This window comes from Ahaetulla prasina, chromosome 6, assembly GCF_028640845.1.
Source record: "Ahaetulla prasina isolate Xishuangbanna chromosome 6, ASM2864084v1, whole genome shotgun sequence".
Classification (NCBI taxonomy): domain Eukaryota; kingdom Metazoa; phylum Chordata; class Lepidosauria; order Squamata; family Colubridae; genus Ahaetulla; species Ahaetulla prasina.
Genome location: NC_080544.1, coordinates 88,429,225 through 88,481,803, shown reverse-complemented (window position 1 = coordinate 88,481,803; position 52,579 = coordinate 88,429,225). Strand labels below are relative to the sequence as shown.

General features: G+C 36.2%; 2 protein-coding genes across 4 annotated transcripts; one reads left to right on the top strand and one right to left on the bottom strand.

Annotated features, from left to right (window-relative positions):
* Nucleotides 1-6,991: 6,991 nt before the first annotated feature.
* Nucleotides 6,992-30,563, top strand: NMD3 (NMD3 ribosome export adaptor). Of its 3 annotated transcripts, none has more exons than XM_058189271.1 (16): nucleotides 6,992-7,100; nucleotides 8,391-8,478; nucleotides 10,051-10,185; nucleotides 12,561-12,657; nucleotides 13,008-13,088; nucleotides 14,834-14,962; nucleotides 15,377-15,467; nucleotides 16,093-16,171; nucleotides 17,119-17,215; nucleotides 18,029-18,146; nucleotides 18,880-19,025; nucleotides 21,093-21,205; nucleotides 21,814-21,886; nucleotides 22,959-23,065; nucleotides 27,766-27,836; nucleotides 28,641-30,563. In XM_058189271.1, exons 2-16 carry the CDS (start codon nucleotides 8,435-8,437, stop codon nucleotides 28,772-28,774), a joined length of 1,515 nt encoding a protein of 504 aa, XP_058045254.1. In that variant the 5' UTR covers nucleotides 6,992-7,100; nucleotides 8,391-8,434; the 3' UTR covers nucleotides 28,775-30,563. The 3 variants fall into 3 exon arrangements, with proteins under 3 accessions (XP_058045254.1, XP_058045256.1, XP_058045255.1); XM_058189273.1 differs by having other exon boundaries at nucleotides 7,015-7,081; XM_058189272.1 differs by having other exon boundaries at nucleotides 7,022-7,086.
* Nucleotides 30,564-34,147: 3,584 nt separating this feature from the next.
* LOC131201409 (serine palmitoyltransferase small subunit B-like) lies at nucleotides 34,148-38,657 on the bottom strand. Its single transcript, XM_058189280.1, has 2 exons — nucleotides 38,593-38,657; nucleotides 34,148-34,948 (listed from the first exon to the last, which is right to left on the bottom strand). The coding sequence occupies exons 1-2, from the start codon at nucleotides 38,625-38,627 to the stop codon at nucleotides 34,702-34,704; spliced, it is 282 nt and encodes a 93-aa protein (XP_058045263.1). The 5' UTR covers nucleotides 38,628-38,657; the 3' UTR covers nucleotides 34,148-34,701.
* Between the last annotated feature and the right edge of the window lie 13,922 nt (nucleotides 38,658-52,579).

Genomic DNA, 52,579 nt, shown 5'->3' with positions numbered 1-52,579 from the left:
TTTTCGCCATGACTCTACATTGTCTATTTTCTCTTAGGTTTCTTGTCATTTGAGCCAGCAATGGATCTGAAGAAAATCAAGGATTACATTTACTGGCTGCATTTTCAGTATCTCCTGGTCACCTGCAGTTACGCCCTGGAGCCTTGGGAACGATCCATGTTCGATACTATCATAATTACTGTTGTTGCTATGGTGGTATACACTGCCTATGTTTTCATCCCCATCCATGTCCGCTTGGCTTTTGATTTTTTCCCAAGTCTTTGAAGCCAAACTGAAAGCACACTTTGATCTTCCAGCACTGACTCAAGGGCTTTGCCTTCTTTGGAAATGCTCTTTCTCTACACTATGATACTCAGCTCTGCCTAGATTTCTTTTGGATATGATTGTGAGCCTGTTGGTTCAAATGCACATATTCCCCACCGGCCCCCTCCTCTTGAATAAAAAGCCATGCCATCAGGCTGGTCCTCACAGGAATGCATGCTTGCACAACTTCAGTCCAACCATGAGTCAGTCACTGGAATTAGCTTCATGAATTGAGTTCACACATGACAGATTTGCAATCAAATGCAAGCATTTGATCTTTGAACACTGTTCCCCATTGGAAGAAACAATCGACTTGCATTTTACCTTTCAGTTGTCTGGATTCCCATTATGTAAGTTGATGTTTTAATTGGAAGGACACACAGCTGCAAACATTTTAATAAAAGGAAAAATATGTTAAGGCTTTCAAAAGATTCAATAACTTTTAATTTTATGATGGCACCTACCACCCCTATGTTCCCTATGACAACATAACAAATTAGTATCTGAAGAAGTAATTTAACAGGGAACTTAGTTTTAGAAAGATGGCCTCATTGTATTTAAAAGTATTTAATTTTTTAAAAAGAAACGCAACCAGTTGCAGATAAACAACGATAGACCTTTTGTCCTCAGTAAAGCATTTTCTCCTATTCTCTTTTGATGCACGCATTTTTTCCCATTCTCATAAGAAATTGGTTTTGACACTGGGGATTGACCGAAGAACTATTGTGTCCATCTGTCTCAATCATCAATTGTTATATTAGTAATACCTTGAATTCCAGTATCTTAATTTTTTTTTAGTTCTACAGAGGCAATAATATATAAGGATACAAAAAAAAAAGAACAACTGAAATATTAACATTTTCCATTTTAAGATGCCTTGGCTTTCTGCAAGAAGTAATCTTAGACTTTCACCTAATATTTATTTGGATGTTTTTGCAAACTAGCCAAGAATTGTTTTTTATTCTGTTATTGTTCAGCTGAGAGAAATGCATGCACACACAAATGTGTGTAAAAGTAATACTCTAATAATTGGAAGGGCTCTAAAGAATGTACCTAGAAGATTCAGCACTATGGTACTACTTCTTTTTAGAAAACAGAAAAATCATCTTTATTCAAATATTTTATTCTTGAAAAATGCCAGTGTTGTACTTTGTATAGATGGAATATGAATGCCAAAGAGCAAGCTTGCATTATCAGTGTATTCTTGCAGCTCACAAAGCTTGCGATAAAAGTAGCTGTATGCATCCAATATCTGCACAATTACATATAATAAAATATTTGTCCCTTGTGCTGATGGCATTAGATTGTGAACTTTAAAAAGCAAGTGCTGTTATCTCTCCCAGCAAACTCAATTGAAAAGATCTGAGCATATATGCAAAAATCATAAAGGTTGAATTTATCTTTAAAGGTGTTGGTGTATTGTTTTCTTATCTGCAGTCCAGTTTTTTTCATGCACATCCCGGACAGGATCACAATAATATTCCTATGAGCATACATGGTTTTATTAGCATATTTAGTGTTTTATTGTTTTCAGGGATTTCATAAAGTTAATTCTATTTATGGAATGTATTAGTAGCTTTGAAAAATAAGAATCTGTTTGGATATTTGCCTGTGATTGTTACTATACCATTGGGAATGGCTGAATGACTTTTATGGATTTTAATACATTGTCTAGTCATACATTTACAGAGTTACTTGTTTTGTATCAGTAATGTGAAATTATTTTTAATACTGATCTGTTAGTCATGCTGGGAGTTATTCTTGAAAGAAAACTGGCTTATAAATAGTTATGTGCAAAACCTATTATTTGGGGGCAACATTCTTGGGAATTGCAAAATATTCTGTTTTTCGAAATGAAGAACATCAGTTGAACATTTTCAACTACCAGAAAACTTCCAGGATGACCATATTGGTGTGATTTGGAATTAACATGGAATATTTCAGTCTTTGCCTGAATTGTAAGTTTAGTGTATTCCTACTTGTGAGCCAAACCTAAAATGAAAACATATCAAGACAAGAGCTCAGATGCTTCAGTTTTCCAGATTTGGGGGGAAATTGCATGAAGACCAAAGACTGACTGGATAGAAAAATAAGGATTTTACTTCACCAAATAGATACCTGGGAAAAATGTTGACTTCACAGTCCAACCTATAGTCCTGAGAATTCTCAAGGATCTCCCAACCTAAGTAAATAATAGAGTTGATACCTATTTAGGTTTTATACCTGGGCAGAAAAAACGAAAGGTACAAGTACAGGTTAAGCAAAACGTGGGAGAGACATTGGAGTCCTAGTGGACGATCACTTAAATATGAGTCAGCATTCTGCGGCAGCAACTAAAAAACCTTTTACAATTCTTGCTTGTATAAATAGAGGCATAGCATGAAAATCATGTGAAGTATTAGTACCACTTTATAAAGCCTTAGTAAGACCATATCTGGAATACTGCATCCAGTATTTGGTCACCACATTACAGAAAAGATGTTGAGACTTTGGAAAAAGTGCAAGGAAGAGAAACTAGGAGGATTAAAGGCCTGAAGACAAAAAGATATGAAGAACAGTTGCTGGATTTGGGTTTGGCTAGTCTAGAGAAAAGAAGGACTGGGGGGGACATGATAGCAGTATTCCAGTATTTGAGAGGCTGCAACAAAGAAGAGGGGGTTAATTTATTTTCCAAAGCATCAGAGAGAAGGACAAGAAAAATGGAAACTAATCAAAGAGAGACTCAACCTGGAATTAAGGAGAAACTTCCTAACAGTGAAGACAATTAACCAGTGGAGCAACTTGCCTTCAAAAGTTGTGGGTGTCACTGAGGTTTTTAAGAAGAGATTGGACAGTCACTTGTCTGAAATGATATAGGGCAATGATAGCTAACCTTTTTGCCATTGCGTGCCAGGAGCAAGTGGGGGGGGGTCGCACACACATGTGCCCACATCCATAATTCTATGTGCCCCGCCCTCACGCATGCATGCCCAACCCCAACCCTCACTCCTGACACACGATGGCCCGGTTCCAGGGCCTCTCTAGGAGTCTTGGGAGGGCAAAAACGGCCTCCCCTGCCCGAGGCCTTTCAGAGGCCGGAAATGGCCCGTTTGCCAACTTCTGGTCCACCGGAGGGCCTCGGGGGGGGAGGCTGTTTTCATCCTCCCCAGACTCCTAGAGAGGTTCTGGAGTCTGGTGAGAGAAAAACGGCCCTTCCTCACCATTCCCCAAGGCCTTCCAGAGGCAGGAAACAGCCTGTTTCCCTATTTCTGGTGGGCCCAGAAATCAAAAATCAACTAGCCAGTGCACATATGTGTGCCGGAGCTGAGCTCACGTGCCCACTAATATGGCTACGCATGCCATAGGTTCGCCATCAGGGATATAGGGTTTTCTGCTTGAGCATTCAGTTGCCCTGACTCCACCCGAATATAAGGGTCATAGGGTCATTAAAAGACAAAAAAAAGTTGTAAATATAACCATATTACTGTATGGTTACAGCATAACTTTCATTTTTTTTTATAATCTATTTTTATCTAATCTTTCAAGGAAAAGAAAAAAATATGTTTACTATAAAATGGGCAAACCTAGTAATGTTTATTATAAAATGGGCAAATGGGCACACTCCTACAGTATCTTTCCACCTACTTCAATTTTTCTCTTCCTTGTTCAGTCCTTCCTGGGTTATTCAACATTATTTGGTGTAATGCGCTAGGAGCATTGTTCAAAAGATTCTGTAGATGGTGATGAATGACATTTATGGCATCTGTGAGAATGAGCAGATACATTTAAGACTGGCAATCACACACCTTTGCAATATATAAGTAAAAAAAATCCACATTGCTAACAGCTGAGAAAGCATTCTGATCAGTTTAAGGGTTAGTGGGGACTTGTCTGTTCAAACAACCTTATTCTGCCACCTGCTGGGATCATTTATATTACTTAATTTGCTCAGGCCATCTAAAAATCAGAATAAATCAAATAGAACCATATGAATCATTTAATCCAATCCTTTTCTCAACACAGGAATTAAAATATGTATGACAGATGGCCATTTAGAAATATCTGAAAGTCTCTAGAGAGGAATCTACCATTGTTTTAAGCATTATTTTGTATACTTAACGGATTTTAAAGTCAAAAGATATTCAGTCCAAATCTTTCTTTTCTTTCTTTTAATTTCAACTCTTGCCTGTTCCTCAGTCAGTAAAAAACATGCATGATTCTTCATGCATCTGGGCCATTATCATATTTTCTCTTTTCATTTGCCAGTTAAACGTACCCAGCTCCTTTTAACTGTCTGGTATTCAGGGCCCTTAGCTTCCTTTAAATCCACCCCAATTTATTCATTTTCCTTTTAAAATCTGGTGTCCAGAACTGGACACACTATTCCAAAAGTAAGATAAAGGTTCCCTCGCACATACATGCCAGTCATTCCCAACTCTAGGGGGTGGTGCTCATCTCCGTTTCAAAGCCGAAGAGCCAGAGCTGTTTGATGACAATTCCATGTCATGTGGCTGGCATGACTAAACACAGAAGGCAAACGGAATGCTGTTTCCTTCCCATTAAGGTGGTCCCTATTTTTCTACTTGCATTTTTACAAGCTTTCAAATTGCTAGGTTGGCAGAAGTTGGGACAAGTAACGGGACGTCATTCCATTACACGGCGCTAAGGATTCGAACTGCCGACTTTTCTGATCAACAAGTTCAGCATCTTAGCCACTGAGCCACCATGTCCCATTCCAAAAATACAGTAGAACAATTATTTCCCATTATCTGGATGCAATGCTTCTATCAAGAGCTAAAAACTGCATTTTTAGCTGCTGCATCACTGTGACTCATGCTTGACAGCCAGCCTCCTTCAACACCGAGATGTTAATTTGAATGTCCTGGGATACAAATTAATTAAAAAAAGTGATGTGGGGTTTTAGTGTATCTTTATTAGTATTGAATGGTGTTTTGAACTTCTTGCAATATATAAGACCCCATTCCCTTTTCTAAGAGTCGATAGGTGCAAATAAAGTATCAAACCATTCATTTTTCTTTACAGTAGACCGTCTGGTCACAAACACTTCTGACCCTAACCAAATTGGGTTCTGACCAAAAACTTCACAATTTTTTTTTTGCCGATTTTCCTTTCTGCGCCATTTTTTTGTAAGCGCCAAATTTCCAAAATTAGGCTCAAATCACGGCCAAATCAGGTTGCGACCAAAGTTATGGAACGAATTATGGTGTATTTCCAATTATATTTCCTCACCTTCCCTGTGCAACAGATGAACAATTTCCCAACCTATTTATTTAAAAATGCCATGTCCCCTTCCCCCAAAATCCCCTCTTACTTTGCATTCTTCACTAGCTGCACTGAGCTAGTGAACTTTTAACTTTATTCCTATAAGGCTTAAACTATACTTGATAATCCTTCTTAATTTGCTTCCAAGTTCTTGTATATCTCATTTTGGTTTCTCAGTTTGTCACTGAACTTGTTATTCATCCATATAGTCCTCTTAAAGCAGTTCCTATTTTTTCTTCTTTTCCAAAGAAACGGCACACAAGAAATGGCACTGACAAAAAGCGGATTTGAACCTGAGCCTCCACACATTTATTTCAATACTTTTATCTCTAAAACATACTCACAGATAGCTACTTCTACAAATATTTCTAGTTGTCCCTTCTGGGACTAGAAATGAAGCTCTTTTGGATCAGACACAAACTGCTTTCCCAGGTGTATTAAGCCAACAATATTGGAAGCCTTTATTCTTCCTTTTTACTTTTGGAGCAAAGTACTTGTAAAATAAAACCAGTGTTCCATCACTGAGCAATGGAATATTAAGAACATTCTCTTTCCTGGTTGTCATTGTTAATTAGACTGACATCATAGTTTATGTGATTAAACTATCAAGAGTTCACTCCAGAATTCTGAAAGATGTAAAAAAAGGGGGGGTTATGGTTTTAGCATAGACTGATTCAGAACATGGCAAATCAGCTGTTATTAGATTATGCTGAATGCAATTATTTTGGTTCGGTAAAACTTTGCATTTGTTACCATTTAACATGAATTGTGTTAAACCAGCTACAATGCATTGTACAATGGAACAGGGAATAGAGAGTAGAGTAGAGTAGAGTAGAGTAGAGTAGAGTAGAATCTGGAAAGGGAGCTTGGATGCCTTCTAATAGAAACGCTACTTATTCAAAAGTGAAATCGACTGACACCAAGAGGAAAAGCTGCGTGAAGAAACTGTTTCATCTTTATTTATTTGGGCGGTATTTTTTATTTTTTATAAATTTAAATAATAAATAAATAAATAATAAATAAATGTGAGCATAAGTATGTAATAACTATATTAATTGGATATAATGAAAAGAAACAGCAGAACAGGAACGGTAGGCAAGTTTGTGCTCTTATGCACGCCCCTTACAGACCTCTTAGGAATGGGGTGAGGTCAATAGTTTTTGGTTATGTAACGGTTTTGGCCCCTGTGTTTGTTTTTCCACAAGCCTTCCTTTCAAACTCGGTAAAAGTAATCTCAAAAAAAACAAAAAACCCGCACACAAAACTCGACACTTTCGCATCTCAATCAACAGGTCGGAGATTCTACGAGGTCTGTACGGGGTGATAAAAGTTTTGCCTGCCTAGAAAGGATGGGGGGAGAAAACCGGAAGTGAATATTTCTTTCCCTGGGCACCTAACTTTCTACTTCCCCTTTTTTAAGAGGGGGGGGAAATGGAGTAACTGGCGTTCTCGCGAGAGTTGCTTCGTTTCTTTGGGATTTGGCGTAAGGGGTGAAGTATTCCTTTGTCAGGGAAGGGTAAGGTAAGATCAAGAAGGTAAGAGCGGTTGCTTTGCAGGTTGGAGCGGAACGCGCGATTGGGGAGGGGAGGGGAGGGAGGTATGGCGAGAGCGCTCGTGCCAGACTGGCCGCTGACTAGCGTCCTCGCGACAGCTAAGCTGCCACGTGCAGTTGGAGATGGGTGGGATGATCTGATATATGAACCCTTTTCCTTCGCCAGCCCCAGGTAGCGATGGAGTTGAACCCAGGATCTGTGCTCAGGAGGGCATAGAGAAGGGTGGGTGTAACGAGAGTCCGCTCTGGGGAGGATCGTTTTCATGCTTAGACAGAGCAATATGCCTCAACCGTGGCCATGTTAAAGTGGCGGACTTCAACTCCCAGAATTTCTCAGCCCAGCATGTTAGCTGAGGAATTCTGGGAGCTGAAGTCCGCCCATCTTAAAACGGCCAAAAGCACTGCCTTACACAGTAGTTCAAAAATCCAAACCTCTATTCCCAGAATAGGAGAAATTCGGCCTAGACATTCGGAAGCATTGTTACTGCCTGCTTTGCCCTTGAGCTAAGAAAGAAAAGTCCCTAATTAATAACAACCCAAATGTGGCACTTAAGGTTGGCTTTGCGTATCAGAAGTTTGCAAAAGGGGATCACATCACCCATGGGAGACATCACACCATGAGTCGGTTGCCCAATGTTGAGTTTGAATTTTGATCACCTGACCATGGGGATGCTGCAACAGCGGCAAGTGTGAAAAATAGCCACAGCTCCTTTTTGTCAGTGTTGTTATAATTTTGAATGGTCACTAAACAAATTGTTATAAGTCAAGGACTATCTGGATTGCTTCTTATAAATATTTTGCAATGGAGTACATATTTGAAATTTTATGGATAAATTTTGAAGGGTTCTTAAAAAAATACTGCTATTCATATAATGACTGCTGCAGAGTATGAAAAATTCAAAAAATACTAATTTACCAGAAAGCTAACATGCTGTTTTAAGCAATAAAAAATAAAAATCGACCATTTCTGTAAGCACACTAGTGTCCAACATCTCTTCTCCAGCAGCAATATCTGCTTCTGAATTGTGGTAGTTTGTTTCTATTTGGTTCTATAACTCAATTCCTTCATTTAGTTTCTAATAGTGTGGAGCCCCAGCCCCGTAATTATTGCTTTTACATTTTACTTTTGACACTTGGTATTTTATGGAATTATTGAATCTCCATATCTTGACTGAAATTGAAGCACATTTCTTCCCACATTAAGAATTTTAGAATGTGACAGATTTAGCCTTCATCATTATCCATTTACCAAGGTCTGACTTTCTTCCACTAGGTGTCAGTGTTTGTATCTTTTGAGAATCACATGTGGAAGAAGAAATGGAATATATGAAAGAATATACTCCCCTTCACCAGGGAAACATGTGAGTAACATGACTTTAATAGTCAAACTAAACACACAGAAAATATGAAATCTTAGGATTAAATGTATGCAGGGGATTGCCTATTCAAAAACACTATAATCGAGACTATCATTGCATATTGAAACAAATTGTTAGGTGACAAACTTGCTTGTATGACAATATTAAATCAGGGTGTTATAATGATTTTTAAGGAGTGCAAAAATCAGTACCTGGATAGATTTTATTAGTAGACAATGGCAATCACAGGTCTGTAGGCTAGATTGGAAAATTGAAGGAAAAAAATGAAGTGACAACTTATCTCTATATTGGTCCCAAGACATATCAATAAAATAACCAGATGTCAATGTTGACTTAAGGCCTTAATTTTATTCTTTGATTTGGGTAGGAGGGTACGGTCCCATGAGGGCTATCAAGTATCTGCATAAATGGTTTAGTTTTCCATCCTAAATATCTTTTCTTACTATCTTGAATTGAATCCCTTGAACAGGGATTACTGTATTTTTCGCACTATAAGACGCACTTCCCCATCCATCCACTCCAAAAGTGAATATGCGGTGGGGGAAGGGTTGGTGGGGTGCCGCCGCTGGGTAACACTGGAGCAGTTCGCCACCACTGATCGCCACCGTCCATTCACCACTGCCAATTGTCGCCGTTTGTTCGCTGTCAAACAGATAGCAATAGGCAGTGGCGATGGCGATCCCCACGGCCTAGAACAGCTGATTGGTGGTATTCCCGGAGGCTGATCCAACCACCAATCAGCTGCTCATTAGTGAAGGCTTCAACATTCCCCGGCAGTGGCAGCAGCTCAGCTCAGTTGACCAGTGGTGGATACAACAGAGTGGAGCCCTGACGAGCCATGTGCTGGGGCTGCGATAACAGGCTGAAGCTGACCAAGCTGTTTTCTGTTTGCTGCAAGGACACTAGCCAGATGAATACCAGATGGAGGCTGGGAGGCAGAGGCAGATTTTTTTTTTCTTGTTTTCCTTCTCTAAAGCTAATGTGAGTTTTATAATCCGGAGCGTTTTATAGTGCGAAAAATACAGTATATTCTTAAATGATTCTGAACATAAGCCATTTGGAAATTAATACTAATAGAAACTAATTCTGTGGCATAAAGTTTTGTGGAACAAAATATTCTGGAAATGAGATTTACACTGCAACAGATTTAATCCTTGGAATAGCATTATTTATACATAGATGTTTATGTTGCGTACTCAATTTTATTATCAATGTAAAATGCACTTGTATTCCAAAATTTTTATATTTGTACTAAAATGGTAACAAAATGATAAAATTGCTTTTTTGAGTAAGCATGTACTGATCACTTGTGATTCAGATTTGATTCACTTATTCAGTTGGGACTTTCTGTCTTGATTCAGAAATATGATTTGATTTGGGGCTTCAGTCAAACCATCCTGGTATTTGAATGTCTGAATCAAAATTGCATAGTACTGAGAGTAGTGTAGCACTCTTGGCACTACGTAAAAAGCAAAGTTATGTATTTTTTATTATTTTCTTTTTTTAATAAAGAAATGAAGTGTTTTATTTTAATGATAATTTTATGTGTTATAGCTTATGTTGCCAATGTGGCATTGCAATCCCACCAAACCCAGCCAACATGTGTGTAGACTGTTTAAGAACTCAAGTGGATATCACTGAGGGAATTCCTAAGCAAGTCACTGTTCATTTCTGCAAACAGTGTGAAAGGTACCATCTACTTTCTAGATTTTAAATTAACAGTTATATTTGGATGTTATGATAGGCCAGTTTTTTAAATAATTTAGATTAAAATTGTAAATCTATTATATGCTACTCAAGCACTCCCACTTAGTTCCACTTGCCAACAAGTACATGTAACGAATCTGGAAAATCATAGGGTTTGTTTAATGTTTAATGTTGTGTGCAAATGAATAATTATAGCTAATTTTCCTTTGCTTCTGATTAAATTTACTAAATTACCAAAAATCTTGTATCAAGAAATGAAATAGCAGTATTTTTTTTTATTGAAATTCTTATTGTTAGCTCAGATTCTAAAACATTTCTGATACGGATGGTGCTATGTTAGTAGCTATATTGTGCACAAACTACTATGTATGGAACAGGTAGGTTCAGGAGGTCCCAGTTGAAAATTTAGTTTTTTAGTTCATCTTTACTAGGGTAAAACATATTTGATCTGATTAAGAGACTAAAACTCATATTCTGCCAGAAATTTTCATTCAGAATCAGAAAAAAACCAGGGATAGCAACAATAGCGTGTGTTGCTAAGGGATTGTTAAGAGAGGAAGACATTGGAAATATTGAAAAAGGAGGAAATAGGCTGGTTGGAATGATAACCGTGCTTGAAGCCAAATTTGGTAGCAGCTGAAAAAAAGAAATGGGCTAGTAAATAGGAGAGCAGATTGATTTATCAGACATGCAGAAGAGGAAAGCATTGCCAATAATACTCTTACAGATTTTCTTTTGGTGAAAACCTGAAACAGCCAGTGTGTTTTGGATTTCACTCCTGCTGAATCATAACATACCTGGCACCGTTTGTCAGTATTCCTGAAACAGGTAGTCCTCACTGAACAACCACAATTGAGACCTGTAATTCCACCGCTAAGCAAAACATCACTTGACTGCAATAGGCTTATAACTTCACTTCCATTTCCATTATTAAGTGAATCACAACTAGTCATTAAGCAAGATGTCACATGACTATAACATGCTATTTACTGATTTCGTTTGGTTGAAACCAGTTTGAAATGTGCAATCACGTGACTAAGGTATATTGCACTGGTCGTAAATGCCTGCCAGTTATAAAGCACCCAGTTTCAATCACATGACCACAGGTATGCTGTGACGGTCGTTAAGTGCAAAGACCAGTTGTAAATTACTTTTTCAGCATCATTGTAACTTTGAACAGTCATTAAACAGGCGATTGCAAAGCAAAGACCACCTGTACGTTTTGGAATTCAAATCACGATTGTATTTTTTAAAACCTTAGAATATATTTATGCATACATCAATTACAAACACATGTGTACTTATACTAGGCACATTTTGATCTTTAAAAGGGCAGCAGAAGTCTCTTTCACCAGGCTTCTATTTGTTAGTCAGTATAGGTATTAGCTAATTAGAAACTGCTTTCAAAACATCACAGATTATTTCTGCTGTAGAAGATGTATTTCCTGAAATGGATATACGGTCCTGGAATGGACCACTCTGTTGTTTTTTTGTTGTTGTTGTTTTGTTGTTGTTTTTTTATTTGCATTTATATCCCGCCCTTCTCCAAAGACTCAGGGCGGCTTACACTATGTCAGGCAATAGTCTTCATCCATTTTGTATACTATATACAAAGTCAACTTATTGCCCCCCAACAATCTGGGTCCTCATTTTACCTACCTTATAAAGGATGGAAGGCTGAGTCAACCTTGGGCCTGGTGGGACTTGAACCTGCAATATTGCAAGCAGTTGCTGTTAATAACAGGCTGCATTAGCCTGTTGAGCCACCAGAGGCCCTATTTTTAATACAACTAGCTTTAATTTATGCCTGGAATTTTTGTGTTTAGACATTTGCATTTCTCAAATTTCCTAGCTTTGTCCTGCTTCCTCAAGCCAAGTAGAAATATGGTATGATGATGAATCACTTCAAAGCAAGATGGGTGGCAAACAAATCAACTAAATAAAAATCATTTTCCTCATTATCACCATATTCATCCAGAGTAAATTAAGCTCTCTGAATTTAAATACAAATATGTAATGGGATATATTGCTGATAGAAAAGCCTGTTGATTGTATCACTGGTTGGATTTAGATTCAAATAATGTAATTAAAAAATAAAAGAAACTTTGTGAATTCAGTGAAAGTTTTTAAGATTGTACTATAAATTATGTTTTATTACCACTGAAATTAATAAAATTAGTCATTGCTACATATTAAAAGTCCTGCTGATGTCCATTACTTTAAAACATATTTTTATGTTTAATAAAAAATGTTATGCACCTGTGTTATCAAAACTGACTGCTGGGGTTAGGGGGGTTGCCTTAAAAATAAATGATTTGGTTGATTCCCACCCTCCCCACCCTCCCTTTATATTTCAGATATCTTCAACCACCAGCAGCTTGGCTACAGTGTGCCTTGGAATCAAGAGAACTTCTTTCATTATGCCTTAAAAAAATTAAGGCTTCTCTTAATAAGGTAGTCATGCATATGTTTATTTTTGTATGAATTTTAATTTTGTATGAATTTAAGGTTGGATACTGCTATCACTCTTGAACAAAAATTCAGTACTCAGAAGTATCTCTCAGCCTTTTTTCAACTTTTTGCTACTTCCAAAATCCAGAATTCCTAGGCATTGTATACCAACACACTTGAAAACAAATGATTTAAGCTGGGTTATTATAACATGCACTGAGTTTATTTTTTAATGTACTTCTAATCATGGTAACATTAGTTAAAAGCTAAACTTGAGTCAATATGTTTCCGTCTCTGTTATGTTTTGCCTCTTTGAGCATTCATATGATAATCGTGCTGTTTTCTCCTAATAGGTTCGGTTGATTGATGCAGGATTTGTATGGACTGAACCACACTCTAAAAGACTTAAAGTAAAGTTGACTATACAAAAAGAGGCGAGTAAACTTAATTTTTTCCCCCAAAATGAGAGAATTAATATGCCTATCCAAAACCCAAGTTATACTAGCTAGGGAAATTTGAGGGTGTTCTTGCTCATGACTTGTTAATGTCTAATAATGATTTACATGCACTAAATGTATTTTCTTGGAGTGTACAGTATATTTCATAACCTTTGTGGTTGGACTGTTATAAAGCTGCCTCCAAGGGGCTGGCCTTAAACATAACTCAGAAGTACAGTTGGGTCTCGATGCAGCAGCTTGGCTGCTGATTGAGGGAGTAAGTTTAATTGTGTGATGTGTATATTGAAATTGCTGCAATGAATACTGATAACTTCCAAAATACTATTTTTAACGTTTAAAATCATACATGGCTTGGCTTGGCATGCATATACATTCAGGATTGTCTCTCCTAACCAGAACTGGCACACACTGTGCACTGATTCTCAGGAGGCTTCTCAAGATACCCATTTCATATCAATTTAAGTATGTAGGAGCTAGGTCACTTCATACTGGGAGTACACTGAATGTCCATCTTGTCTGTGATTCACGAAGCTCTGAAAGCCAAATTGTTCCAATTAGTTTTTTATGTAGATGGTGGACTTAGATTGTACTTACAGTTCTGCAATGTATTTTGAAATTGGGTAGTATACAAATGTTATTCTAAACAAATAAATTACAAAACATCTCATTTCCCAAGAAACATGTTTAGATTTGGAGTATATGATCAATAAAACATTAAGGAATCCTTTCTTTGTAGTAGATTCATTTTATAAGCATCTCCAGATTCCTCCGCACAATCTTAAATTCAAACAGAGTAAATATTCTCAATCTGCATATACATCACTAAAGATATTATCTTTTATCATACATTGTTTGGTTATTTTTTTACTAATTTATTTGTTTAATTAAAATGTTTATATCGCTGTCCATCTTCTAACTAACTCTGGGTAACTCTCAATCAAAAGTTAAGACAATGTATAATATCATATATATTAAACCAGATTAAAACCAAGCTGGCACCAAGTCAACCTTCTAATCCGCAATTATCCAATCTTATCTCAGGTTGCCAAACTTTAGGAGACAGAAGGGTAGGAGCTTAGATGGAAAAGACACACTTCCTAGTTCCTGTCAGTTAATATTTAAGAGAAGACCTGGGAGCATGCCCACTCATAGTATTGTGGAGCTCCAAAATGGCTTCGGTCAGGTCTGCTTCAGGGTTCCATTATAGTATCTCTTGACAGATTACCAATCATCTGTTGGTTGAAGAATTTTAGCAAAAGAAAACTCATCATTGTGTTATGCTGAATCAATAAATTCCTCCTAATGTCTGGACTGAAAGTATTCTCTTGTAGATTTAATCCAGTCTTGTCTTCTATGAAAAGTATTGCCTTGCTTCTAGTCTTGTCCTCTGTGAAAATAAATCCACTCTGTCTTCTATATAACACCCTTTATAATAGGTGAAGTTTGTTTAACATTTGAAGATATTTTCTCTAAAGTTGTTTCTTCCGTAGGGTAAATTAACTATTTGTTGTAGTACATGGTTTCCAGATATTTCACCATTTATCTGTGCTTTATGAAAGCCTTCTTCCAGCAGAACTAAAAAATGACAACCATAAACTACATATCGGATAAGTTTTGAAGAAGGAAAAAATTTAAGGAGAAATTTATTTGTTCAACGAGTTTGTAAAACCACCTAATTGCCAGTTGACTCAAGGTGGCAAATCTTACTTGTTCTCACCTAGGTAATGAATGGTGCAATTCTTCAGCAAATCTTTGTAGTAGAGTATATTGTTCAGTCACAAATGTGTGAAGACTGCCATCGAGTTGAAGCTAAGGACTTCTGGAAAGCAGTGGTTCAAGTTAGGCAAAAGGTGTGTATATGTGAATTTGTATCACTAATAATGAATGCAGAAGACACAGTTCATCTGCTAGGATTTCATCTGACGTGTTGAAATATAATTTCTCTTTCTTTACCTACATACACTCAAACACAAATATTCTTGCTTGGTTGTTGTTTTTCCCCCTTACCTCAGTAAGCAACTCTGGGAATCTTTCAAACCAATAGTGGAAATAAGTGCTGTAAATAAACAAATTGATTTCAGGTTTCTGTAGAAAATGTATTTATTTTGGGCTATATATTTATTCCTGCCTTCGTAATTTGTATGGGCTACAGAGTATTGGATTTCAAGTGAAATAATAGCTCTCATAGTCTTTTTTTTTAATGCCCTTAATCCCTTTGCAGGAATATAAACACAATCCATGTATAAATTTTGTTTTGTTTATAGACACTACATAAAAAGACGTTCTATTATTTGGAGCAATTAATTTTAAAGCACAGGCTTCACCAAAACACTCTTCGGATCAAAGAGATTCATGGTAAGCAATATGCTTTTACATTCTTTATGTAAAGCTCTTTGTGCCTGAGTGATATTTTTTTTTTATTTGCATTTATATCCCGCCCTTCTCCGAAAACTCAGGGCGGCTTACACTATGTCAAGCAATAGTCTTCATCCATTTGTATATTATATACAAAGTCAACTTATTGCCCCCAACAATCTGGGTCCTCATTTTACCTACCTTATAAAGGATGGAAGGCTGTGTCAACCTTGGGCCTGGTGGGACTTGAACCTGCAGTAATTGCAAGCAGCTGCTGTTAATAACAGACTGCATTAGTCTGTTGAGCCACCAGAGGCTCCTGATTGGAGTCTCAATACTGATAGCATGAGTTACTAGTACTCAAAAATAGGATGCTTACTTTTTAAAGAAACTGGATCATACAGGAAAGTCAGTTGAGGATTATTATTTGTTTGTTAAATAAATAAATTTACATTGCTGCCTAACTATTTTTGGGGTAGAATTAACATTTTCTTAACAGGTTTATATAAAGAAGTCAACTTACGTTAGTCTATGAAAATATCAAAACAGCTTTTCACGAAAATCCAGGAAGATAAGATTCCTTATAAAATAAGTCTTCATTTCAATTTCATTTACGTACCTACAGATGGTCTGGATTTCTATTTTGCTTCCAAACAGCATGCTCAGAAAATGGTGGACTTTCTTCAGTGTACTGTACCTTGTAGGTAAGTCTTTGTTCTTTAAATTGTCAAATTGCATAGCTGTTTAAGGCATTATACACATTGAAAAAAGTTAGACAAACCCCAAGTTGTGAAACTTTTGGGGACAAAAGTCCATGCACTTGGTTTAGTTTCTGATGTACTTGAGATCATCATTAATAAGCAATAGCAGACATACTCATATTCAAGTACAGTCTTTTTTGCCTGATACTGTATATGAAGATTTACGTATTACAATTCCAATAATGAGAATAGAAATAGAGTGAAACACCAGATCTGACAATCTCCCGAACAAGAACCGTAAAATGTAATTGGAAGAAGGCTTCTCCTTTCAAGATAAGACATTGAGAGAGTCACCTTACAAGTGACATATAAATTTAATAAATAAAGTTATACTTTCATATCATGGAAGCAAAATCCAATACACGTTCTTGCATTTTATCTTTCAAGCTTTTCTTCTATCTTTTGAAAAGATGGAAAGCTTATACTCTGAAAATTACTATTAGAATGAGATCCTTGCAGTTTTACTTTTTAATGAATATTTAACAGTCGGAATTGTTCAAGTATTAACCATTGTGGAGATGATAGTTTATATCTTTGGAGAATGTTGATTCTTTTTAAATGTCCTCTTTCAATTTTCACTTCTACAAACTAGAAGTGATTCAAGGAATACAGCCAAGATTTATATTTGTAATTGTGAATGGGCCTTACCTTATTTTATAGGGTGGGGAGGGAGGGATTTTTATTGTGAAATCTAACTCATCTATAAATCTAATCCAAAATATGATTTGTTTGTTGTTAATTTATGGGGATCTGCTCATTATGGCTGGGCTTTGTCTACAAGCCAGCCCACCATGATTTGTTCAGAAAACCATGGTGTATTTTTTTTAAAATGAATTATACCTATAGCTTTATTTGCTCTGATATGAGTTTGTCATTTTTTTTAATTTCAGAATTAAATCATCACAGCGTTTGATTTCTCATGACATTCACAGCAATACATATAATTACAAAAGCACTTTCTCTGTTGAGATTGTTCCAGTATGCAAGGTATTTTCTATCTTTGTGGATTAGGCACTGAAAAACTACACATCCTTTTTGCCTGGAGTGGGATGTTCCTTAGAGATTGTATTTTATTCTTGCACATGTATTTATTTATTTCATTTATATGTCACTTAATTCACTCTCAAGTGACCTTGGTGGCTTTAAGCAACATTGGGAAGCATATATTAGATATTATTCACTATGAGAGAAAAAGAACTGAGCTATCCAATGGTCTCTGAATATGGGGGTCCCTGTAAAAGCATTAATTATTTGCATTTATCAGAGATGGATAATCTGTGCTCTTCTAAGATTCCCGTTTAATTTCAGTCAGACTACATTAACTAGGAGTGAGATGATGGGACCTGTGTTCTACCAGTTCAGATATATTTTTTTTCATTCCTGGCTTACATCTTAATGTCAGTACAGTATTTGTATGTACAGTATTTGATACTACTAAGTAAGCGCAATTGAATTCAGTTGAATGTTCTTCCAACTATATAGTCGGTAGCAGCAAATATATAAAATTTAAAAATTATATATATATAGAGAGAGAGATGTGTATGTACATACTTGATCAACTTAGCAGGCAGTGATTAATAAGTTAATATAAACAAATCTATTTTAATACTATTTAAATCTCCATTTAGCATTAATGAACTGATATTAATTAATTCTTTGTCTATCATTCTTTAATACCCGGAAACATATCGGTGTAGCTTTCTGATCTCCAGATGTCTTTCAGGACTATAATATTTTATTAAAACAGTTTAAGATAGCAAAATTGAAATACCATTTGTTGTTTCTGTTCTTCATTTGCAGGACAATGTTGTGTGTTTATCACCAAAACTGGCTCAAAGCCTTGGTAATATGAGCCAGATTTGCATTTGTATCCGGGTAACCAGTGCCATTCACATCATTGATCCAAGTACTCTTCAAAGTAAGTTTGTTGATATTTTCTCTATAAACTCTAATAGCAATAATAAACACTTGGCATGAATCTTCATTTAAATACAGTCCTAAAGCCTTTTAAAAAAACTGAACTATTTTTAAGGTTTGAAAATACGTGTATCTTTGACATGCGTATATTGTTTTCATGATTTAGGATTCAAGGAAACTAAATAAATTTTTAAAGGAAAATATAAAAAATTAAAAACACGTTTTTCAAAAGTTTAAAACTGTAAATTGATAATAAAGTAATTTAATAAATGAAAACCTGCTAACTAGATACCACCTTATAGCTATATTAAAACAGATTCTTAGATTCTGAACATAGGCATGGTGTCATTCAAGATTCTTCACAAGAGTTTTCCTCTTGACATCAAAAGGACCCAAAACCCAGAAAGGCAAATCTTGAAATGAATTCATCCAGTCATGTTTTGGTATTAAATGTAAATCCACTTACTCATCTACAACTAAGCTGTGAATGAACAATTTGGACATCATATTTACCCTTAGCAACTAGAGTCGTAGGTTTCCAAGACAGAAGTTAAGTAGAAATAATACTTTCTTGTGATTCCTCCGTAATTTGTCCATTCTATTTCCCCATTCAAAGCCTACAAACTACTTCACTAACATCAGGTTACTAACCAGAACACCATATCAGCATGTATATCCAGAAATGATTCATAAATATCTGATCTGGTTCCTATTTTCTTCTTTTGCTTTTTCAGTTGCAGAAATAGATGGAAATACTTATTGGCGCCATCCTTTTAATAGCTTGTTTCATCCAAAGCAGTTAGAAGAATTTATTGTAATGGATATCAGTAGGGCCTATGAACAGAAGCAAAATGCTGGTGCAGGCATGAAATCTAATAAGGTAAGCATATTTGTTTGGTTCTCTGCTAGAAGCTTGAGTAAATCTTGATTCCTGATTAACATTGTTTCACTTTGCAGGTATATTGCATATAAGTATGATAGTTCCAATGAAGTCCTTGTTTCTTCAGAATGATTTAAATATTGTTTATTTTTATATAATTAATTTATATAGTTATCTCACCAAAAGTCACTTTGGATAGCATACAACCAAACTAAAAATAATTAAGTAAAACTGCTATCATTAACTGTAAAAATATTAAAAACTAGAAAAACAACACAAACAAGGAAATAATAGATATTAATCTATGGCATACTTAATTTGGATTAAATTCAGCAGGTGGAGTAACACTGCCATGAAGACCATAATTTCATCCACAGAGTTATGCTCAGGATTATCCCTATAAACTTTTTTGCTTTTTTAAAGGATGGATCCAAAATTTGTCATACTATACTTAGGGTAAATCCTTTAAAATGAAGAGTATTTTGCAATTAATCATGAATAAGATCAGATGAGTTACTCAGAAGATTGAAATTATGAAAAATTTTGGATTTTATAATTTAGGAGTGTGATTAGAATACTTTTATTTAGGAAAACAACTTGTACCACAATCTTTGCATTTATGAAATTATGTTTCCTTGCTTTCTTTAAAAATATAGGAAAACACTTTATTTTCAATGATGTCATGACAATAAATGATACAATTAGTCTTAAAAAGGGACATGCTGTAAATTACTATAATTGTTCTTGTCTAACTTAAGCAAGTTTATACTGAAGAATAACATTCTGGACGTAAGTACAGGTATTTCTTGCTTAATTACCACAGTTAGGACCACAAGAACGAAGCAATCATTAAGTGATACATTACAGGAGAACTTTACTCAACAACTACAATCCTGGCAATTCTCCTTATAGTCATTAAATGAAATCACGGGTCATTAAGTGGAGAGAGACCCAAATAACAAGCACAACACTGCCTCAGGGATATGGGAAGCAGATGAAGCAGGCCCCCTAATAAAGGACTGAATGCTAGGAAACGTCCACAGCAGGGAAAAAGCAGCTATCCTGCAGGAAGGTCCAAACAGCCAGGAGGTTCCAAGGGCGCACCGTAGTATAAAGCAGCCCCACCCACAGAAAAGAAGGGCAGAATGCCCAGGAAGCCAAAGGCCAGGGAAAAAATGATATGCTAAAGCTTCAGCAACCACTAAAATGCCCCTTTTTGCCTAATTCCTGGAGTGATAGAGCTAGCTTTGTGCTGAAATAGCAATAGCACTAAGACTTATATAACTGATTCGCAGTGCTTTACAGCCCTCTCTAAGCAGTTTACAGAGTCAGCATATTGCCCCCAACAATCTAGATCCTCATTTTACCGACCTCGGAAGGATGGAAGGCTGCATCAACCTTGAGCTGGTGAGACTCGAACTGCCAAACTGCAGGCAGCTGGTGATCAGCAGAAATAGCCTGCAGTACTGCATTCTAACCATTGCGCCACTATAGCTCTAGGAAAAAACACTTGCCCTCCCTTTCCCAAGGTTCTGCCAAGAGAGCATATCTTTCCCAAGTTTGCCCAGAGAACTACCAGTTGTAAAAGGAAAAGTTTTGGCTTCACTTCCTGTGGGTTAAAACCACAACGCAGATTTCTCGAGCATATCGGGTTCATCTTGGATTATTAACGATCGAACAAATCTTTACTTTGGGATGTACAAGTTAATCATATATGCATTGTGGTTATTTTATTACTTTAGTTTGCAGATCAGCGTCAAGCTAAATAAGACCCATGATTTAGTATTCCTAATATACAATTCACTGTACAAAATGACCTTGTTATATTATTTGAAAAGCCACATGTGAAAGTACACTCAGCATATAGTGGATTTCATGTGTACAGCAGCAATTGCTAAATGGATGATGAACATCAAACATATGTGTATTGTTTGAAAATCTACATGTGAAAATACTAAATGTAGCTTAGACAGATTGAATCATATGGCTAGAAAGTAATTTGTAATTGTTTTGCTTCGGTTAATGAGCTACTTTTAATGTATGTACTTTTATTTTGAAATTTCTAAGCATATCCTTGCGGAAGCCTGGGTTCAGAAAACATCAGAATTGAATACAGACCATCAGTATTTCTGCCGTACTCACTTGGGGCATCTTCTGAATCCTGGAGATCTTGTATTGGGGTTTGTAATATTCTGCATCTTTCTCTGCACATACAATGTTATGGTTGATACACATGATAAAATTAAATGGGAGAGGGAAGAGTTGAAAAAAAAGTTATTGGGTGGCCAAATTATGCAAGGATTCCAGTCAGTTTTTCCCATTGTGCCCGATTGAATGCTTATTGGTAAAAGATAGAAAACATTACAATGCTCTTTTATACAAGATTCCTTTTGCTAGTTCACATTTGGGCTCCAATGTCTACAGCCTACATTAAAACATGTCTCCTTTCTTGCTGCAGCTAGAAATTGCATTTGCTTCTAGAAAGAAAGCGAAAGAAAGCTTTATGGGTCTCTAAAGTCTTGGATCAAAGCACATTGGGATTCAATATTTTTATATGTTTTGGAAAACTCACAGATACAGATTCTGTCAAGTCTCCCCTCTTGTTAATATTCTGATTATTTGCATAATGACACATTTTGAATTTTTCATGAAAATTTTCAATGATAATTAATCCTGTTGTGAATGGTCTCCATTCTACTCTATAGTAATGTTATGGAAATAATATTTTTGTTAAGATTTATAGAATAATATATAATTAATACATGTTTTTCATATTTTTGTTTTCTAGCTTTGATTTGGTTAATTGTAATCTGAATGATGAATATGCAAATAAGATGAATCCCCATAGTGTTCCTGATGTGGTATGGTTTTGATTTTTTTTTCTTTAAACAATTTATTTCTTAAAATTAAAAACATTCATAGATTAAACATTCATAGATTATGGCTTAAGATTCCAGTCTCAAATTTGACAGTTTTAGTTTTGTTTTGCCTCTTATTAAATTAATTGATTTATTCTGTTCTATTTATATAGCCACATGTCTTACAATACTGTCTCTAGGCAACTTAAATTTAAAAACAGTACAAACATACTAAAATCATATTAAAATAATATATGTTCTGTTGTATTATAGTGCACAGAATCCCATATAGGCTAGGAATTCTAAAATTTATTGTATATATAAAATACATCTTAATCCACACCAAGAATTCTGACTTGTCTTTATTTCCTATATATGTTGGTAGCATAAGAAATTAATTTTGTTTCATGTTATTTTATCTTAGATTTAGACATTATATTTGTTTTTCTTTTGTGCCCCAGTTCTCTAACAAGCACTATATCTATTTTTATTTCTCCACATCTGAAACATGATCATTCTGTCTCTCTGAAGTGCCTGTGAATTTTACATGTTTGTATGAAAAAATCGCATTAAAATTTAATTTAATTTACAATTAAAATTGGTCCAATACTTTCTCTTTCAAGTATATCCTTGTTGTATAAGAGAAAGCATATGAGTCCCCAAGGTTACACATGACCTAAAAAGCTTAGATTAAGACATCTTGAATAGTCGTTTCCAAAGGGTAATTTTTAAAGTTCCCACTTCTGGTTTATTTTTTAAATGCTTTTAATGCACTCCATTGTCTCCTTGTTTATACTTTAAGTCATTTCTTTTTTCCAGAATTAAGGGTATAGAATAGACTTGTGTAGACATAGGTTTAACAAGCTTGCTACTACCTGTCACATCTGCTTTTGATAAACAATTGGCTTTGCATTTTGCACTGCAAAGAACCAAAGTGTCAATTCTAATAATAGTTTTAGTCAAATTATTTTAAAATGTACTATTTAATAAAAGCATGGATTTCCAGGAGATCTCAATATTATTCTGTAGACTGTATTGATCTAGGGCTTGTTTTTTTCCCCTGCTCCATTCATAGATTTTGATTAAAAAAAGTTACGATCGCACCAAGCGTCAACGTCGCAGAAATTGGAAACTGAAAGAATTACAAAGAGACCGAGATAACATGGATACCGATGATGAAAGGTTATTAATTCTTTTAACCTCCTTTTTTATGCTTCGTTCTTATTTTACCATCTTAATCTGCTTACTTAACATAGTGTAAGCCGCCCTGAGTCTTCAGAGAAGGGTGGGATATAAATGCAAATTAAAAAAAACTTGTGCTTCCAGTTTAAGTTGCTTGCAGAAGATCTGTGTGAGAACTATCTACATGATATATGTATTTATAAATGAAGTCTCACAAAGTTTAAAGAATATAAAAATTTAAGTTAATGTATTTGAGCTACAATTGCATAAAATGGGAAAATCTAGGAATCTTGTGCTGTTTTTTTTCAAAGTTAGAGCAGCAAAAACACAAATGCCAGGAAAGAACTTATTCACCTCTGTCCTATCTCTTGATTCCATTTTGATTGAATTTGTATGTTGAACTTAGGTTGCCTGGTTTTTGCTTAGCTTATCATACATTCAATTATTTTTACTCAGAAATAAATTGATCTAGTCAGTAAGCAAAATTTTTGAAAAGAGCACCCTGCAAAGCACATTGGTAGAAGCAAAGCCCTTTGCAAAGGATTGACACAAAGCACTCCTGAACGTATTAAAGTAACTCTAGCCTTTGAATAGAATAGAATAGAATTTTTTTTAATTGGCCAAGTGTGATTGGACACACAAGGAATTTGTCTTTGTGCATATGCTCTCAGTGTACATAAAAGAAAAGATAAGTTCATCAAGAATTCTAAGGTACAACACTTAATGATAGTCATAGGGTACAAATAAGCAATCAGGAAACAATATCAATTGTAAGGATACAAGCAACGAAGTTACAGTCATACAGTCATAAATGGAAGGAGATGGGAACGATGAGAAGATTAATAGTAGTGCAGATTTAGTAAATAGTTTGACAGTGTTGAGGGAATTATTTGTTTAGCAGAGTGATAGCGTTCGGGAAGAAATTGTTCTTGTGTCTTTTTGTTCTGGTGTGCAGTGCTCTGTAGAGTCATTTTGAGGGTAGGAGTTAAAACAGTTTATGTCCAGGCTGTGTAAATAATTTCACAGCCCTCTTTTTGACTCATGCAGTATATAGATCCTTAATGGAAGGCAGGTTGGTAGCAATTATTTTTTCTGCAGTTCTAATTATCCTCTGAAGTCTGTGTCTGTCTTGTTGGGTTGCAGAACCAAATCAGACAATTACAGAGGTGCAGATGACAGACTCAGTAATTCCTCTGTAGAACTGTATCAGCAGCTCCTTGGGCAGTTTGTGCAGAAAGAACATTCTTTGTTGTGCTTTTTTGATGATGTTTTTGATGTTAGCTATCCATTTTAGATCTTGTGATATGGTAGAACTTAGAAATTTGAAAGTCTCTACTGTTCATACTGTGTTGTCTAGTATTGTAAGAGGTGGAAGTATGGAAGGATTTCTCCTAAAGACTACCACCTATGGTTTTGATTGTGTTCAGTTCCAGATTGTTCCAGTCGCACCACAAGGCTAGTTGTTCAACGTCCCGTCTGTATGCAGATTCATCATTGTCTCGAATGAGACCGATCACTGTTGTGTCATCTGCAAACTTCAGTAGTTTAACAGATGGATTGTTACAGATGCAGTCATTGGTATACAGAGAGAAGAGAAATGGAGAGAGCACACAGCCTTGGTGGGGGCCTGTGCTAATTGTACAGGTATCTGATGTGATTCTGCTTAGCTTCACCTGCTGCTTCCTATTCGTTAGGAAGCTTATGATCCACTTACTGGTTTAGCTTAGAAGAGTGTCTGGAATGATAGTATTGAATGCTGAACTAAAGTCTATAAAGAGGACCCTTGTGTAGGTCTTTGGAGATTCAAGATGTTGTAGGATGTAGTGCAGAGCCATATTAACAGCATTATCTGTTGATCTATTTGCTCGGTATGCAAATTGCAAGGGATCTAACAGTGAATCCGCAATAGTTTTTAAGTGGGACAGCACTAGCCTTTCAAAGGTTTTCATGACTACAGATGTTAGAGCAACTGGTCTGTAGTCATTCAGTTCCTTTATGGTGGGCTTCTTTGGCACTGGATGATAGTAGAGCATTTGAAGCAAGAAGGAACATAGCACATCTCTAGTGATTTATTGAAGAAATGGGTGAAGATGGGGGCCAATTGGTCAACACAGACTTTTAAGCAAAAAGGAGTTATCTTGTCTGGGCCTACAGCTTTTCCTGGCTTTTGTCTGTGAAATAGATCTTGCACTTCCTTTTCTGGATCACTAGGGGTTGTGAACCCAATGGGATGGGATCAGTTGTAGGATGCTTGGCTGTTGTTGGTGTTTCTGAGATGGGGATTATGGAGATAGATGGCTGTAGTTTCCTTTCAAACCTGCAGTAAAACACGTTCAGGTCATCTGCCAGTTGCTGATTTCCTTCAGCCTGGGAAGGAGGTTTTTCATAGCTGGTGATATTTTTAAGTGTTTTCCACATGTTTGCTGGTTCATTTGTTGAGAACTGATTCTTTAGCTTTTCAGAGTAGCTTCTTTTTGCTGCTCTGATCTCCCTTGTTAATACATTTATGGCCTGATTGTACAGCATTTTATCACCTTTTCTGTAGGCTTCCTCTTTGGAATGACATAGCTGCTTAAGTTTAGCTGTGAACCAAGGTTTGTTGTTACTATATATTTGCAAGTTCCTGGTGGGAAGTTGACATATGATGTTGACATATGATGTTACAGTCTCTGTGAGTTCATCTAAGTCTGCAAAGGTACTTTCAAAAAGATTCCAATCAGTGCAGTCAAGGCAGGCCTGTAGCTTTAATTTTGCCTTCTCCGTCCAGATTCTCACTGATTTAACTGTTGGTTTTGTGGTTTTAAGTCTTTGCCTGTAAGCAGGTACAAAGTGAATCATGAAATGATCAGAGTGTCCCACAGCTGCTTGTGGTAAGGACCGATAAGCAACTTTTAGTATTGTGTAGCAATGGTCTAAAGTATTCTTGCCTCTAGTGGGACAATTGACATGATGGAAGTATTTTGGTAGCTCTTTCCTTAAGTTTGCCTTGTTTAGATCTCCCAAAATAATGGCCAGTGAATCGGGGTATTTGGCTTCAGCCTCAATAATTTGGTCAGCTAGAGTTCGTAATGTCTTGTTTGTGGTGGGACATAAACAGCAATTAGAAGAAATGAGGAAAATTGATGTGGCGAATAGTGTGGTTTACAGTTGATATTTAATGTCTCTTAAGTTTTCATCACAGAATTTATATATTATAGTTATATCCTGAGACCAGCTGTTGTTGATATATAAACATAATCCTCCTCCCTTCTTTTTACCAGATGTTTCTGCAATTCTGTCTGATTGTTGAATCTGAAACCCTGGGATATGCAGGCTGCTATCATCAATTGATTCATTTAACCAGGTTTCAGAGAAGCATAGGGCTGCTGAATTGTAAAAGTCAGAATTGTATCTGTTTAAAAGGAGTATTTCATCCATCTTATTAGCAAGTGAACGTATGTTGGTTAGGAAAATTGAAGGCAGAGGAGTTTTATTTCTCCTTTTCATTAATCTGTTTAAAATCCCTGCCCTTTTACCTCTCTTTCTCTGCTTCCATTTGGGTTTTTTGGGTAATCCATGTGTTAGAATCTCCTCCGTGTTTATAAAGACAGGTAGGGTGAGATCACAGAAAGCTGCTCTTTAAAGAAGTGTTGCTTAATTTTTAGCAGATGGTCTCTTGAGTAAGAAATCAGTAGTGAGTCACAGAGAATAATTAAAAATAAAGAAACCATTAGAGAGCATTTCATTGAGGCAGTTTTCAGTGGCGCCATCTTGGAAAACATCTTGGAAGATTGGTAACAACTGTTTTTAGGGGTTTCTCTGGCTGTCTTGTTTATTTGCTTGTTGTCAGAGTGTGCAGTGTGACTGCTAGTTTGATACAACTCAGGAGCAAAATACCATATACAGAGGTTTTGTCTTTCAAACAGTGGTTTAGCTACAAGTCATATCTATATACATACACGTGCTAAGCAAAGCCAGGCAATCAATCAATCTTCAACTCTACATGGAGAGTAATACACGGAGAACTACAATGGAGATAGAACATGAGGAACGAGAGACTGCCCCCACAGAGCCTCTCTTACATAGACAGCCTCTTAAAGTGATAACCTCTTAAACTGACTCATTCTCATTGCATCATCTTGGTTTACAGCTCATCAGCTATTAAATCATCATTACCATTAAATCATCATTATACTTGTGTTGTAACCTTTTCACTTGATTACTTTACCAAAGGAAATTTTTCTATGCCTAGAATCAGAGAGAGCTATAAAAAGTTTTCAGAACAGTCACACAAAGATGCAGCTTCATATGCAGCAGTATATTTTGCAAAGTACCCATTCCTAATTCACCAGTTATTATTAGCCAATTGTAGTTTAGTATAAAGCCACTGTTGAAACAAATTGTGGCTTAGTGTAGTGTAAACTAGCATGTATATAAACTCGATTTAAGAGCTGATGGATGTAACTAAGTTAAACACTGAAAATCACCAACATCGTGTTTGGTTTTCCTGCCCAATTTTTGAAACTGGTTTTTCTCTGAACACCATATACATAGAATAGGTTCATATGGAACAGGAATTTAATATATTTGTAACAGTTATAGAACATGCCTTTGAGCCAAATATTTGGTTTTCTTCATGTTATTTGCATGTGCATGTTATTAATCTAAAAATTGTTCCGAGTGAAAAAAAATGTTTATTTCCAATGTGATATTTTTTACAGACAATACCAAGACTTCTTAGAAGATCTAGAAGAAGATGAAACAATTAGAAAAAATGTCAATATTTATAAAAGTAAGTTTCCCACCTGAAATCATTTCATTCTTCTTGAACACTGCAACATTAGAGAATATTTCATCTATAGAAACTGCAATTCATGTGGAATATTTTTCTTAAATTAGCTTTATTGCTAAGACATGTTTGATTATTGGTGATTTGCCTACCTCTATTTGATCTGCCAACATTTTTTAAACTGTCTGAGGATTAAAATAATTAATTTGACATAGTTGTTAAAGAGGCTGTATTAGAGTCTGGAATACTGAAGAGTTCTAATCTCTTTTAGGCGTGAAAGTCAGCTGGGTGACTTTGGGCTGTCACTCAGTCCTAGAAAGAAGGAACTGGCAAACCACTTCTGAAAATATTGGCAAAAAAACCTTCAAATACTTGTCTCTGCAGTCACCAGACGCTAGGATTAACTCATAGATTATAACAGCAATAAGGATACATTGGCTCCTGGGTTTCTCTCATGGGTTTCTCCAGACATGGGCGTCCACAGAGAGCAAATTACAAACACATATTATTATACACATATCCATTTCTAAGATTATGTCCTTTGTTTTATAATAAATTTGGCAACAAGGCTTTGTGAGAATTTACCATTGGTTAGTTTATTTTATGGGTTCTCTTCATAAACATTTATATGATAGATAATGCAAAGATAGCACAGTATTTTTATTTTATAAAATAAAATAAAACCTTGTAGAAATACACAAGTTACCAATCTTTTAGATTGTAATATTCTATATCGTGCAGAGAGTCCTGGTGTTTGATCCTGTAATAATTTCTTTGTAGACTATATGCTATGTTCTTATATTTTAGATCCAGTGATACCAGTGGAGAATGAAATAGATGATGAGAGCATTCCCCAAATCAGTCTCACTGAAATGCTTGAAGACCTTCAGATATCTGAAGATGCTACAGGGGGAGAAGGTGCCAATATGTTGATGGGATAAGTTAGGATGTCTTGCTAATTGAATTTTATTGTTCCTTGAAAAATAGTCCCCAAGAAATCTGTTATAGGCATTCTTGACATGAAAAATAAATAATATTGAAAAGATTTGCAAGGATAAAAAACAAATGCTCCCCAAAGGTGTAATTATAATGGCTAATAAAAAAGAGGGAAAAAATAATAGATTTTTAAGATATATATATCTTAATATATAAGAATTGGAAATATACCAATTTCATATACATACACACACACACACACACACACATATATGTATGTAGGTCTTTGGTTATTCGGGTTTTCTCCCACGTTAAATTGGAAGTGTCTTGGCGACGTTTCAATGAAGTCTCATTCGTCATCTTCAGGCTGGTGTTTACAGCTTCGTGCTTTGAATGAGACTTCGTCGAAATGTCACCAAGACACTTCCAATTTTACGTGGGAGAAAACCCGAATAACCAAAGACCTACATACAAACACCCGTGAAAACCTCAGAAAATAAATAAATAAATAAATAAATGCATGTATGTATGTAGGTTTTCACGGGTATAGGTATGTAGGTCTTGGCGTATTCGGGTCTTTTCCTGTGTAAGGTTAAAAGTATCTAGGCGACGTTTCAACAAGGTCCCATGTGCCATCTTCAGGCTGATTGATGCTTTTGGCTTCCTGCTTGTGCAAGCAAAGTGTGGTCGGAGCTGCCGTCTCTCTATAAATACTGGTGGGGAGCCAGCACTCCACACCTCCCCACCAGTATATTTGTGTCCTTCAGTTCTTTCAGAATAATGGCAGTTGAAATCCAGACAGGTAGAGAATGGTCAGGCTGGCATAAACTCTGTTTAACTTCTCCAACAGGATATGATTCCTCAACCTTACATTGAGGTTAGAAATATGTTCATGAGGTAAAAAGGTGCATCATATTACAGGTCAGAAAAATTATTTTATTTTATTTTGCACAACATACTCTCATTGATGGAAGTTAGAAGTAGACACAAATCATATAAAAATATTTCTTAAATATATGCTGTATTAAGCTGACAATATTTTTATGGTATAGAAAATGATAACTGCTTTTGTATTGGCTTTCTTGATATATCATCATCTGTTCCAGCTGATCTTTAAAGAACACAAAGAAGTCTTTTTTTTTCCTTATTTCCATACATGCTCAGGCACAGTTTTTAGAGTACTAATTCATGATTACAGATACCATTTAATTATGCAAGATTTCACAAGTAGTTGTCTAAAACGTAGACGTGTAAGAAAGTGTGACACCTGTGTTTATGAAAGCAGAATGGGGAAATCTAGAACTTTTGTCCTTGCTAAATCAATTATTTTACAGGTGTGGCATAGTTTGGGGAAGCTAACTTAAGGAATCTGCACAAACAATTTTTTTTCTGTTGCATTTCAAGATCTCTCCCTTGAGTTGAGTTGAGGCAGTATCAAATAGCTTTTCAATGATTAAAAAAATGAACAATTCCCCTAAATAAAGACAACACGCCATAAAATGATTTTATACAGGATTGGTATATAATACCTCTTTTCAGAGTAATTAAATAGAAATGGTATCATTACTGAAAGAGTTTTTGTAGTAAAAAAATGCATTTCTCAATCCATATAATGATATTTGGAGGGATAGTATTTACATCTCCATAAGATTTCACTCAGATGTTACTTGTAGAGCAGATGTTACATCAAAGAAGAATCAGAAATTACACTGCTACTTTTACAATGAATTTGTAAATGCTGTTTCACTGTTTTGGTAATAACTACCTTTCTTCATTAAAATATCTCAAGATTCATCATTATTGATAACTAGGTTTCAATTTCATCTCATCTTGTACATGCTTAATCAGATGAATATTTTTATTCTTCATCAATGCTGCATGATCCATTTTATTTTCATCAAAGTCTCTACAACGTATTTATGAAAACGTTCTTAGCACTGAAGCATAATTAATCTCAGCTATATGTTCCTTAGATTGCATTGTTGCTTTGCGAAAAAAGGAAAGGTAAAATTGCACTTTATATTTAGTGACTGCAACATCTACCAATGGAGTTGCCAATCCCAAATGTGTTCACTACATGTGGATTATCTGTTACATTCACACAAACACTTGATGAAAATGTGATAGGCTAGTATGTGTTTTAGTTATGTTGTGTGAACAATAACAATTGCAATAATTCAATGAGACATGACTCATTAAATTGTACTTATATATTATGCAAAGGCAGCCTACTGTTCTGACCTAGGCTTCCTGAGTCATTAAAACACAGGAGTAGTCCCAAAAACATCTTTTATTGCAATGGCTGTGAATTCTGTTCATTCACAAATGAGTCCCAATTAGTTATAAAGAGTCCTTCGGGAAAAGTCCTTTGGGATAATCACTAATCTTTATGTCCCTTGACATGCTGCCAAAGACCTAATTGGCAAAGCCACACGAAGTACAGAATGAAACAAAGCTTCAGGCTTTAAGCTGAACTGAATGAACAAACGGCCCACGTTTGCTCCTCTTTTAAGTCTTATGGGAGAGGCCAATCATCTCCCAGCCCTATTCCTGAGTCATCCCTTTTGTTTTAGCTGTTCTTGCTTCTGGCAGCTCTGCATGCGTGCACTGGGAACAGGCTCCCTCTGTTCCTCTGCCTCACTGAGGTCTGACTCTGGAGGTCCCGGAGGCAGCACAAACCTCTCAGATGGCCGTTTCTTTGCCTCCAATGCAGAGCCCTCGTCTGTGGTTTCTCCAGACTCCAGGACTGGCCCATGGTCCTCCGCAGCCTCCTCACTGTCCGACTCTGCTGCCAGCTCCCCAGGCTGCTGGTGGACCACAACACCTACATATAACTCATAATGTATGGTTATATCCGCAACACATAACATTTGTTAATAGGCCAGCTAAGTAAATATTTTGCTCTGTTATGACGAAATGAACAGACAACTATAAAAATTGCAGGATTAAATGCGAAATCTGCAGGGTTTCTAGAGAGTATAGAATGGGATTTATTTGCTTTGATTTTGTGTCTCCCTAAGGGTTAAGGTAAACAAAAATGGAAAACATAAATACAGAAAATTCATCTACCGAAAAATCACTGAAGGCCATCCACTGATAGCCATGACACATTTTGCAGTAATAGTTGTGACACATTTTCATAACAGCAATGGTAATATTTGAAAACATTTTTTTTTATTTTTCCCTAAAGTTTAAAACACATTAAAAGTTGTATTTTTAATGCCCTCCCTATTATGATTTTTGTTCCATATGAGAAGAAATATATATTCCTATTTTTTTCCATTTAGTTTGCTATTCTTAGTTATTTAACAGAAACTCAAAGTAATGACTTAGTGCAGTGAGATAGCTTTCCATTTAGTATCAGTCTGTGTATGTGTGTTTTTCTGATGCTGCAGAATTTTTTCCTATTGTCAGGGATTCTATTTTATTGCAGAGCAATACCATTAGACAGGCTACATAGGAAGATACAAAAGCATATCTCTATTAGGATAGGTCCTGTTTTAATTCTTTCAAAGCACAGTGCTTCTTCACAATATTTTTTTTAGAAATAGCTTTCCTGATATTGTAATTCTACATATGCAAATACTTTCAGACTCCCTCCTTTCTGCTGAAGTATTATAGTTCTAAGAAATTACATTCTAATTACTATATTTTTCAGAGTGCCACCTTTTTTCCCAAAAAAAGAGGGTGAAAATCTGGGTGCATCTTATACTCCGAGTGTAGCCCTGCCCAGCCTCACAAAGTGAGATTTCAGAGGCTGAAAGAATCCTCAGAAAGAAGCTTCAGAAAAAAAGGCTTTTATCTAAAATAATATGGCAAGCAACAAAAGAAGAATCAGTAAAGGTTCTAACCAAACTATGCTACCAAATGTGGAGAATGACACAATAACCAACAGATCGGAAGAGGTTAATCTATATACCAATACCAAAGAAAGGAGACTGAACAGAGTACAGATAGTCCTTCGGAATAAAAGCCTCTGAAAGAAGCTTCAGAAAAAAAGCCTCCAAGCAGAGCTTCAGAAAAAAAGTCTTTTTTTTCTGAAGCTCTGTTTCAGACGCTTTCAGAGACAGAAAAGTTTTTTCTGAAACAGAGTTTCAGAAGTTTCAGAGGCAGAAAAAAAAGCAAGGCACAGAGCTCATAACCAACAAACCTGTTACTAAATTTCACCTCTGGGAACAGCTGATTGGGGGTATTGTACCCACCAATCAGCTTTTTTCTTATTTTCCTCCCCAAAAACTAAGGTGTGTCTTATACTCCAAAAAATATGGTATGCACAATGCATAGATAAGATTTTAGAAATTACGATATTTGTTTCACAATCTTGACATATTTAGATGTTTAGCTACCAGCCAAGCACATTGGTAAATTAAACTTTCAAGTGCTAACATGTAGTCTTTACTACTGTATTTAACTCTTGATAAAGGTTAAACATTAATGAGATTAACATTTCCTTTCAAGTGCCATTATTATGATATTAGGAAAGCATTAGTACTGCAATATGAGAAAAAAAATCAGCTTTGAAAATTAATTCAATGTAGGCGTCACCCGTGTCCAAACCAGTTCTGGGTGGTTCACAGTACACATCGTTATATTTCTGTGTGGTTTAAGATTAAGTATCTTCAAATATTATCTAGTATTTTCCCCACGTTTTTCGATTCATGGGAAAGGAAGTCAAGCTCAGGCAACAATTTCATCAAAAAATTAAAGCAACAATAGAGAAATCTAGTGGCTTTCCCCACTGCCCACTTGTAATACTTTCTACATATCTTTCAGCTGACAGAAAAAAAGTTGGCATAAAATTCACTGTATCCTCCTTTTATTATGCAACTCACCATCACATAGACCTTCAGATTGGTGGTCATGGCTACAAGGTAAAGTAGGAAAATCACCTGTTTACCATTCGTGTCCTTCATTCCATAAATTGTTCAGTAACTTCATATGGCTACCAACACCATAGCAAAGAATGGCCTGGAGCCCAGGGCAAAAGATCTGCACAGTACCAACCCAAACTAATGAATAGTTTATCCTTCTCCTACAGTTGACTGTAATTCTCCCATGGGCAGGGAAGTTCAGCATATTATTCTAATATTTAGTTCCACTGGTTGGAGTCAACTTCAGAAGATATTTAACAATGATACCACTAATCATGACTTAAAGTTATCTTCCATATGGAGATCATTGCCATCCATTTCAGTTAAATTCTATTGAAAGCCTATTACATTAATTTAACTACATGGTTGCCTTTTGAAATTTGTCATCTTGGATATGTTCCAGCCAGTATTAAAATCAGGAATTAATTTACCACATGCACATCTCTAATATTTAAATCAGGCCATTTGGTAAATGATCATATCCCAATCATTTCACAGACAATGAGATACATATTTTTATACTGTATTATCAAATAATATCAAGGGCAGACTTTTTACACTCTGTGTCATAGTTCCAATCTGATGGATTGTTATACAGCATTGCTGTTAATATCAGCACCAATTTCCAAGACAAACAACAGATCTCTAAATATTAGCAGTGAAACAAAGTGCCAAATAAAAATTTCTCTTAACACATTTTATGGCAGGTTCAGAAGGCTTTAGTTTATAAGTCTTAAATTACATCTTTAATATCAGACAAACTCATTTTTCCATTTCTTTTGTTTATCAGTTTCTATACATTTTTGATACTTACTATCTCTATCCACTTTTAGTTTCACTTCATTTTGTTGTCTGATAATAAAATTAAAAAAAATTAAATGTGGTAAAATATATTTTAGCAACTCCTCCAAGTTAACACATCTAAGGGTGTCAGTTGATATAATAATTTAGGAAGGAAAGATATTAAATGTTTTTAAATTTTCTATTTACACAGATGAAGCAAAAATACACAAAAGCACCCAGCCTTGGTTGCAATAGGTATAGTTCAGTGTCCTCCTTTGCTATTTGATTAAAAATTGTAGAAAGAACTGATATGCCAGGTGCAGATGAATAGGAATGAACACATAAGCTGTGTATGCCAGCATGGTAAAAGTAGTTGTAACAAAAATGTGGATCACTATTTGTTCCCAATATTCGAAGTCAATGGAGCAGGTAATTATCATGTATTGAAAATAAAGCCAGTAGAAATAATTCTTCATTCTTTTCATAGCTGCTGCTGCCATGAATCGTTGCTTCTGGAAAGTTGTCCTATTAGAATCAACCAAACACAGATAGTATAAATTGTGAGTAGAGGAAATCATAGAAAATTCTGCAGGATTATTCATTTCCACCGAATTCATAAAAGAATACAATTCAACAAAAATGTCTTCAGACGTTTAGCTGAAGAAGATTCACTGAAACATAACTATGCTGATTGTATAGCAATTTCATGTATCAACAATATTTTTTAGCAATTTTTTGTTGGGGAAGATACATTGCATTGCCATCTCTTTTATTTGTAGATCACCATTTTCCTTTTGGCTTAGCCAAACAGTTGGGAAGACTGCATAACATTGATGGCTAAACTTTTTGCCATTGCATGCCAGAAACGGGGAACGTGGGGGGGGGTCACACACACGTGTGCCCACACCCATAATTCAACCCCCACCGTTTTTGGCACATGATGGCATGGTGGGACCAGTAGGCCTGTTTTTCACCCTCCCCAGGCTCCAAAGGCTTTCTTTGGAGCCCGTTTCCCAACTTCCAGCGGGCTCGGGAGGCTTGAAAATCAGCTGGCATGCTGGAGCTGAGCTAGGGCAATGCTCATGTGCTCACAGATATGGCTCCGCATACCGCCTGTGACACATGTGCCATAGGTTCGCCATCACAGGTTTATAAAGAAGGCAAAGGATGAGAAGGAAGCCTACATTGATCATAATTGACCTTCAGTTTATAAGTTGTTTTACCCTATGAGTGAGGTATTCTTTTTTTTATTTTTATTTTTAAAAACAAACGAACATACAAACAAACAATACATATTTTCTGAATAGAGTATTGGACCGAGTCAAAATTTATACAGCTTATAACTTCCCAAATGTAATTTATATATTTCAATTTCTGCCATAATATTCTTTCTTTTCTACTTTTTTATTATTTATCTCTACATAATATTTAATATATAATCAATATTACCATCCTCCCTGTCCTCCAATCATAATCTTATTTTATTTCTTTATCTTATTTCTCCATTTATTACATATATTTCTCAAAATCACCACATTTATAAATTATCATCAATTTATTTTCTCTTATTTCCTTATTTCTCTTGAAACCCTTTAATTTAAACTTAGTCATTTCTATCCTTAGTTTCTATTTTTTTATTCTAGCTTGATATTTCACATTTGTCTCTTAATGTTAATTATTTTCCAATTTGTCATTTCTTATTTCCCTATTAATCATTTTACAATTTTACCAAACACACTATATTTCTTCAGATTTGTTTTTCACACCAGCTTTTTCAAGTACAAACATCTTAATCTCTTAATCATCTTATTTTTCTTAATTTCTATTGATATCTTATTCAATTTCAATTTCATTTGAATTTCCATATCTTAACCCCTTCTAAATACATACAGTTTGCCCTAAATTCCCATCTGAGCTATTTCCCTTTTCTCCTCTCACTTTTCTTATTTCCCCACTGTTGATCTCAGTGTAATCATTTAAATTTTTTTTGCCTAATCCTTTTTTCCCTCTCTTGCTTTGCCCTATCCTCTCTATTTTTGCCACCGTTAATCCCAGTGTAATCATTAAAAATATTTTCCTCTAATTTTTCCTTTTCTTCCCTTAGTTTGCTTCTTTTTTATATGTTGTTTCCTCCTATCCTTTCTCCTTTTTTCATTGTTACTCCCAATGTAATCATTTAGTTTTTCATCATCAATGTCTTTATCTTCTGTGTTGTTTTCTTGCTTCTCATTCTTAACCTCTTTATCCAATTGAATATGTTCTGACACAGTTTTTCATTTTCTATCAAGATTAAATGATACAGGCATCATTTTGACCATCTCAATTAGTTCCTGCCACATTTTGACGTTCTGGTTTGTTTTTAACTCCAATTTGCAGTTTTGTTATTTTCCACGAGATCGAGATCAAACAGCTTAAAAGAAAACAAATCCTCTTTTAAACTTCTCACAGCTCTTGTAGCTCAAGGTCACTGTAATTTTTCCAGATTTCAAATTGTTTGTTGTAGTGCTTTTTTTCTGCCAGCAGATGTCTCTCCCCAATCCACAAGTCTCAAATCAACAAAGTTGCAAAATATCCAATTGTGTATTAAATCCGCTTATCAAATACTGTCAAGTTTCTTCTTTCTCTTCTTAATTTTATATATCCCAATTCCAGTTTAAAATCCAATTTCAAATCCAATTAAAAAGTTTCCTTTACAGGGCTTTTCTATTTTGAATTTTTCTTTGCTTTTCAAAGTTTAAAACTTTTAGAATTATGTCCAATCTTATTAATAATTATTTTCTTTCGGGTTTCTTTTTCTTATAATAATTTTAATATCTCCAAATCCAATTTCCAGTCCAAATATCAAGCTCCATTCTGGGCTTTAGTGCTTTAACTTCTGTTTTGTTCTTCTCTCTCCATTAACATTCCTCAATGCCAATTAGCTGATATTTCCTAAGTTCCTGCCGGGACTTCTTTTAAAAATTTTAAAATACTTTTTTTTTACCTGTGAGTTGGCCAATTGCTCACTCAGTACAAATACTCCATCCAAATCACCGCTCCTGCACAAAACTTACTCCGGTTGCCCCAGCTTCATGATGGCCGCAATGGCTACCGCCCCCACAACCAGATCGAAGAGTTTCCTCCAACCTTCTGAGGAACTTGCCTGTTCCTCTTGGTTGTCCGAGGTGCCATTTCTTCTTCATCGTCTCTACAGGACGGATCCAGTTTAAAGACCTCCCCGACAGCGTTTTTTCTGCCTGGATTTTCCCAGGGCTCATTGGAGCCCGCTATTTTCCAGCCAGTCTCACTGCTTCTGGTTCTCCTCTGAGTGAGGTATTTCATGGTTGTAGGCTGCACTTTCTGTAATCTAGAACTCTTGGGAAACCATTCAACTTTGTTCTAACGTCTAGTTAGAAAGCAGAAAGTTGCTTGCTATCTTCTCATTGCTGATGGCAACAGAAACATAAGAAGGGGATAAGGCATCTTCCTTTTCCAATGCTACTTCTGAGATAAGATTAATAAGATAACATGAAGAGCACTTAGCAGTAATAACTATCAGTTCTGTACATTTAGTAGTTTATGAGCACCTGAGTAGTGCTTGGATCCAAAATATTTCAAAGGCTCAGTTATACTTCATCAACTTAGCATTCTAGATATGTTAGAATGGTAGCTTCCACAATGTTGGCCATAAAGGCTGGGAAATTTAGGCAGTTTGATTCTTATTGACGTATTTCTTTAAAGTAGTTTGCTGGAGAGAAAAGGGAATTTATGTTGAGTGATGGGTTACTCATAAAAAGACAAGTCTTGCACAAGACTGTTTCCAGGTGGTTATGGACAGACAATCTGAAAGACAACCTCCACCTGAAGATCCACCACTCCCTCCTTTTCTCAGCAGTTGGCTAGCATTCTTTCTAGATTCAGCTCCCTATTTAATAACATCATTTTGAAAGCCTCTCAAAGTAATGAATTATGAGGTGCCACAGAAATCCCAGGACCCAAAGATACCACAGTCACAATCACAACATGCATAGCTGCCATATATAGAGTGATGCTGCTCTGGGCTGCAGCTTAACATGACATCGTGACATGAGGTATTTACTTCAGTTCATCACCCCTTACACATCCCAATCTAAAGTAACTGCTTCATTATACTTAATGTGTGTATTTATAATTAGTAAGCTCATTATTACCTGTATCCAGTGATGATTTCCTGGAGATTAGTCATTGTCTCCAGTCCTAGGAAACAATGGAGAAGCCTAGCCAGTGATATACAAGAACTGATAGTGTCATAATTATGTTCAGTATTTTCATTTGTTTCTTTATTTTAATATAGTATAAAATTAACAATACAATATAAACGAACATTTAACAATAAAATTATTCAATAATTTAAAGCTTTAATCCAACCTATGCCATAATTTAAGTCCTACAAGTATTGCTACTGAAAAGGTCTTTCAAATTTATCAAGAACCTGAAAAAATAAGCGTTTTATGAGCCTTTTTAAACCTTATAAGATCACTCTGAATACAAAAAGGAAATGATTCTGAACTATATGGCATATAGGAACTATCTGGCAGAAATTTCTAAAACATGAGATGTGTTGAGACAAGAGAAAACTAAGTAATTCCCATTTTACATCAAAGTACATAGGAACACAAAGTGTAACCAATATTTAAAAAAAAAAATACCCTGTGCATTCCTTGATAAAATACCCCAAAAAGGTCAGCTCCAGCAGTCTGAACTGGTAATGTTCCTGAAGACCCAGCCAAAGTACAGGTTATAGAATATTTTTTTTAAAAAATGCAGGTGAAATGGCTAAATTATCTAGATCAGGGGTGTCCAAACTTGGTCCCTTTAAGACTTTTGGACTTCAACTCCCAGAGTCCCTTTAAAAGTCTTAAAGGGACCAAGTTTGGACACCCCTGATCTAGATAGTCAGAATATGAAAGTTACAAGTCCTTTTGGTGGTATTCCTGAAAGGCCTTTAAAAAGTCTGATTGATAATGGACTCCCAACTTTCATACCATCAGTGATGTGAGCAGATAACAGACCTGAAAAATAGGAGAAATAAGTAGGGGGGAAAAGCAGGACAATCAGAATGAAAGACTAAGCTTGTTCAAACTTAGTTAAGTTGTGGTAGCATATCCAACTGGAAAATTCTAGTGAGGCAGTCCTGAGGGAAGCTCACACTGTTTCATCTACCTGGATTTGCAATAGCAGTGAATATTTGTAGCTCAGGTGTAGGATGAGGGTAGAGGTTCACTCTCTGGGCTTGTGGGTTGGTTTCCAAACATTTTGTTACTAGGTTAGGTAATATTTTCAATGAAATACAGATAAAAGTAATTACCTTTAATGGTACAACTTCATTAGGAAAACTTCATTACCTTTATCATCAAGGTAAGTCATGGGTAGTAAAACTACCTTTCATTCTCCTGCCTTATAGGAGAGAGACTGCAACCCCTTTGTTATGTGAACTTTGGTGTGCCTTCAAGTGTTTTTTTTGCAAATAAACAGCAATGCAATTCTTAGCACTGAGATTGTAGTTTGTTTGCAGACATTTCATTACCCAACTAGGTAACAAAATCAATCCCAGTGAGTGATATTTGCTCCATTTATATACAGTAGTTTGTGCTGCTGGTATTGGTGGGGCTGTGGTGTTTTCCTTTTTTTCCATTACCAGAAGACCAACTCAAGAGGAGCTGTGTAAGATTATTCAAATAGTACAAACACACCAGAACCCAAAATACCAAAAGAAGGAAAAATTGCCTACACAACATGTTCGAACAAAAGAGATACCCAGGCAACTTTATCAAAAAGTGCCTGAACACTCAACCCATCACAGCACAACCAACACAAATTATGAAAAGGATAAAACTACCATATTTCAAAAACATCTCATAAACTATCAACAGTACAATCACATAGTATCACCGCAGTTCACAAATCAGCTAAAACCCTGTAAAAGTAATTTTTTTAAAAGTAGTCCAAGAATTAAAAAGAAGAGTCATCTATAACATAGCATAAAGACTGTAACAGCCACTGTGTATGTGCTAGTCGTTCCCGACTCTAGGGGATGCTTCTCATCTCCCGTTTTAAAGCCGAAGAGCCATTGCTGTCCGAAAACATCTCCGTCGTCATGTGGCCAGCATGTCTAAAGGCCAAAGGCATACAGAAAACTGTTCCCTTCCCACCAAAGGTGGTCCCTATTTTTTCTACTTGCATTTTTTATGTGCTTTCAAACTGCTAGGTTGGCAGAAGCTGGGACAAGTAAAGGGAGCTCACGGCACTAGGGATTCGAACCACTGAACTGCCGACCTTTCGATCGACAAGCTCAGCATCTTAGCTACTGAGCCACCGTGTCCCTTCATAAAATTCCTGGAAGCTTTCAAACATATTAGCCATCAATAAAGACCACATTTAACATACCATTCAAAGCATATGATTAAAACGTAAGAATACAAAAAGACCAGAACACATCCTTTCTACCAAACTACACTTACATAAGCAGGGATTAACACAAGACAAAGAACAAAGCAGAAAATAATACCGCTAAATCAAGGAACTACCAAGGAGAAAACCAATCTCCCACCAACACTGGTAGGACAAGTTGTTGTATATAAACGGAGCAAATCAGTGGTGGCTTGCCCCCAGTTCACACCGATTCTATAAAACCGTTAGTAAATCTGGCGGGATGTTCTGCCCACTGACCTGAATGTCATCAAAAGTGATCTGCGCATGCGCAGAAGAGTGCGCACAAGCACAGCGAGCGCACACACGCGCAGGCACAATGTGAACCAGTAGTAAAGGTAAGTAGAACCCACCCCTGGAGTAAATCCCAAACTTACTAATACTGATGACATTATTTAGTGGGTAATAAGATACCTGCAAGCAAACAAACAGCCAGAGAGCATCAAGGAGCCCATAGTTCAATCTGATCTACATATATTCTCTTCAATTGAAATGAACAGCTAGCTTTACAAATCGGCCTACATCTCAAAATGGCTTGCTCATTTATGGCCCTGTCTTTTATGAATCAGCCTCTGTGGTTTGTAAACTATATTGTCTGCCTTAGCATGTTGTGTAAATTAAATTCTTCAGTATAAATTCTTCAGAGATAACTCAAGGAAATTGAACAAGCTGAGGTTCCTTCATGTTCTATATGTAAGCTCATAGTTTATCTTTCATCCATGTAGCAATGGAACAATTGCTACACTTATTTTTCTTTCCTTATTTTCCCATCTCTGTGTAGCAGAGTTTTGTAAATTCCTATCATGAACTTAGTGTTTAGTAACATGAATTTACAAAGGCTATACTAAGGGGGAAGAAAAGAAGTCACATTTCATAGGCTCATCAGTATACTGACGTTGATGAGGAAGAAAAGGACAATAGGGAAAAGATAAATGCCTTTGTAAAATTGCATAAAAAAGAATAGAAACTAATTTCACAATATGAAAATAAGGGAAACTCTTATGACAAATCAATAAAAGAATTAGTCTTTCAAAAGTGCTCATCTATACCTTGCCTCTCCTGTTCTTTTCATTGAGAAAAGTCAGCAATTTTCCCCTGATATTGCCCAATGCCCCACTTCTTTGTCAACAGGAAGAAACCCCAAAATTTATGTTGCTAAGCGAGACAGTTGTTAAGTGAGTTTTGCCCATTTTATGATCTTTTCCCACATTTTTTAAATCAGGGGTCTCCAACCTTGGCAACTTTAAGACTTTAAGACAGAATTCTGGGAGTTGAAGTCCACAAGTCTTAAAGTTGTCAAGGTTGGAGACCCCTGATTTAAATGAATCACAAGTTAGTAACACGATTGTTGAATAAATCTGGCTTCCCCATTGACTTTGCTTGTCAGAAGGTCGCAAAAGGTGATCAAATGACTCCAGGGCACTACAACCGTCATAAATATGAATCAATTGTCAAGTGTCTGAATTTTGATCGCGTGACCATGGGGATGCTGCAACAGTCATAAGTATGAAAAATGACCATAAGTCACTTTTTTCAGTGTTGTAACTTTGAACTGTCACTAAACTGTTCTAAGTCAAGGACTACCTGTCATCTAAATGAATATTTTATATATACAATTTTAGAGTCACGAGTAATGTTTTGATCACAAGGAGGTGAGAAACGTTGTTATCTAAATCATGGTCTTTTCTGTAAATGCTAGTTTGGAAAACAATACTTCTTTTTCTTATATATTTCCAATAAGTTTCATAACGGTACTGTTTTTGAGATCAAATTACACTTGAATTCATGATTTTAAAATATTATTTTTTATGATTTACTATGTGAAAGAAAGCATGTATCAAAACTACCCACAAATGATGCTAAATGTTTACCCACAGACCTAATCTTCCCTTTATGTTATGAGAACATATTTATTTAATAGTCTCTGGTGAGTTTTCTTTCTTAATAATTCTTTTGTGATTATTACCCCAAACATCAATTTGAGGTTGCATGTACTTCCTACCTATGAAACTCATTATCTCAGTTATGGCAATTGCCCAAATAAAACAGAAACGCTATGCTCATTTATGCAACATTTAGCCAGATATATGCCATTAAAGTCCTCATGAAAGAGGAATATAACTGCCCTGGTTCTTTGAAATATCCTTTTCTGGACTTCCTGATATTTTTAAATATTTGTTTTAACTTATAGGTAATTTTTAACCAGCCCACATATTTACATTTATTATTTTTACAATGTATGTCTTAGATATTGCTTTTACAAAAGCAATATTATTTGGGAAAATGAGCTGCATATTTATTAAATTACAAAACATACTGAATGAAAGTAATTCTACTAAGATTTAAGTAAAAAAAAATTGTGCATTTGTTGATATTTTCTTGTTAACAGAAATGTCATGCAAATATCTGGACAAAAAATTTTTTTTTCATGTCAAATAGATCTACACAGGAAAAAAACTATCTATCTAATCTATCTGATACTAGAGACAATACAACTGCTACCCTGTGAAACTTCAGAAGTACTGGTATTTCAGTACCAGTAATCTCTTGCTAAACTGAACTACATCATTTCACAATGTTGACATGTTTAAATGTAAGAAATGTTTGCCTAATTCTGAAATTACATCAGATTATAGCATTGAATGCTGCAATTTTGAAACAAAGATTTCCTTTAAAAAAATAACTAAAGAAAAAATGCAAACTGTATATATTTACTGCATTATTTATCCCCACTGAAAAGCATTAACAACTATTCTTTTAGAGAATTGGATATCTTATTTCTCCTTCCATTATCTGGACGATACAGTTTTGTTAATGCAGACAAATAAGAAATGGAAATGATAGTTTTATTTAAATTAAAGATAAAATTGAACTGACATTAATATTCTTAATTTTCTTAAATTCTACAGTGGTCATGTCTCTCAATAATGAGATGGGCAACATATAAATTTAATAAATAAGTAACTGTATGGACTCTCCAACAATTTTACACAATATAAAAAAAGATGAAGTTTTGTGCTAACAATTAAAGTGTAATAGAACATTTTTCCTTGCAGAAAATCTTTAAGATTTACTGTTTACAGTTTGCACATCTATTTTGTCCCATTTCCATAACAAAATGTGTCTGATTCTTTTTAACACTCTTTCAATCAAATTTGGCAAATATGTTACTTGTGATCAAGTTCATTGGTTTTTTAAAAAATGTTCCTTTAAATCTCCTTCCCAAAATGACTCTCTGAAAATAAAAACTATAGTTATCAATTATACATAAAATTGTGAAGAATTGACCCCTACTCCATCATCTGGAAACATATTATCCCAAAATGATGCCCACAGAATATATTACCAAAGAGAATTTTCCTGCACTGTTTCATTTTTCTCTTGTGGAATACTCGTCACATTTGAATCTGAAAAAAAAGCAAACTCCTTGCTTTGAGTAAAATATGCCTCCTCTATTTTAAATTATTTCCCAAATTGTATAGAATTTCCAGAGTCTATATTTTGTATATATCATTTTCTCGGATATTATTATTAAATCTGGAGAAAGAAAAATAAAGTAATGAAAGTAACCACGCACTCAGCATCCCAAAATTTTAGCCAAATCTTGAATTGTCAAGGAGGTTGATGCCTGCACTGTCCCTCTAAAAATACAAAAAAATAATAATCAAGCAGTGATTAGAGGACAGAACTTTGAATTGTATTAGAGAACTCAGGCTAAGCTGTAATTGAAACTGAAGTAAGAGGGGAGCAGGATGCACTGAAACTTGGAAGAGTCTCTGTTTGCTTATACTGATAAGAGACTGATACAGATATCTCCATGCAATTGCTAATATGCCTTACTTCTTTACAAACCATCCATTGTTAATAATGTAAAATGGGGTGGGGGTGGAATTGTGATATCACATAATAAATTACCTCTGCTTTACCAAGAGACTACCAAAAGAAAGCATATTTTTAAAAAAGAAAACAGAAAGAAAAAGTAAAGAAAAAGAAATAGATGCTCCAGAACATGCACTATGTTTCTTACACAAACAAAAAAGGGAGAAAACTTTCTAGTGCTCATTTTGTGAAGTTTTTTAATTAATAATCATTATATTAATAGTACTTTAAGGACCCTCACCTTATTATGAATCCAGACAAGAGATTTCACCTAGTGTCTGTTGCTGCAAGACAGCCCAATGAAAATCAAGGAATGACATTCATTAACACTCTCAAGAGCGTGAAGTTTAAAATTGCTCTACACGCCTAGTTGCACGCCCACTTCAAGCTTGCTTAAATCCAGATTTCATCTTTGTGTAAGGAACCTCTACGAAGTATTTACTGGTTTACTAAGATGATCTGGATCATCTTTAAGTATAGCTGTGGTTTCACAAGCTGTAGTCCTACAAGTACCTACTTGGAAGAAAATCTTTCAACTAAAATAAAATTTACTCAGGATGTAATAGACTTACATACTTTCAGAGGTTGTTTTTTTTTTAGAAAAAGCACAGGGTGACCCTTAAACCCACTGAAATAATCAACTTTATTTTAATCTAGACCATCATGACAATTATGCTGGGGTATAAAATGGGTATAAAAATACAAAGTTATATTTATATAATAAAATAAAGTAAAAATACATTTAAGATAAAATTATATACTATTCAAATTACAGAATACTATAAAGCTAAAAATAAATATTATAATGAATAATCTAAATGCTATAAACTAAGTCAAAAAACTATAACAGGACTAAGTAGTACTAGAATCTATAAAATCCTACAAGAATATAGGGCTACGATAAATTATGTTACATCTAATACTTGCTGAAGCCCTGCTAGAGTTTGTTGGAATTAAGAACATTGTGTTCCAGCCAATTATAACAAAAAAATAGTAAATACAACAGAATTGTATGTGTATATTTAAAAGAAAGGGAGGGAGGAGAAAGGGGGATGGAGGAAAGTAGAAAAAAGAAAAGAAAATATATCCAGTAATGGAAGTCTAGTTAAGGCTCAGCATTACCTTACGTGGAGAAGTTGTTTATGTTTAATCATCACTCTGCACATAAAATTGTCTGAAATCCCTGCCACCTGATCAGCTAGCAAGAAGTTAGCAATCAACCCCTGAACTATATGGAACTACATCTAAACATATTTTTTTAAATTGAAGGCATGAGTCATTTCAACCTAAAGGCCACACAGTTAAGAAGACTTCCATTTAATTATTGCAATGTTGACCTACATGTTATTCCAAGCTTGATGACTTCCTACTAAAGTTTTGAGTCCCAAATGTTATATTATCGTTACAAAAATTAAGAGTCTTTAGTTTCACATAACTACATGGTTATAAAGAAACTTGTTTTACTTCATTTCTGTTACCTAAATAGAAAAGGCTAAGGACCGGGATCAGTAAATAGCAATATAATAAATACTTTATCAGTTTTCAAAAATAATTCAATTCCTAACTGTAGATGGGAGAGGGAATCAAATCCACTTGGTTTAACAGAAATCTCCTCTTTCAGCAATATGTATTGATGCTTAAGTAGTGCATGAAAAACTTATTGTGAGTTGCACAATAATATTACTGTACTCTTACTAAGTGGAAAATCTCCCATAGGAGGAACTGAAAACCAACAAGAGCAAAAAGTAGGTGCAAATTTGCCTGTCTTTATAATATTAAACAAAGTAAATATTAAAATATCTAATAAAGCTAATTAGAGATTAGAGATCAGGTTTGATGTAGCCATTAAGGCATAAAGCTAGAAACCTGGAAGGCTGGGTTCTAGTCCTGCCTTTGTGTCCAAGCTGGGTGACCATGGACTTTCTACCAGCCCAAAGAAGGAAACAATGAAAAACTATTTCTGAAAAATCCTTGCTGAGAAAAGTGCAGGGATGTATCCAAGCAGTTTCTAAGAATCATACATGATTGAAAAAGGCAAGTTGGGGTGGGGAGTAAAATAGTTCTTTAAAATGATGGAAATATCTTGGGTTGGTGTTCCATATCAGAGCCTAGGAACCCAAAGTCCTTATCTTCTAATAACCATTCAAGATGAAAGTATCCACACTATATCAATGACTTGGACAAGGGGATAGATGGGGAACTCATCAAATTTGCAGATGACACCAAGCTGGCAGGAATAGCCAACACTCCAGAAGATAGGCTCAAGATACAGAAGGATATTGACAGACTTGAACATTGGGCGCTAACTAACAAAATGAAATTCAACAGTGAAAAAAGTAAGATTCTACATTTAGGCAAAAAAATATATATGCATAGGTACCGTATATGTGGTACCTTGCTCAATAGTAGTAACTGTGAGAGGGATCTTGGAGTCCTAGTGGACAACAATTTAGATATGAGCCAGCAGTGTGCAGCAGCTGCCAAAAAAGCCAACACAGTTCTGGGCTGCATAAACAGAGGGATAGAATCAAGATCACGTGAAGTGTTAATACCACTTTATAATGCCTTGGTAAGGCCACACTTGGAATATTGCATTCAATTTTGGTCGCCACGATGTAAAAAAGATGTTGAGACTCTAGAAAGAGTGCAGAGAAGAGCAATAAAGATGATTAGGGGACTGGAGGCTAAAACATATGAAGAACGGTTGCAGGAACTTGGTATGTCTAGTTTAATGAAAAGAAGGACTAGGGGAGACATGATTTTTTTTTATTTTGTCACAACATTATATACAAGCACATACAATGAAAGGACACAATAGGACAGGAACGGTAGGCACTTTTGTGCACTTATGCACGCCCCTTATAGTCCTCTTAGGAATGGGGTGAGGTCAATGGTAGACAGTTTTTGGTTAAAGCTTTTGGGAGTTTGAGAAGAGACCACAGAGTCAGGTAGTGTATTCCAAGCATTAACAACTCTGTTACAAAAGTCATATTTTCTGCAATCAAGATTGAAGCGGTTAACATTAAGTTTGAATCTATTGTTTGCTCTTGTATTATTGCTATTGAACCTGAAGTAGTCTTTTAACAGGAAGGACATTGCAATAGATGATTCTGTGTGTTAAACACAGGTCTTGTCAGAGTCAGTGGAGTTCTAAATTTTCTAATCCCAGGATTTCAAGTCCGGTGGTATATGGTATTTTGTTGTTTACAGAGGAGCATAGAACTCTTCTTGTAAAATATTGCTGGATTCGTTCAATTGTATTAATGTCAGAGATGTAGTATGGGTTCCAGACAGGTGAGCTGTATTCAAGAATAGGTCTAGCAAATGTTTTGTATGCTCTGGTTAGTAGTGTAGAGTTTTTGGAAAAGAAGCTACGCAAAATTAGGTTTACAACTCTTAGAGCCTTTTTTGCTATGTAGTTGCAGTGGGCTTTGGCACTTAGATCATTGATAGCAGTGTTCCAATATCTTAGGGGTTGCCACAAAGAAAAGGGAGTCAAACTATTCTCCAAAGCACCTGAGGGTAAAACAAGAAGTAATGGGTGGAAACTAATCAAGGAAAGAAGCAACTTAGAACTAAGGAGAAATATCCTGACAATTAGAACAATCAATAAGTGGAACAACTTGCCTGCAGAAGTTGTGAATGCACCAACACTGGAAACTTTAAAGAAAATGTTGGATAGCCATTTGTCTGAAATAGTATAGGGTTTCCTGGCTCGGCAGGGGGTTGGACTAGAAGACCTCCAAGGTCCCTTCCAACTCTGTTATTATGTTATGTTATGTTATATATTATTGCTTTATCTCAATAATTAAATAAAGAGAACATTGAAGATTCACTTGATGACTTTCTGGGCATTAATCAGAAGCAAACAGTGATCTGATGAGTTCCTTCAGAAGTGGATTAAGAGACTACTAGAAAATCCCATGGATAAATTCTACCCAAAGTAGAATTTATCTGTGGCATTTCCTAGTAATAATAATAGTAATAATAATATTTTAATTTGTATACCGCCCTTCTCCCGAAGGACTCAGGGCGGTGAACAGGCAGGTAAAATACAAATATACACAATAATTAAAACAACCCTTAAAAAACTGATTAAATTAGCCCAAATATTAAAATAACTTACACCCCTATAAAATTATAAAAATTTAAAAGACCCATCGAATTCAATTAAAATCTAAAGATAAAAAATCAAGCTAGTCCAGCCATACGAAATAAATAGGTTTTAAGTTCACGGCGAAAGGTCCTAAGGTCAGGTAGTAGTCGAAGTCCGAGGGGAAGTTCGTTCCACAGGGTCGGAGCCCCCACAGAGAAGGCCCTCCCCCTGGGGGCCACCAGTCGACACTGTTTGGCTGACGGCACCCTGAGGAGTCCCTCTCTGTGGGAACGCACCGGACGATGGGAGATAGAGGCCGGCAGTAGACGGTCCTGTAGATAGCCCGGTCCTAAGCCATGGAGCGCTTTAAAGGTGGTAACCAATACCTTGAAGCGCACCCGGAAAACAACAGGTAGCCAGTGCAGTCTGCGCAGGATAGGTGTTACATGGGAGCTCCGAACAGCTCCCTCAATAACCCGCACAACCGCATTCTGAACTAGCTGAAGTCTCCGGGTGCTCTTCAAGGGGAGCCCCATGTAGAGAGCATTGCAGTAGTCCAGCCGAGAGGTCACGAGAGCATGAGTGACCGTGCACAAGGCATCCCGGTCCAGGAAGGGACGCAACTGGCGGATCAGGCGAACCTGATAAAAAGCTCTCCTGGAGACAGTTGCCAAATGATCTTCAAAGGACAACCGACCATCCAGGAGCACGCCCAAGTTGCGTACCTTCTCCATCGGGGCCAATGACTCACCCCCGACAGACAGCCGTATCTGCAGCTGACTGTACCGAGGTGCCGGCATCCACAGCCACTCAGTCTTGGAGGAATTAAGTTTGAGCCTGTTCCTCCCCATCCAGACCCGTACGGCTTCCAAACACCGGGACAGCACTTCGACCGCTTCACTGGGGTGGCCCGGGGTGGAAAAGTACAGCTGAGTGTCATCAGCGTACAGTTGATATCTCACCCCAAAGCCACTGATGATCTCACCCAGCGGCTTCATATAGATGTTGAACAGGAGGGGTGAGAGAATCGACCCCTGCGGCACCCCACACATGAGGCACCTTGGAGTCGATCTCTGCCCCCCTGTCAACACCGTCTGCGTCCGGTCAGAGAGGTAGGAGGAGAACCACCGATAAACGGTGCCTCCCACTCCTAACCCCTCCAACCGGCGCAGCAGGATACCATGGTCGATGGTATCAAAAGCCGCTGAGAGGTCTAATAGGACCAGGGCAGAGGAGTAACCCTTATCCCTGGCCCTCCAGAGATCATCCACCAGTGCGACCAAAGCTGTCTCCGTACTGTATCCGGGCCGGAAGCCGGACTGGAACGGGTCTAGATAGACAGCTTCATCCAGGTACTGGGGTAGCTGACATGCCACCACACTCTCTACAACCTTCGCCGTGAAGCGAAGATTGGAGACTGGCCGGTTTCTCTAGTAGTCTCTTAATTCATTCACATTCAGGAAAAAGGCAATAGCAAACCTATTTTTATATTATTATCAAAAATATAGTCACTAAAAGTTGAGCTCAGCTTCTGGAATCTTAACCTTTAGCATACTTTGGACAAGATGAATGCATCATAAATGGATAACTATGCTGAGACTATTTAACTCAACTTAATGAATATTAAGTAATCTATTATCAAGACTCACTTACATTATGAATTTTAAGCATAAATGTCAAACATGCTGAATTTTTCCAAGAGATCACCAAAGGGGATGCTGATTATGCTGATATGCTGATGCTAAAATCATAGTTTTCAAAAGCATTTCATATGCCCAGAATATAGAATAGAATTCTTTATTGGCCAAGTGTGATTGGACACACAAGGAATTTGTCTTATGTGTATATGTTCTCAGTGTACATAAGGAGAATAAAATACATTCATCAAGAATAAAAAGATACAACACTTAGTGATAGTCAAGGTTACTAATAAGCTATCAAATTGTACTAGGAAACAAATAAAAACAATATAAATTGAAAGATACAAGGAACATGGTTATAGTAATAAGTGGGAAGAGATCATCTACTAGTAAGGAAAAGAATAATATTAATACAGTCTTAGTAAATTATTTTACAGTGTTATGGGAATTAGTTGTTAAGCAGAGTGATGGCATTCGGGGAAAAAATGTCCTTGTGTCTAGTTCTGGTATCCAGTGCCCTATAGAGTCATTTTGAGGGTAGAAGTTGAAACAATTTATGTCTAGGATATGAGGGTCTGTAGATATTTTCGCAGCCCTCTTTTTGATTCGTGCAGTATACAGATCCCCAATGGAAGGCAGGTTGGTAGCAATTGTTTTTTCTGCAGTTCTAATATCTGTTGAAGTCTGTGTTTGTCTTGTTTGGTTGCAGAGCCAAACCAGACAGTTATGGAGATGCAGACACAATAATTCATATATCGCTTTACAGTGCTTTACTTCCCTCTCTAAGCAGATGTACAGAGTCAGCATATTGCGCCTAACAAATTTGGTCTTCGTTTTACCCACCTCTGAAAGATGGAAGGCTGAGCCAACCTTGAGCCTGGTGAGAATTGAACTGCCAAATTGCAGGCAGCCGGCAGTCAGCAGAAGTAGCCTGCAGTACCGCACTCTAACCACTGCACCACCACAGCTGAATTAGATACATTCATCATCTTGAGTTATTTCTAAAAATAATAAAGACAGGATAAAAATAGATTTAGTTCATATCTCTTTGTTTGGAGAAGGCTCCTGTACAGATTTCTGTTCTGTTTGTGCAGGACCCTTTTCATTGCCTCCTATCATATTCATCTTTCCCAAAATAATTGACTGAGTTGATATCATTCCTGCCTTGATTGATGAGAGAAATGTAAATGGCATAAGGAATCATCCCATTCTGGTAAAATCCTGTATTAAGGCAACCAACATCAGGCCGCTCCCAAGCTGGCATGAAGATAAAATCTGGGAGGAGGAAAATGTGGTCAGATTTGCAAGGGTCTATTACTACAGCAATTCCAATGAAATATTTATTATTTGTTTGCTGGTTTAGACATATATGGCATTGGTTTCCTAATCTGGTACACCCTATAGAGCTAACTAGAGATGAATTTTTTTGCCTTCTTCCTTGAATACAATATGCGGTGGTGAAGTGCACATCCTTGGGCAGGATGTTATTCCATAGAAGAGCTCCCTCTAACTGCCAGATAATCTTCTGGCAGTGGGGTTGGAAGGTGACTCTTTAAGAGGGCTTCTCCTGCTGACTTAAGAAGTCAAATACGATTCTGTAAAATATGTTTTTTCTTTAGAAAGTCTTTACACCTTCAATGTCCTAAGTCAGTGGTTCCCAACTTGTGGTCCGCAGACTCCTGAGGGGCTGCAATGTCACAGGTGGTTTGCGAAAGCATCAATATACGTTATGATTTAAATCTTGAAGTAAGACTTGGGGGGTCCGTGGCCAAGATTCATGGCCACAAAAGGTATTTAAAGGAGGTCCATGTGAAGAAAGGGTTGAGAACCACTGTGCTAAGTCATTTACAGCTTTAACAGTCATGCACAGTGGTGCAATTTGAATAATTTAACAACCGGTTCTCTGCCCTAATAATTTCTTCCAACAACCAGTTTGCCAAACATCTCAGAAAGTTAACAACCGGTTCTCCCGAGGTGGTGCAAACTGGTTGAATCCCACCACTGGTCATGCCTTGTGCTACATATGCTAAGTAAGTAATTGGCTGTGCTGGAATCTGGTATTGAGCTGAAGGGAGGTGTGAAATTAGCCTTAAA

What these genes read in the sequence shown, in the direction of transcription:
- NMD3 (XM_058189271.1), top strand. Translation starts at nt 8,435, where the DNA reads ATGGAATATATGAAAGAATATACTCCCCTTCACCAGGGAAACAT. An exon ending in CCCCTTCACCAGGGAAACAT is followed by an intron (nt 8,479 to 10,050) that starts GTGAGTAACATG and finishes TATGTGTTATAG; the next exon opens with CTTATGTTGCCAATGTGGCA. An exon ending in ATGGATACCGATGATGAAAG is followed by an intron (nt 23,066 to 27,765) that starts GTTATTAATTCT and finishes TATTTTTTACAG; the next exon opens with ACAATACCAAGACTTCTTAG.
- LOC131201409 (XM_058189280.1), bottom strand. Translation starts at nt 38,627, where the DNA reads ATGACTAATCTCCAGGAAATCATCACTGGATACAG. An exon ending in GAAATCATCACTGGATACAG is followed by an intron (nt 34,949 to 38,592) that starts GTAATAATGAGC and finishes TGATTCTAATAG; the next exon opens with GACAACTTTCCAGAAGCAAC.